At 41.9% G+C, this 51,968-nt stretch overlaps 1 protein-coding gene across 1 annotated transcript; it reads right to left on the bottom strand.

Annotated features, from left to right (window-relative positions):
• Positions 1–23,763: 23,763 nt before the first annotated feature.
• Positions 23,764–27,174, bottom strand: LOC122721454 (2-alkenal reductase (NADP(+)-dependent)-like). Its single transcript, XM_043949180.1, has 5 exons — positions 26,824–27,174; positions 26,485–26,662; positions 26,160–26,326; positions 25,514–25,596; positions 23,764–24,549 (listed from the first exon to the last, which is right to left on the bottom strand). Exons 1-5 carry the CDS (start codon positions 27,049–27,051, stop codon positions 24,171–24,173), a joined length of 1,035 nt encoding a protein of 344 aa, XP_043805115.1. The 5' UTR covers positions 27,052–27,174; the 3' UTR covers positions 23,764–24,170.
• Positions 27,175–51,968: the final 24,794 nt, after the last annotated feature.

Raw genomic sequence — 51,968 nt, 5'->3', positions numbered from 1 at the left:
GATACCGGAGTCTAGCCGGGTATTACACCTGATGTGGAGATCCAAAGGATCTCACCTATGTTGAGCAGCCGGTACGGATCCTAGACACCCAGATCAGAAAGCTAAGGAACAAGGAAATCCCAATGGTGAAAGTTCCTTTGGAATCACCACAATATGGAAGAATGCACCTGGGAGACACGGGAGTCCATGCTCCAGCAATACCCTTTTCTTTTCTAAGGTTAGTCTCAATGTGTTTTATGTGTATGTTATGTTGTATGCCTTACATGTGTTAGTTAAGGAACATTCGGGATGAATGTTCTTAAGGGGGGGAGAATGTAATACCCGGCTAAGACTCCGGTGTCGGAATTCCTACCGTTCGGTGGAATCTCGGGTGTCGGAGACTCTAAAGGGTAAAACTATGTTTTCATAAAATGTTTTGATGTGTTTTATGTTTTAAGCATGAAAAGAAAATGAGTTTTTGCAAGAAAACAACCTTGGAGGAAAACTCAGGTTCGGCCGCCGAACCTCAAGTTCGGCGCCGAACATGCATGCGTTTCGGGTGTGCCTTAGGCCCCCGAAAGCATAAGTGAGGGAAACCAGGTTCGGCCGTCGAACCTTATGTTCGGCCGCGAACATGGCATGCATGCGGAGGCACTTTCGGCTCCCGAACGTGGCCTGGCCATCCACCTATAAAGGGGTCCCTTAGCCGAAAACGGGCTAGCTTTTCTCCCTATTTTCGGCCAAGGTGAACTCTCCGCCATCCCTCGCCAGTTTTGAGTCCCTTCTTCAAATCTTTCTCGATTTTCATTAGTTTTACCCTTATTTTGAAGATTTTGAGCATTTGAGCAAGTTTTGGAGCTTGGAGGTTCAAGGAACTCTCTCTCTCCCATTTTCCGAGCTAGGATCATTCACCTCTCGATTCTTCAAGAGGTAAGGGCCGATCTTGAGCTTATGGCATGTTTTAAGTAAGTTTTAAGTAGATCTATGGGGTAGAATGCATGTTTAGCTTATGGTTAGTGTAACGACCCGAAAATCGGACCGCTACCGGCACTAGGATCCAGGTCGGCTTAAGGCCGCCGGGACCCGTAGCAGGCCTGACATACAACCTGTAAACCTGTTTAATCCAATATAATGATCAAGAAAATACATAAAAATTGAACTTTCTTTCTTTTTCCAAGCTCAACCTGTACATGCACATAAACATATACATACATAAACATAAACCCCACACTGGAGCTCTCATCAAATGCTCCAATGGGCATTTCATCATACACGAGCTTGGTGGAACATAAACATCATGAAACATAGATCATGTATACAAAAGGGATATTACCATACACATAAAGTCAAGCACAACTCTAATCCTCAATATCATATTTTACATAACATAACTATTCATAACTTTACATTATTTTACAATTTATCATGTCCACATTCTATCTATTACAACTCAAGACTTCATTCACCTTGACTTCTCTGTCTAGCCTGTACCTGCAACCCTAGGGGATTAGGGAAAAGGGGGTGAGCTACTAGAGCCCAGTGAGCAGAATAATAAAACATTTAAATCATATGCTATAATTGAATGCAACACATCACAGACAAATCACATCACGGATGGTATTGTCACCAAGAGTCCTCTACATTCCAAAGTGCCGGGATGTAGAATGGGTCAACCGGTCTTTCTCTTAACATAACATAACATTCCAATGTGCCAGGGACGTAGAATGGGTACAACCTGGACTTCCGTACCATACCGTATCATATCACATCGCATCATATCGAGGACTGACAGTCGGTTGTCGAGGCCGGTCAAAAATAACCCTTTTGGTTACCAACATTTAATAACTTGTAGACAGTGGCAAAGGGATCGTATCCACAGGGAATCAATACTATTTATTCTTCTTATCAAGACCAAGTAAATAAAAGAGACAATAAAAGTAAAATTGGGGGTTTTGAAGATTTGATGTCTAAACTAGAATTGAAAGCAAGCAAGTAAAGCAAGTAATAAAGTAAAGAGAAATCAATAATGAGAAAAGCCTAGTTGAAGAATTGGATCCACTTTAGTTGTTGGGATTGATCATTGACACAAAAGATTCTTTTATTAGGTTCAATAAATTAGTTTAGGAGGTGGAAGAAGCTTCTCACCAACCAAATCCCTCCTTAAGCTTAGATCAATTAGGGAACGTCCTCTAATCAATCACTAATCAACAAATTGCCAAGGAACGTCCTTGGGCCATAGGCAACAAACAATTGTTGATTGCATTAAGAGAAAGAGAGACCTAATTCTAGCTACCCATAAGCATGGTGATATTGCTAGATTATGCAATTTCTTGGTTTTTTACACCAAGTGTTCTTGTGTGTGAACAATTCCAGCAATTACGGACTAAGAATTATCCAAACAACAGATTTATAACTTTGCAATCAATAATCAATAGGCCAATTTGATTAAGATAACAAGGCAACAATTAATAAGCACAAAATTGCATAAATATTGATTAATAAAAGATTAACACAAAGGTTCAGATCTCACAATCCATGAACAACCAAAGTTTCACCTTATTCTTCAACTAGCAAAAGGGTTTCAGCCACTCATGGCTGAAACTAACATAAAAGAAAAGAAAGAAAACAAGAAAAAGGAAGAAGAAGGGCTGGCGCCAAGGGCGCAGCTGCTGGTGTGGCTCTGCCGAAAGTCTGGTGATCCAAAGATGATCCAAGGATTCCAGGATGTCTTCTTTGCTGGTTTGCATGCCTTTTTATAGGTGAAGAGGCTGCCCTAATTTTCCTTTTTAGTTTGGGACTCTTTTTCCTATTTAGTCTTGAATTCTTGGAGGGCATTCTTGTCTTTTTATTTCTTGGCTTCCTGAATATGTAGGAGAGTGTGCTGAGGTGTAAATAGGTGTTTCTGAGCTGTCCACGTGTTTGGAGTGCGTGGGGATTCGTGTTGACTTGGTCAGCAAGTTTGACAGATTCTGCTGGTTTTTTGCCTGCTGGTGCTGTTTGCCCGACGTTGTTTGGGCAAACAGGCTGTCTGGGATCACTGTTGGCTGCATATGCTCTGTTTCTGACTTTCTTTGCTGTTTGCCCAGTGCTGTTTGGGCAAACAGTCTGGACAGCATACTTTATCACTTTTTCCTCTTTATCTCAGCTTCTCCTTGGCTTGGGCAATCAAGTTGGGCAAACCATGCTTATTCTCTTTTGCTGTCTTTGGGCAGAATTAAGGCCATTTTAGCCAAATTACCATTTTGCTCCATTTCCTACAAAATAAGACAAAAACCACAAAGTTAGGTAGAAAATGTGTAAATTGACATAATATAAACATAGAAAATGGGTCTAATTTTGGCTTTATCAAATACCCCCACACCTAGCCCTTTGCTTGTCCTCAAGCAAATAGACTTAGTCAAATAAGCTTTCTTACTCTAGATCCTTATTACCACTTAAGCTCTTACTCTAGACCCCTACTTTGAAGCATTGTAGTGAAGTGTGCATGCACCAAGGTTACTTTCCTCTTTTCCTTGTCTCCCTTTACTTACCATGGCTAGGATTTGTTTTCCTCAAGAGAGATCATGCACATTATATGTTAAGACTTTTTCTAGCTTTTGGATTGACTTGCCCTTACCTTGAAGTACTTTATTCAGGCTTTTGCACTTTAGATCTTGCTTGGAAAGGTCACCAACCTATTTTTGATTTGAAGGTTTAGATTTTCAGTTGATCACCTATCCAAGTGGCTACTAGCCTTGTTCATAGTCTTTTGACCATTAGAACAATTTTCAATTTGTGCTTTTGAGGTCTTTGCCTTTGCTGAATTTTCTTTCTCTCAATGATTTGGGCAAATCAACACCAATTGCTAAATCAAGTCACATTAAGTTCATTCACACAAATTTAATTTTTTTCTCAATCGATTGAGGGTCATCAATATATTTTTCATCATGGCAGCTCAAGGATTCAATTCAAAAGGAAATTCCCAAAAAATGAATGCAACTCACTACAAGTGATTCAACTTAGGTTTAAAGAGTTATCACATCAATGGGGTCATGGAAAGAAGGCTCATCCAACATAGCCTATGTATTTGAGTAAAGCAAACCAAAAAAAGAAGAAGAAGGTTGGTTGTGGTTGTGTGTGTATTATTGAAAGCATAAAAATGAAAAAATTTGCCTAATGCAAGCAAACTAAAGATTAAAGCAAAAATAAACTTAAAAGTAAAATTCAGAGATAATATGCACCCCCACACCTAAATCATGCATTGTCCTCAATGTATGGAAAAATTAAAGTTCAAAAAGAAAAACTGGTACTTCCCTGGTGTGGCTGTTTTGCCCAGTACTGTTTGGGCAAACAGCTGGATGCTTCAGGTATTTCTGTGTACAGGTGGCCGCTGGTCTGGTTGCTGGTGTGCTTTGTGGTTGGCCTGCTGGCTGGTGGTGGACTGTCTGCTGATCTGCTGCAGGTGTTTCCCAGCTTGTGTGGGCAAACAGCTTGGTATGCTGCTGATTGGCCCACTGGTGCTGTTTGTGTGATGCCCAAACATGCTGTCATGCAGTGGGATAGCAGAAAAAATGCAAAAGGTGTTGTCCATTTTGTGCAGCAACAAGAAATTTTGAGAAGGAGAAGAGTGGTTATGCAAGGGCATAATGGAACATTGAATAAAGATGAAGAAGGTACTGCCCTATTTAGGATTTCTTCTTTTGTTGCTTTTGCTGCCTTGGGTGTTTGCCCTAGTCTGTTTGGGCAAACAGGCTGGTCGAACAGTGATTTTGTGGTGCTGTCTGGAAGTCTGCCAATCTTTTTTCTGAGTCATCTCTGCTGTTTGCCCAGCTTGTGTGGGCAAACAGGTTGGTCATCTAGCCTTTACCTGCAAAATAGTTAATACCTGGAAATGAGTTATGACACTGATTTCTGTACACCTAGCTTGTTTGCCCATGCTGTTTGGGCAAACGATGACATATCTCTTTTTTTTTTTTTTTTTTTTTTTTTTATTAGCTGAAAGCAAAAATGTGGCTATTCGAACTAAAACTAAAAATGACTAAAAATAAAATTCAAAAATGTGCACCCCACACCTAGCTCATGTATTGGAAAAATAAAGTTCAAAGAAAATTGAGTACTCCCTTGGTGTGGTTTGTGTGGTGCGCCTTGTTTAAGGTCACGGGCTGGACCTTCTCTATTTGATCAAGGCTCAAGTAATTGGGCGAGGGAAAAGGGTCCCAACTGCATTGAGTAAGAAGTGTAGCGCGCCTTTGGATTTGGTCATCACCCCTCCTATTTCTTTCATGTACTCATGAAGTAACATGATTAGCTCCTCCTCTTTGAGGTGAGGTGTACTTCTGGCCTTTGTGTTTGCATTTTTGAGATGATTGGGCAGCACTTGGAACTCCAATGCATGTTTCTCCATAGGTAGCTGCAATTTAGTATCGAATTCGGGCAAAATAAATTCTACCTTATGTTGCTGTTTGGGCGAACAGCAATCTGTCTTGACTTGCTGTTTGGGCAAACAGGATTCTGCCTTGACTTGCTGTTTGGGGCAAACAGCAATTTTCTTGTACAATCTGCATAGCTTGTTTGGGCAAACAAGCTTCTGCCTCCTTTTCCTCTGCTGGTGGTTCGGGCAAACAGCAACTTGCTTGTGCCAGAAATCTGGTTGTGCTGGATTCTCCTTTTTCATGCCGTTTGGGCAAACAACAACTTTCCTCATGTTCCTTTGCTGGCTGTTGTTCGGGCAAACAAGAGTCTGCCTGTTGTTGCTGTTTGGGCAAACTGCAATCTTTTTGTTCTTTCTGTACAGCTGGTTTGGATAAACAGTAACTTGATGGTTGCTTTTCTGCTGATTTTGCAGGTGAACAGTGTTCTGCCACAGCCGTTTGGGCAACTGATGTGGGCAAACTGAGGTTTTCTTGCTGAATTGACTTGGGTGGTCTGCATTCTGTCTCAGTTGGCTGCTGAACCTGTTTGGGCAGATAGAGGCTTGCCTGATCTGCCTTTGCTGGTTGTTTGGGCAGACAGCAGTCTGCCTGTTCTGCCTTCTGTCTGCTTGTTTGCCCAGTCTGTTTGGGCAAACAGTAGTCTGTCTCAATTTCTGGCAATTTTTTCTCAGCTGTTTGGTTTTGCAATTTTGAACCTCCATCCTCAGCCTTGACCTCTTGAAGTTCTTTTTCACTTCTTAATAAGATTGATGTACATGAGTGGGTTATTTGATCCACTTCCTGCTGGACATGTTGCAAAGTCTCCAATGCCTCATAAAGATTAGTATTGAAACTTTGAGGTATTGCTTGGGCTTGGTAGTTTTGGTAGTAATTAGCCCTTTCATAGCCATAATTCGGATGGTCTCCCCAACATGGATTGCAAGTGTCAAGGTAGGGATCATATCCTGGCTGTCCATAGAATCCTTCACATGCATGTACTAGTTGGGCTTGTTCAGCTTGGCCTATAATAAAACTTCTCGCAGTGGAGATTAGTTTAGAAAGTTGATAACAATGAACTAATGTACGTACCTCAGCCATGATTCAGATCTGTGATGGTGACTTTTTTAGAGGCATATTCGGTGATGCTGACTTTTTTTTTTTTTTTTTTTTGAATTTGGTCCTGAAAGAAAAACAAATAAGTTAAATCAATTCCCCGGCAACGGCGCCAATTTTTGACAGTCGGTTGTCGAGGCCGGTCAAAAATAACCCTTTTGGTTACCAACAATTTAATAACTTGTAGACAGTGGCAAAGGGATCGTATCCACAGGGAATCAATACTATTTATTCTTCTTATCAAGACCAAGTAAATAAAGAGACAATAAAAGTAAAATTGGGGGTTTTGAAGATTTGATGTCTAAACTAGAATTGAAAGCAAGCAAGTAAAGCAAGTAATAAAGTAAAGAGAAATCAATAATGAGAAAAGCCTAGTTGAAGAATTGGATCCACTTTAGTTGTTGGGATTGATCATTGACACAAAAGATTCTTTTATTAGGTTCAATAAATTAGTTTAGGAGGTGGAAGAAGCTTCTCACCAACCAAATCCCTCCTTAAGCTTAGATCAATTAGGGAACGTCCTCTAATCAATCACTAATCAACAAATTGCCAAGGAACGTCCTTGGGCCATAGGCAACAAACAATTGTTGATTGCATTAAGAGAAAGAGAGACCTAATTCTAGCTACCCATAAGCATGGTGATATTGCTAGATTATGCAATTTCTTGGTTTTTTACACCAAGTGTTCTTGTGTGTGAACAATTCCAGCAATTACGGACTAAGAATTATCCAAACAAACAGATTTATAACTTTGCAATCAATAATCAATAGGCCAATTTGATTAAGATAACAAGGCAACAATTAATTAAGCACAAAATTGCATAAATATTGATTAATAAAAGATTAACACAAAGGTTCAGATCTCACAATCCATGAACAACCAAAGTTTCACCTTATTCTTCAACTAGCAAAAGGGTTTCAGCCACTCATGGCTGAAACTAACATAAAAGAAAAGAAAGAAAACAAGAAAAAGGAAGAAGAAGGGCTGGCGCAAGGGCGCAGCTGCTGGTGTGGCTCTGCCGAAAGTCTGGTGATCCAAAGATGATCCAAGGATTCCAGGATGTCTTCTTTGCTGGTTTGCATGCCTTTTTATAGGTGAAGAGGCTGCCCTAATTTTCCTTTTTAGTTTGGGACTCTTTTTCCTATTTAGTCTTGAATTCTTGGAGGGCATTCTTGTCTTTTTATTTCTTGGCTTCCTGAATATGTAGGAGAGTGTGCTGAGGTGTAAATAGGTGTTTCTGAGCTGTCCCACGTGTTTGGAGTGCGTGGGGATTCGTGTTGACTTGGTCAGCAAGTTTGACAGATTCTGCTGGTTTTTTGCCTGCTGGTGCTGTTTGCCCGACGTTGTTTGGGCAAACAGGCTGTCTGGGATCACTGTTGGCTGCATATGCTCTGTTTCTGACTTTCTTTGCTGTTTGCCCAGTGCTGTTTGGGCAAACAGTCTGGACAGCATACTTTATCACTTTTTCCTCTTTATCTCAGCTTCTCCTTGGCTTGGGCAATCAAGTTGGGCAAACCATGCTTATTCTCTTTTGCTGTCTTTTGGGCAGAATTAAGGCCATTTTAGCCAAATTACCATTTTGCTCCATTTCCTACAAAATAAGACAAAAACCACAAAGTTAGGTAGAAAATGTGTAAATTGACATAAATATAAACATAGAAAATGGGTCTAATTTTGGCTTTATCAAGGACTAAGGATCATCCAATAACCATCCACATCATCATCAAATTATACAATGCAACATATTCGTGAATTCTAATGCAAACAACCTAGAATATCACATAGCATTCGTGATGCATGAACATGCTCAAATCTATATTGATTTGCTTTAAAACATAAGTGTTTATTCTACTCACCTCAACTAGCTCTGACAATAACTGAAGCAGCTGACTCACTGCTGGGGTCTTCAGTTCCTCGGGTCCGAACCTACACAGGTGGACACAAATGAGGGACCAAAAATTAGAACATAACTCTAAAAACATCCCCCAAAAACCCCCCTAAAACACCTCAAAACAATCATGCAAAACATGCAAAGGAAGGCTGAACAGGGCACTTTCGGCGGCAGGTTTGGCGGCCGAAAGTCCCTCCAGAGCCGAAAGTCAGGCAGGTTCGGCGGCACCTTCGGCGGCCGAAACTCCCAGACAGAGACGAAACTCATGCATGTTCGGCGGCACTTTCAGCGGCCGAATCTGCCCTCCAGAGACGAAAGTCCTCTTTCGGGGGCAGGCTTCGGCAGTCGAAAGGCTTGCCTCCCAGGCAGGTTCGGCGGCCGAAAGTCCTTCGGCTGCCGAACCTGGTTTCTGCCAAAACGGCAGAAACTCGGTTCCTCATGCACATTTGCCTCCCAAAACCTTCAATCATGCATAAACACATACATAAGCTCCTAGGGGTTTCAAACTATCTTAAACCCCAACTACAACACATCAAGCAACCACAAACATCATACATTGTCCATAAAACACATAAAACCTAACAATGCTCTACTAACATAAACATACATTTCTACCCCATGACTCAACTTAAAACTTGTTTAAAACATATAGTGAGCTCAAGATCGGCCCTTACCTCTTGAAGATCGAGAGGAAAACGACCCTAGCTCGGAGATGGGAGAGATTGAGTTCCTTGAACCTCAAAGCTCCAAAACTTGCTTTATACTCGAAAATCTTCAAAACAAAGTTGCAAACTCATAAAAATCATGAAGAATGGAAGGAAGAAACTCAAGATTGGCGAGGGATGGCGGAGAGCTCACCTTGGCCGAAAATGGGGAGAAAAGCTCGCCCGTTTTCGGCTAAGGGACGCTTTTATAGGTGGCTGGCCAGGCCACATTCGGGAGCCGAACGTGCCTCCGCATGCATGCCATGTTCGACGGCCGAACATAAGGTTCAGCGGCCGAACCTGGACTTACCTCACTTATGCTTTCGAGGGCCTAAAGCACTCCCGAAGCGCATGCATGTTCGGCGGCCGAACTTAAGGTTCGACGGCCGAACCTGGATCTTCCTCCAAGATCAATTTCAAGCGAAAACTCATTTTCTTCCTTGATCAAAAACATAAAACACATTAAAACATTTTATGAAAATATGCTTTTACCCTTCTAGAGGTCTCCGACACCCGAGATTCCACCGGACGGTAGGAATTCCGATACCAGAGTCTAGCCGGGTATTACATTCTCCCCCCTTAAGAACATTCATCCCCGAATGTTCCTCAACTAGCACATGCAAGGCACACAACATAACATACATATAAAACATATGAACTCATAAGGAACTAACCTTAGAAAAGATAAGGGTATTGCTGGAGCATGGACTCCCGTGTCTCCCAAGTGCATTCTTCCATATTGTGGTGGTTCCAAAGGACTTTCACCATCGGGATTTCCTTGTTCCTCAACTTTCTGATCTGGGTGTCTATAATCCGCACTGGCTGTTCAACATAGGTGAGATCTTCTTGGATCTCCACATCAGGCTCACTAAGAACCTTGCCCGGATCTGACACAAACTTCCTTAACATTGAAACATGGAAAACCGGATGGATTCTTTCCATTGAAGCAGGTAAATCTAGCTTGTACGATACATTCCCAATCTTTTGCAAGACTTCAAAGGGTCCGATGTATCGTGGGGCTAGTTTACCTTTCTTTCCAAAACGAACCACTCCTTTCATAGGAGACACCTTGAGCAATACCAGATCTCCCTCTTGAAACTCTACTTGCCTTCTGCGGATGTCTGCATAACTCTTCTGCCTGCTTGCAGCAGTCTTGATCCTTTCTCTGATTATGGGTACCACCCTACTGGTGATCTCTACTAGCTCAGGCCCTGCCAAGGCCTTTTCTCCAACCTCTTCCCAGCAAACAGGTGATCTACACTTCCTCCCATACAAAGCCTCATATGGAGCCATCCCGATGCTAGCATGATGGCTGTTATTGTAGGCAAACTCCACCAAGGGTAGATGCTGCCTCTAAGAATCACCAAAATCCAGCACACACATTCTAAGCATATCCTCTATCGTCTGGATGGTCCTTTCTGATTGTCCATCCGTCTGTGGATGGAAAGCAGTGCTAAAATCCAACCTGGTACCCATGGCATTCTGCAGACTCCGCCAAAATCTGGAGGTGAACTGGGGCCCTCTATCAGACACTATCGAAACAGGAACCCCATGCAGCCTGACGATCTCATCGATATACACCTGCGCCAACTTGTCCACAGAATAGCCACTCCTGATAGGGATGAAGTGAGCAGATTTGGTGAGTCTGTCCACAATCACCCATATGGAGTCCAATCTGTTGGACGTCGCCGGTAACCCCACTACGAAGTCCATATCTATATTCTCCCATTTCCACTCTGGAATAGGTAGCGGGTTAAGCATTCCAGTCGACTTCTGATGTTCCAGCTTTACCCTCTGACACATTTCGCAGGCTGACACAAACTGTGCCACTTCTCTCTTCATAGCTGGCCACCAATAAACCTTCTTCAGATCTTGATACATCTTGGTGGCTCCGAGATGAACGTTGTACCTTGCATTATGAGCCTCTCTCATAATGTCTCCTTTTAGCCCTATATCGTCTGGTACACACAATCGGCTCCCATAGCGGAGGATCCCCTTGTTGTCGAATCTGAACTCACTATCTTTGCCTGACTGAACAGTCCTGGCAATCTTCACTAACTCTGGGTCCTCATGCTGTTTCTAAGCTACCTGCTCCAGAAACACAGGTGCCACTCTCATCTGGGCAACTAAAGCACCTGTACTAGACAACTCCAACTGAAGACCTTTGTGATACCCGGCTAGACTCCGGTATCGAAATTCCTACCGTCCGGTGGAATCTCGGATGTCGGAGACCTCTAGAAGGGTAAAACCATGTTTTCAAAAAATGTTTAAATGTGTTTTGATGATTTTAAGTAAAGAGGAAATGGGTTTTTGCATGAAAACAACCTTGGAGGAAAACCCAGGTTCGGCCGCCGAACATGCAGGCGTTTCGGGTGTGCCTTAGGCCCCCGAAGGCATAGGTTGAGGAAAATCCAGGTTCGGCCGCCGAACCTCAAGTTCGGCAGCCGAACATGGCATGCATGCGGAGGCACTTTCGGCCCCCGAACATGGCCTGGCCAGCCACTATAAAAGGGTCCCTTAGCCGAAAACGGGCGAGCTTTTTCCCCATTTTCGGCCAAGCTGAGTCCTTTCGCCATTCCTCACCATCCTTGAGTTCTTTCCTTCAAATCTTTCAAGATTTTCACAAGTTTTTATGTTGTTTTGAAGATTTTCGAGTTTAAAGCAAGTTTTGGAGCTTTGAGGTTCAAGAACTCAAAATCTCCCACCTTCGAGTTTAGGACGTCTCTCTCTCGATCTTCAAGAGGTAAGAGCCGATCTTAAGCTCATTTCATGTTTAAAGTAAGTTTTATGCAAGATCTATGGGGTAGAATGTATGTTTAGCTCATAGTTAGGTTTTTGAGTTAATGTTATGTTTTGAGCATGTATGTTGGATTTGTGTTGTTGTTGTGTGTTGTATTCGGGGTTTAAGTTAGTTTGAAGCCCTTAGGAGCCAATGTATGTATATTTGCATGATTTGGATGAGTTATATGCATGTTGAAGGATTTGGGATGCAAATGTGCATAAAGGAGCCAAGTTTATGCCCTTTGGCAGAAACTAGGTTCGGCAGCCGAAGGAACTTTCGGCCGCCGAACATGGCTGGGGAGGCAGGCCTTTCGGCTGCCGAAGTTGCCCCCGAAAAGAGACTTTCGTCTCTGTCTGGGACTTTCGGCCGCCGAAGGTGCCGCCGAACCTGCCTGGGTTTCGGCTCTGGAGGGACTTTCGGCTGCCGAAGGTGCCGCCGAACCTGCCCTGTTCTGCCTTCCTTTGCATGTTTTTGCATGATTGTTTGAGGTGTTTTAGGGGGTTTTTGGGGGATGTTTTTAGAGTAATTTCTAGTTGTTTGGTCCCTCATTTGAGTCCACCTGTGTAGGTTCGGACCCGAGGAACCGAGGACCCCAGCAGTGAGTTCAGCTGCTTCTGAGTCAGTAGAGCTTCAGCAAAATGTGAGTAGAATAAACCTTTATGTTTTTAAAGCAAATGAATTATAAAGTTGAGCATGTTCATGCATCATGAATGCCATGTGATGAATTAGGTTGTTTGCATTAGAATTCACGAATATGTTGCATTTTATTTATGATGTTGATGTGGATTGGTCATTGAATGATCCTTTAGTCCTCATATGGTGTGATGATGCTACGGCATGAGATGGTATGGAAGTCCAGGTTGTACCCATTCTACGTCCCTGGCACTATGTAAGAGAAAGTCCAGGTTGTACCCATTCTATGTCCCTGGCACATTGGTATGTATGATATGTTATGTTAAGAGAAAGACCGGTTGTACCCATTCTACGTCCCAGCACTTTGGAATGTAGAGGGCTATTGGTGACAATACCATCCGAGATGTGATTTGTTGTGATGTGTTGCATTACATGATGGCATGAGATTTAAATATTGTTTTCTATTATTCTGCTCACTGGGCTCTTGTAGCTCACCCCTTTTCCCTAATCCCCCAGGATTGCAGGTACGGGCTAGACAGAGAAGTCAAGAAGAGTAAAAGTCATATGTATGTAATAGTTAGAATGTGGACATGACAAACTGTATAATGATGTATAGATGTGTAATGTAATAATATTGAGGTTTAGAAGTGTGCTTGACCATAGTTATTGTAATCCCTTTTTATTACACGATCCTAAATGTTTATTGATGACTATGTTAGCCAACTCAACACATGTTATGCCACCCATTGGGGGCATTGATGAGATCCCACAGAGGGGTCAAGATATGATTATGTATATGTTCAGTGCATGCACAGGTTGAGTTTGGCGTATGATAGAATGTATGAAAGAAAAGTTTTAATTTTTATGTATTTTCTTGATCATGTATGGGATTAAACAGGTTTCCAGGATGTATGTTTGGCTTGCTACGGGTTCCGGCGGCCTTAAGTCGACCCGGATCCTAGCGCCAGTAGCGGTTCGATTTTCGGGTCGTTACAACCTTTATCAACGAGCTTGTAAAACTCCTTCACCACTGGTCTCCTCTCTGCCGATATGTGGGACAAACTGCCGAGCGATTTCCGGCTTAAGGCGTCTGCCACAACATTCGCCTTACCCGGATGGTACTGAATCTTGCAATCATAATCACTCAGCAGCTCTACCCATCTTCTCTGTCTCAGGTTCAGATCTCTTTAACTCAGGATGTACTGCAGGCTCTTATGATCTGTGAAGATCTCACATTTAACCCCATAGAGGTAGTGCCTCTACATCTTGAGTGCAAAGATTACTGCTGCCATCTCCAGGTCATGTGTGGGGTAATTCAACTCATGCTTCTTCAGCTGTCTAGAAGCATAAGCAATCACCCTTTCATTCTGCATTAACACACAACCCAATCCCACTCGGGATGCATCACAGAAAACTGTGAAATCCTCATTGCTAGCTGGCAAAACTAACACTAGTGCTGACGTTAACCTCTTCTTAAGCTCCTCAAAACTCTCTTCGCATTGGTCGGTCCACACAAACCTCTGATTCTTCCTGGTCAATCTGGTCAGAGGAGCTGCAATCTTTGAGAAGTCCTGAACGAATCTCCTGTAGTAACCCGCCAAACCCAAGAAACTCCTGATTTTTGTCACTGAAGTGGGTCTAGGCCAGTTAGCCACAGTTTCTGTCTTCTTGGGGTCCACCTCTATTCCATTTTCTGACACTACATGCCCCAAGAATGAAATGCTCCTCAGGCAGAACTCACACTTAGAGAACTTGGCATACAAGCCATGTTCCCTCAAGGTCTGCAGAACCAACCTCAGATGATGGGCATGCTCCTCTGCATTCCTGGAATACACTAAGATATCATCTATGAAGACAATAACGAAGTGATCCAGGTACTGGCTAAACACTCTGTTCATGAGATCCATGAATGCTGCAGGGGCATTGGTTAACCCGAACGGCATTACAAGGAACTCAAAATGCCCATATCTGGTCCTGAAAGCCGTCTTTGGCACATCCTCATCTCTGATCCTCAGCTGATGGTACCCAGATCTCAGATCTATTTTGGAGAAACAACCCGCTCCTGCTAGCTGATCGAATAGATCGTCGATCCTTGGCAAAGGGTACTTGTTCTTGGTAGTGACTTTGTTCAACTGCCTGTAGTCGATACAAAGTCTAAGGGATCCATCCTTCTTTCTCACAAACAAGACTGGAGTACCCCAAGGTGAGGTACTCGGTCGGATGAAGCCCTTTTCTACCAGCTCTTGCAACTGTTCTTTCAATTCCTTCAACTTAGCTGGAGCCATCCTGTAGGGAGGGATAGAGATCGGTCGGGTTCCAGGCATCAATTCTATCTCGAACTCTATCTCCCTAGTAGGTGGTAAACCTGGCAGCTCGTCTGGGAACACATCTAAGAACTCTCTGACCACTGGCACCGAGGCGGGCTCTCTAACCTGACTGCTAAGCTCTCTCACATGAGCCAAATACCCCTGACATCCCTTCCTAAGCAACCTACGAGCTTGAAGAGCTGATATCAGACCTCTAGGCGTACCCCTCCTGTCTCCCCTGAAGACAACCTCTGACCCATCCTGACCTCTGAACCTGACTACCTTGTCCCTACAGTCCAAGGTAGCACCATGGGTAGATAACCAGTCCATCCCTAGAATGACGTCAAAATCTGTCAAGTCTAGAACCACAAGGTCTGCGGAAAGGCATCTTCCCTCAATAAAGACTGGACTGCACTGGCAGACTGACTCTGCCACTGATGGATCACACTTGGGTCCACTGATCCAGAGAGGACACTCTAACCCAGAGATCATCAGACCCAACCTCTCTACAGCTCTCGGAGCAATAAAAGAATGAGATGCACCAGGGTCCATCAAGGCATACACATCTGAACAACCAATGACTAAGTTACATGCCACCACGGTGTTAGATGCGTCTGCCTCCTGCTGAGTCATCGTGAAGATCCGTGCTGGAGCTGATGGACCTTCACCTCTGAAACCCGCTGAAGAAGAGGCTGCCCCTCTCCCTCTGCCTCTGCCACTGGCCTGAGTCGTGGCTGGAGCTGCTGGCTGCGCTACACTACCTGAAGCTGTCTGCTGGGACTGAGCCATAGGTACTGTCCTAGGACACTCCCGAGCCATGTGTCCCTCTTGCCCGCATCTGAAGCAGGCTGCTGTCCCAGCCCGGCAAACTCCCTTGTGTGGCTTACCACACCTTGCACATACTGCATTATCCACACCAGAGCTTGAGCCACTCCCTAGTCCCAAACTGGACTTGATCTTGTTCCAGAACTTGTTCTTCTTCGGCTTCCTAGTGGTGTTACTCCACCGTTTACTACCTGAAGCTGCTGCACTCAGAGAAGAAGAGCCTAGGGTCTTAGAACCAGAGGGCTGTACCACTGACTGTTTAACTGTCCCCTGAATGATGGCACTAGCCTCCATTTTCTGGGCCATATCTACTATGGCATGGAAACTCTCCCTATCTGCTGACTGGATCAAGGAGGAATATCTGGAGTGGAGTTTCATGATATACCTCCTTGACTTCTTCTGGTCTGAGTCAAGATTTTGCCCTGCAAATGGCAACAGCTCCAAGAATTTGTCTGTGAACTCATCCACACTCATATCATCAGTCTGCCTCAACTGTTCAAACTCTATCATCTTCAGCTCCCTTGAACTATCGGGGAAAGCCCATCCTCCAAACTCGTTTGCAAACTCTTCCCAAGACATGCTGTCCACCCTCGGGTTCACATAATTCTTAAACTACTCTCGTGCCTTCTTGCACTTAAGCGTGAACCCAGCCATCTGAATGGCTCTACTGTCATCCGCCCCAATCTCATTTGTGATCACCTTGACCCTTTCAAGATACACAAACAGGTCATCCCCTTTTTCATACTGAGGAGCACCCAACTTCATATAGTCGGTCATCTTGACCTTGCTCCCACCAGATGAGCTAGGCTTAGGTACCGGGGTTTCTAGAACTGTGGGTTCTACTGGTGGAGGAGGAGGAGCAGCATCCCCTGGGATAGGGTTTGCTGGATTTGGATAGTAGGGTGGAGGTGGGTACATGGGGTACTGTGGGTATGGTGAGTAGTAAGATGGGTATGGCATGTGAGAAGGGTAAGGATTAAAGCTGGGGTAATCCGATGTACCTCCCATCGAATACCCGGGATTTTGAGAAAAGGGTGGGTAGTGAGGTGGCTGAACAAATCCCGAGGCCTGGGTGCCTCCTTGGGACTCTCCCATTTCCTCTTCCGACATGCTCACTCCTAAACTGCCATCCCTCCTCTGGTCCACATCCATCTCATCCCCTATATCCTCTGACATTCCTCCCTGAACTGTTCCCCTCACTGATCTGCTCCTTCCCAGATCCAAAGACCTTCTAGGGTCTCTAACTACTCTTTCTCTACTGGACCTACTAAACATTGCCCTAGGCAATGCTGGAGGACGGGCGCTCGTGCCCTCATCCTCGGGTGGTACTCCAGTCAATCGTGCAGATCGACGAGTTCCTCTCATCCTGTTTTCTGAAAAACAGTACACATCACATAAATGTTAGCATCATATGGTTCATGTGGGCACACATGAACCCGCATCACATACATATCATTCATATCATAGCATTAATGCACATGTATATAATCATGGCATTTCACATCATCATACAAGACAGGACTCCACATCCTATCCTAGTGGACATGACCTTTCCTATTGTGCTTGACCTGCTATAACATCTATGAGCCCGACACTCTAGGTATGACCATATGAACCTAGGGCTCTGATACCATTCTGTAACGACCCAAAAATCAGACCGCTACCGGCGCTAGGATCCAGGTCGGCTTAAGGCCGCCGGGACCCGTAGCAGGCCTGACATACAACCTGTAAACCTGTTTAATCCCATATATGATCAAGAAAATACATAAAAATTTGAACTTTTCTTTTCTTTTTCCAAGCTCAACCTGTGCATGCACATAAACATATATATAACATAAACATAAACCCCACACTGGAGCTCTCATCAAATGCTCCAATGGGACATTTCATCATACACGAGCTTCGTGGAACATAAACATCATGAAACATAGATCATGTATACAAAAGGGATTACCATACACATAAGGTCAAGCACAACCTCTAATCCTCAATATCATATTTTACATAACATAACTATTCATAACTTTACATTATTTTACAATTTATCATGTCCACATTCTATCTTTTACAACTCAAGACTTCATTCACCTTGACTTCTCTGTCTAGCCTGTACCTGCAACCCTAGGGGATTAGGGAAAAGGGGTGAGCTACTAGAGCCCAGTGAGCAGAATAATAAAACATTTAAATCATATGCTATAATGGAATGCAACACATCACAGACAAATCACATCACGGATGGTATTGTCACCAAGAGTCCTCTACATTCCAAAGTGTCGGGACGTAGAATGGGTCAACCGGTCTTTCTCTTAACATAACATAACATTCCAATGTGCCAGGGACGTAGAATGGGTACAACCTGGACTTTCTCTTACATAGTGTCAGGGACGTAGAATGGGTACAACCTGGACTTCCGTACCATACCGTATCATATCACATCGCATCATATCGAGGACTAAGGATCATCCAATAACCATCCACATCATCATCAAATTATACAATGCAACATATTCGTGAATTCTAATGCAAACAACCTAGAATATCACATAGCATTCGTGATGCATGAACATGCTCAAATCTATATTGATTTGCTTTAAAACATAAGTGTTTATTATACTCACCTCAACTAGCTCTGACAATGACTGAAGCAGCTGACTCACTGCTGGGGTCCTCAGTTCCTCGGGTCCGAACCTACACAGGTGGACACAAATGAGGGACCAAAAACTAGAACATAACTCTAAAAACATCCCCCAAAAACCCCCCTAAAACACCTCAAAACAATCATGCAAAACATGCAAAGGAAGGCTGAACAGGGCACTTTCGGCGGCAGGTTCGGCGATCGAAAGTCCCTCCAGAGCCGAAAGTCAGGCAGGTTCGGCGGCACCTTCGGCGGCCGAAACTCCCAGACAGAGACGAAACTCATGCATGTTCGGCGGCACTTTCGGTGGCCGAATCTGCCCTCCAGAGACGAAAGTCCTCTTTCGGGGGCAGGCTTCGGCAGCCGAAAGGCTTGCCTCCCAAGTAGGTTCGGCGGCCGAAAGTCCTTCGGCTGCCGAACCTGGTTTCTGCCAAAAGGGCAGAAACTCGGTTCCTCATGCACATTTGCCTCCCAAAACCTTCAATCATGCATAAACACATACATAAGCTCCTAGGGGCTTCAAACTATCTTAAACCCCAACTACAACACATCAAGCAACCACAAACATCATACATTGTCCATAAAACACATAAAACCTAACAATGCTCTACCAACATAAACATACATTTCTACCCCATGAATCAACTTAAAACTTGTTTAAAATATATAGTGAGCTCAAGATCGGCCCTTACCTCTTGAAGATCGAGAGGAAAACGACCCTAGCTTGGAGATGGGAGAGATTGAGTTCCTTGAACCTCAAAGCTCCAAAACTTGCTTTATACTCGAAAATCTTCAAAACAAAGTTGCAAACTCATAAAAATCATGAAGAATGGAAGGAAGAAACTCAAGATTGGCGAGGGATGGCAGAGAGCTCACCTTGGCCGAAAATGGGGAGAAAAGCTCGCCCGTTTTCGGCTAAGGGACTCTTTTATAGGTGGCTGGCCAGGCCACATTCGGGAGCCGAACGTGCCTCCACATGCATGCCATGTTCGGCGGCCGAACATAAGGTTCAGCGGCCGAACCTGGACTTCCCTCACTTATGCTTTTGGGGGCCTAAAGCACTCCTGAAGCGCATGCAGGTTCGGCGGCCGAACCTGGGTCTTCCTCCAAGATCAATTTCAAGCGAAAACTCATTTTCTTCCTTGATCAAAAACATAAAACACATTAAAACATTTTATGAAAATATGCTTTTACCCTTCTAGAGGTCTCCGACACCCGAGATTCCACCGGGCGGTAGGAATTTCGATACCGGAGTCTAGCCGGGTATTACAGTTAGGTTTATGGGTTTATGTTATGTTTTTGGACATGTGGATGTTTGATGTGTTGTAGATGGGGTTTAAGATAGCTTAATGCCCTTAGGAACTTGTATGCTTGAGTATGTATGTTGTAGATTAGGAAAAATGCATGTTTGGATGGTTTTGGGAGGCAAATGTGCTTGAGGAGCCAAGTTTCTGCCCTTTGGCAGAAACCAGGTTCGGCAGCCGAAGGACTTTCGGCCGCCGAACCTGCCTGGGAGGCCAGCCTTTCGGCTGCCGAAGCCTGCCCCCAAAAAGAGACTTTCGTCTCTGGAGGGCACTTTCGGCCGCTGAAGGTGCCGCCGAACCTGTCTGGCTTTCGGCTCTGGAGGGACTTTCGGCCACTGAACCTGCCGCCGAAAGTGCCCTGTTCAGCCTTCCTTTGCATATTTTTACATGGATGTTTTGAGGTATTTTAGAGGGTTTTTGGGGGATGTTCTTAGAGTTATGTTCTAGTTTGTTTGGTCCCTCATTTGAGTCCACCTTTGTAGGTTCAGACCCGTGGAACCGAGGACCCCAGCAGTGACAGCTGCTTCAGAGTCTTGTCAGAGTCAGCCAGAGGTGAGTAGAATAAACTCTTATCTTTTAATAAATGAAAATTTTAGCATGAATCATGCATCATAAATGCCATGTGATATCCTAGGTTGCTTGCATTAGAATTCACGAATATGTTGCATTGCATATTTTGATGTTGATGTGGATGGATGTTGGATGACCCATTGGTCCTTGGTATGATGAGACATGATATGATATGATATGGAAGTCCAGGTGTGGCCTACACAACGCCCCTGGCACTATGTAAGTGAAAGTCCGGGTGTGGCCTGCACTATGCCCCCGGCACAGTTGGACATGTATGTTATGATATATGTAAGAGAAAGACCAGGTATGGCCTGCACTACGCCCCTGGCATAGTTGGACTATGTAGAGGACCCTTGGTGACAAGTCCATCCTTGACGTGATATGGTTGTGATGTGATGTATTACATGATAGCATGTGTTTTAATTGTTTTATTATTCTGCTCACTGGGCTCTTGTAGCTCACCCCTTTCCCCTTATCCCCCAGGTTTGCAGGTACAGGGTAGACCAGGAGGTCAGCAGGAGTAAAGTCTGTTTTTATGTAATAGTTAGAAGTTGTGGACATGATGAAATTGTAATATAATGTTTTATGTAGTCATGATATGTAAAATGATATTGAGGATTAGAGGTTGTGCTTGACCCTATGTGTATGGTATCCCTTTAATGCATGATCACTATTATTATTGATGAGATGAGTAATCAAGCTTAATGTATGTTATTGATACCCCATTGGAGCATGTGATGAGGGCTCCAGTGTGAGGTTTATGGTTATGTTAGTGTGCATGCACAGGTTAAGCTTGATTTATGAAAGAAAAAGTTTACATGTTTATGTATTTGTATGATCATGTATGGGATTACACAGGTTTACAGGTTGTATGTCAGGCTTGCTACGGGTCCCGGCGGCCTTAAGTCGATCTGGATCCTAGCACCGGTAGCGGTCCGATTTTCGGATCGTTACAGGAAGGTATTCCTTCCCCTTTTATTCCTTTCCTTTTATCTGCTAGTGACGCCTAACGGCCTCTCTGCTACAGTGCCACTTGTCTATGTCATGTGGGTCCGTACGTACGAAAATGTCAGACCCCCTCTCTATGCCAGGCGGCCATTTAATTCCCTCCGGGGTGCATGCGGGCAGGGCTGCGAAGTGACTCAGCCTACTATATTTTCTCATGTCATGTCACCGGGATGGACTTTTCCTTGCTGGACCTAGGCTCGCGGGCGACCCGGCCTGTCTGTGTGCCTGGGTCAGGGCTGAAGATACTGGACCGGTTGTTCAGAAAAGACTTCATGGACTTAGGGCCAGCACTGTTTTCCTGGGTCCGGCCTTACTCAGGGGTGGCGAAACCCGGCGGTCATCAATTAATATTTCAAGCAATGCAAGGCCAAGAACTATTGTATTCGAAGGATCTATCTCGCTGCATAATATAGATTCAAAGGATTATTGTTAAGAGTCAGCAGTATTCGATTCAAACCAAAATAATCGATCAAATCGATATAATTCAACATTTTAGTTTAATTTTTTTTTATTGATTCAATTCGGTGTGAATTTCAATAAATTTTAGTTTAATCGTTTCGGTTCAATTTTGACTGAAAATTTTTTGACTAAAATCGAATCCACCTAAATACCATTACATACGTTATTTGGAGGGGCCTTAGCTTAAACCATATGCTGGCAAGTTTTCCATGGTGCAGAGATGCATTATCGCAATTCAGAAGTCGCATGCAACATCGAACATCACAACTCAGACCTCAGTCTCCTCTATCCTTATGCACGCAACAACACAACACATCTCCCTCTCTCTTTAGTCGTCTTCACTCTCCACTTCAACCGGCGGCTTTAAATCTAGTAAACTAATTCCTAATCTCTTTTCCCATTCTTCCTTTCTCTCTTTTTCAATCTCTGCGTTTCTACTGCCTTAGCCTTGTTGTGGTCCTACCTGCCATCTTTCCGTTGCAAATCTGCCGTCTTGTCGTCGCGAGCTCGAGATTGCCATCTACTCTAATATGTTATTCTCCTATTCTCACACCAATGATAATTTTGTAATTGGAAGCTGATTTACCACCTGATTCACAATCAGGTATGGTTAATTGTTATTTTTTTTTTTCTGTTAACATCAATGTGGATTATTAGATAATCATTTTAAATTTGCATTGCATGGTATATAACTAAATTAATTGTGTCTAAATATGTTTATTATTTGTTTGTTACTTTATTTTTGAATTTATTTGTGCAGCAGCCTTCTTAGAAGTTGAAATACTATAAAAATAAAAAAATAAAAAATTAAAATAATGAAACAATGGAACCTAATCAGCGCTGTACATTTCGATTCAATTTTTTCGCAGTTCAATTTAATTTCTTTAAATATAAATTTTAATTAATTCAATTTTATCAATTTAATTCAATTTTAAACCAAATCAATTAAATAATCACATTTAATTATTATTATCTCTTAAAGTTATAGTCACAAAACCTCGTGCAGGAGTGCGAGTCTTCTCTAAAAACAATCCAGAATTTGCATTCCTCTATAAATGGAAGTTTGTCATGCTGGGAAATATCAGGTTTACACATAGAAAGGGTAAAATATAATGGTTGCAGGTAATTTGGCAACTGCCATCGGCGACCAATAACCGCCAGCAATGGTACAATTTGACGAGTGTGCCTGTGGTTTTTCGGTAAATTTTTTTCATTTCAAAAGTTTGTCATTTACCATCATTTAAGAATTAATTCAGTAGATTTTTTATATAATATTTTTTTTAGAATTAATATAAACCCACATCGAAATAAAAAATCCATAAGAAAAAATACCATATCAAAAATAAATACCAAGAATAAAGAGATCCGAAAAATAGAAATCTGTAGATAAAAAATCCAAAACCCGAATATTCAATAGGCTGAAGTATATCCTGACATTCTAAATCCAATTCAAATAAAATTCCTATAAAATAAGAGTTTCAAATAAAGTCAAATATGCACTCACATGCTTAGCTTGGTGGTAAGTGCATTCGAGTAAATCTGAGAGATCTTAGGTTCGAATTCCCCATCCCCCATTTCAAAAAAAAAAAAAAAAGTCAAATACAAAATCTTTATTCTACTAATAATGTAAAGTCTTATTGGTATAAAGAGGCGCCATCTTCAAATACATATCTCATATCATTATCAATTATTTTCACTAAATATATTCTTAACATTTTCCCATCAAAACTTTTGATAGAATTTAAGTATTTGAGATTTTATCCACTAAAATATTTAGAACAAGTATTGGAGATTTTATCCACTAAAATAGTTAGTTCTCTTTTTGTTTTGCATATCCAAACACGAAGAAAAAAATAGCGCAACATCAAGAATGAAAGAATTCAATTTTTATAATTTAAAATATTTTTATTTAAAAAAAATAAAAACTTATATAATTTCATAAAAAATTATTTGAATTAAAAGTGATCAACTTTTATATGTTTTCAAACAAATAGGCCCAAACAAATAAAAAAAAAGACTTGCAAATTAGAAAAAAGTATTCGACCAAACAAATGAAACCTCAAAATAGGAAATTGCTTTGATTTCACGTCACTTCATTTGCCACCCGAAGAAGTAACATTAGAGATTCTTGGGCATTAAGGGCACAGGATCAGTACACAACATGTTGCGCATGAAATTGATAAAATTCTTTTATTTCAATTAATTGATATAACTCAATAACATTCATTTGCAGTACTTACATAAATACATCTTGCGAATGAAACATGCACACGCATACTCTATTATCAACTTCAAAACACAATCCAGGGAAGCACCAACAAGGCTCCGACAGATAATATTCAGAAAGGAACAATTTCAATGCTTCAATGCCTGTGTCGGTTTACATGCTTTCCTTAATTGCATACAGGACTAAACAAAGTAATGATCATCAAAAAATTAAAAGGACAGCTAGTTGAGGCATGCCATCTCGGAGGGCAAAAATACCATTTTTTTTTATGCAGTTAATGGCAGTTTATTTCACTTGGAGCTTATTTAAACTTCACAATAGCTACAATGTTTTCATCTGAAAGATCATTCATAGGCTACACGAATGACTTGCTTTCCCACATTTTTACCAGAAAATAGTCCAGCCAAAGCAGCTGGAGCACTTTCCAGTCCCTCATTCATGTCTTCGATGTAAACAATCTTCCCTTGCCTGTAGTTATTGATAACGTGTTTCAGGAATTTTGGATACAGATGCAAGTAATCACTTTGCAAGAACCCTTGCATCCTAATACGTTTACTAACAAGATTGAACAAGTTGCGAATCCCACAGGGATCAGAAAGACTATGCAAAGACACCATTCCACAAACTGCGATTCTGCCACTAATCCTCATGTTACGCAATGCAGCATCAAGCATGTCCCCACCCACATTATCAAAGTAGATGTCAATGCCTTCTGGAAAATACCTATTAATAGTAGGACAGATAGCCAAGTGAATAATTACCATAATCTGTGATGTTATGGATAAGTTAATCAACTATAGAACTAAACGTTGATGAAATAGAGAAATTGTCTAACCTGGCATCCTACAAATTAGCGTAATGATGCTCATAGAATTATCAACATGGAAGTTCAAGGCATTCAACATAACAGAGAAAACATTAAGAAAACAAACTTTAATATGGAGTTTAAGGGCAGAAATTGCTTTACTAACTCTCATAGAGAAAATCTCAGTGCTAGAGGAAATTAATTCTCCTTATTCTTTAGAGTTAAACCAACATTTAGAAGAGCTAAAAACAAGAATCCATAATTCTTGAATGGAGCTTTTGCATGATATGCCAACTTTTATTAAGAAAAGAAAAACATAAATGGAAATATGAAAAAATTCAGCTTAAACTTTTACTCCAACCAGTGATGCTATAAGCAAGAAATCAACTACGCCATTTAATATACATAAGGAGTCCAAGAAAAAAGAATTTCCTTGTCCTGCAACCAATCTAAATTTATCTTATCCTATACCAACTTCAGTCCCTATACCCTCCTTAACACACGATTAATAGCTCTAACCAATGAGTTTTAGCTTAGTGGTATAGAACTAGTTTCTAGGACTATGAAGCCTTGAATTCAAGTTCCAGTTATAGAGTCAAAAGAAAAATTGTAGCTCTAGATAGACTAAATTATTTTAGAATAAGCTTAATTTTGTCCCCAAAAAAGAAGGGCTTGTGTGATAATGGTATCCAAAAACTCAAAACACACACTTAAGTACATAATTTCAAAAAAAAATTGCAAAACAATCCCCACGGTTAATGATTTAGTGAAAATTAAAATAGAATTTTCAGTCTTTTTCTCGCTCAATGAACCATCAGAATTGTTCATTGAGCAAGAAAAAGACCATATTAGAAATAATACTTCAAGAAGCTTGTTACTAACCTTTTCAAAGCGGCATCGATGTTGGGCTCTTCTTTATAGTTGAAAGCCTCATGAAATCCAAGCTTATTCTTTAAAAGATCAACCTAACATCATCCCATTTAAGACTTCTTTTACTTGCATTAGTCTAATTGTCAAGGAAATTTGTGTACAAGTAATTCTTTTCTTTCAGCAATATATGTGTGATATCATTTACGATGTTAAAAAAAAAAAGAAAAATTACTATTTAAAAACTCATTAATTAATCTCTTGATTTTAAAATGTATGTTAAAACGTTTTAAAATTTTAAAAATTCTATTAATTAGTCCTTTATTAATTTTAACCTTAAGTGTCCTAAAAAAGTCTAGAATACCCTATTTTTATAAAACTGAAAAACCAATCAATTTGTTTTCTTAAGACTCTAAATTTGTGTCCTAAAAAAGTCTAGAATACCCTATTTTTATAAAACTGAAAAACCAATCAATTTGTTTTCTAAAGACTCTAAATTTGTTTTCTCAAGACTCTAAATAGTAAAACATTTAATGGGTAAAACTAATTAATAAAACTAATTAATAAAATTATCGGAATAACTAATTAATAAAAAATTTTAATTTTTGAAAATGAAAATATCAACTAATAAGGATGAGGTGCAGCAAAAAGAAACTTATACCTTTTGGCTTGTCCCTGCACATCCAACTACATAGCAACCGTGTAATTTGGCAAGTTGACCAACAAGCTGGCCAACAGCTCCTGAAGCTGCAGACACAAATACATTATCTCCTTCCTTAGGGCAGCAGACCTCATAAAATCCTGCATAAGCGGTAAGACCAGGCATACCTGCGATAATATTTCCACTTTAGCTCATGTCCTAAAATGATTATGATAATTGCTTAGGCACAATGATATAAGACTTGAGGAATTCAATTTCCCACTTATTGAAGCAATAACAATTAGGGAAAAAGAGGTCACGTTTTTGGGCAATAAGAAAGTTATACCAAGAAGACCCAGGTTGAATGAGAGAGGAATATCATCATGCTGAACTGTTCTAAATTGCTCAGGCTTCTGAATCAAGCTGTACTCTTCCCAACCAGTAATTCCCGAAACTAAATCCCCAGGCTTGAAATCTGGATTATCGGAAGCCACAACCTTTGATACGCCAAATCCTTGTATGGGCTTCATCACGCAAATGAGGAGAAAAATGTATTAGTAGTTAGTAATTCTAGAGTATGGTTTTCTTTGTGGCATTAGTGATGGTGATCTGAAAGAAGTGTGCTTAATTTGGATAATTTGGAAATCTTTCAACTAACATTCTGTAATTCCCCAAAAAGAAATACCTGGCCAGGGACAAAGGGAGGGATGTAAGAGCCATGGTAGTCACGCATGCGACCTCTCATGTAGGGGTCACAAGACAGGTAGAGATTCTTCACCAGAAAAGCTCCTGACCCTTTTGGCGTTTTGAGCTCTAAAGTCCCAGTTCTCATTTCCATGTCCGTCTCTCTTGGTGCCCTATCTATATAGCCCTTGAATATCACCTTCTTATTCTCTACTGCTACTTCTTCCATTTTGATCAATTCAAGATACTTCCTCTACTGAACACGGAACGATAGCCCAATACAGATGCCGCAGCCTACAGAGGGGGCATTTATTATCTGCTTTGCAACTACCCAACCTTGCAATTATTCCACCACCTACATATTATCTCACACGCTCTTTCTGTAATTGGAACGGTCAGTTCCTGGTATATTTTTTTGGCTTAAAAGTCTAAATTTGCCTCAAATATACAGTAGTAAATTTCATTTATTGATCTAAATTTATTTTTATACAATTAAAAGTTAAATAAATTTATAATTTAATGTGAGTTATATTCTATTCAATTTATTTAAAATTATTTTATATTTTATTTTTTAATAGTAATTTAAAAATATTTTTAAATAAAAAATAATATTTAGTATTTTTTATGCTGATTTTTGTTCTTTATTTTACTAATGACTTATTTTTTAATGATTAGAACGGTCCCATTTTAAATCAAAACGACGAAGTATTGATCAATTAGAGATAACTATATTCATTACTGCTAAAAGACAAAGACTAGTTTATAATGTATAGTTTTTGCTTTATAATTAAAGTTTTGCGACACGGCTTATGAGAGATGCTTAAAAAAATTATTAAATTATATTTAAAAAAAATTCATCTTCTCGATTTTAAAAATTTTATCATGGCAAATAAATTTTCTATCATAAATCTTATTAGTATTTTGTTTATTATTTAACATCACAGTAATAAAAAATAAATTATTTCTTGAAAAATTAATTTTCTTAAAATATATTTTTCATAAAATAGATTATAGTTAGGTTCCAAACATTTAGCATAAAACATAGATTAGTCTCTATTTAATATTTATATAACAATTAAGTTGTTAAATTTTAAATAATGGTTTCATCTGTTAAAGAAAAATAAAATTTCTAATAATTAATAAGAAAATGATAAAAATAGGGGGAAAATTTTCATATATCTACCCAATGTTTTTAAAGTTATTCTTAATAAAAGGAACAATTTATTTACAGAATATACATTTATTATCCAACTATTTAGACAAGAATCATATTTTATAATCTCTTAAAATAAGTCTTAAAAACAAGACTAATAAAATAAACAATGATCAATTTATTCTATTTAAACTAACATGCAAATGACATAAAAATTTAAATTTTATGATAATAAACATATCAATTTCTCATAGCAAGTAAGCAGCTGTAAAAAAAATTTATTTTTATTTTTTAAAATAAAATGATACTAATACTGAAAATTATAAAAAATTAAATTTGAAAAACAATTTAGCAATTGCAAGTGTTGAGAAACTGCTAAAAATAATAAAAATAGATCAAGTGTTTATAGGCTTGGGCAAGCCTTTAGCTCAAACAGCAAAAACGTAGAGAAAAATTAAAAATTTCCAAAAAATTTTTCAGAACACAGCAAAAATATATCCAGAATTAATCAATCTCATCAATCACAAAAACACTTCTGTTTCTATTCTTACTATATCTCTTCCCCCCACACTTACTCCTCACATTGTCCTCAATGTGGAAAAAATTCAATCAAACGGGAAAGTTCACAAAATAAAATAAAAGTAAGTTAAAGAGAACTTCCCTGAGGAGTAAGTCGTATAGAACTTAAACTGGTGGTGGATGGAATATGGGCAACCCTAAGTGAGAGAGAATGGCGTTCAATTTGGCATCAATGTGGTGCATGTTTGCCTTAAGTTTGGCTAGGCGGGCTTGATCACTAGGTTCTAGAGGTGCTGCTGAGGAGGCTGGGGTTGACTGGTCCTCTGTCCGAAATAAGAGCGATCTCAGTGGAATGATACGACTTGGAGGACAATACAAATTCTTTTCTCTCGTTGAGGCAAAGTAAGCCTATAGAATTAAGTGCAGGTATATCAAGTGAAAGAATAGGCTCGACTATGTGCAAATCAGTGTTTGTAATATCATGCACACCCAATCCTACAACTAGTATCGAAATTACAGAACTTAAGTATATACCACACCCAGCATCATATATATTTTTAAATTGGGAAGCTAATCAAAAATCAAAATTAACTTTTCTTTTATTCAACATGCACCATAAGAAGAAGAGTTCATATTTTATGAGCTTGGTTGGATCTTTATTTTTTCCTGAAAATGCATAATCAGGAACTTGTGAATGTATCTAAAGGCAGGACTCTGAATATCATTAGCCTTAGATTTCCCACCCCTAAATTTAAGCTCAGATTTTTCTGTTAATTCTTTATATGCTAAAATTGGATTCCAACCAGCTGGGTAATCACATAATGAGTCTAAATATTCAGCAGTTTTAACATATTCATTATTATAAATATCCAAATGCAAATTAAAAGTTGCAACTGAACATTGGACTATTTTATTTTGCAACCTAAAACGAATTATAGGCATATTCAAATTAAAATCCTGCATATCAAAAGAAAATTTGTAGGTTTCATAAAATTTACGGCAAAGCTCAACATAAGAGGGACAGTCTATAATAAAAATTTTTTTCCACCCAATAATATCAATTAAAACATAAACTTTATCATATAATCGCAATTGGAGCAAGGTATCATCATTTATTTTCTTACAAGCATAAATATCATAATGGAGAAAATTGCCGTGAAGGTCCTGCTCTGCAGGTAGATAACTGGCCTTCCCACTAGCTATCCTGAGCATCCCGTTTTTTCTGCTTTTTCTTGGAGGAGAATTAGCCTGAGTCTCTTCATTGGCACTCGAGCACTATAAAAAAAGGACTATCAGTGACGGATTTAGAGGTAGAAATTATTTTCGTCGGAAAAAAAAGTTAGCGATGGAATCAGCAATGAATACTTTATTTTTATATTTTCGACGGATTTGTGACAGATTAGCGATGGATTTTAAAAATATTAGTGACAGAATTTATTTCGTCGCTAATCCATCAAAAAACTCAAAAGAATATATAAAAAACCCTAATCATCTCTTTCATCCTCTCTTTTAATTTCAGCCGCCCTCTTCCTCTCCTCTCCTCTCCTCTCCTCTCCTCTCCTCTCCTCGGTGCCACACCCTTATCCTTACCATTGTCGCCGCTGCTGCTGTGGCTCGTTGCTGCTGCCGCCGCTGTTGCTGTTGTCATTGCTATTACTGTCGCTTGTTGTTGCTGCTGTTTTCGCTGCCGCCATTACTGCTGCTGTTGTCGCTGCTGCTGGATGCTCCTTTCAGAACACGCTGCCACTACTGTTGCTGCTGCTGCTGCCGCTCATCGCCACTGCTGTCGCTCGTCGCCGCCGCTGCCGCTCGCTGCTGTCGCCACTGCCTATCAGGTAAGTGTCTAGTTTGAGTTTTAATTTCTTTTCTATTATATCATTGGAATTATGAGTTTTAGTTTCTGAATATGTTATGATATAGTGAAAATATAATTCATTTAGTTATAGATTTATATTAATCAAAATATATCTTTAGTTTTAATAATTATATTTCAAAAAAATTATTGAAGTTGGTCAAGACTTGAGTTGGCTGAACTCAAAAGAAACAATGAAGCTGATATGACAATAAATGTTCCCTAGGAATTTTATATGACAATCAATTGCCTTAATTTCTTAGCAATTTTTTTTTAAAAAAAGGGTAAGGGAAAGAAGGTGTAACAATCCAACCTGATAATTTTATTCAATGGAAGTACAATGGTTTTTGAGGCAAATAACTTCACAAATAAATTTACTCTACTTACTTAACTAACTTTTTGAGGCAAATAACTTCACAAATAAATTTGCAAATAACTTCACAAATAAATTTACTCTACTTACTTAACTAACTTTTTGAGGCAAATAACTTCACAGATAAATTTACTCTACTTACTTAACCAACTTTTTGAAGCAAATCTTAAATTCTAAAATAAGTAATTCTTGATAATATAATTGCTTTATGAAAGCTACATGTAAAAAATGATATATATAGATCATTCATATCATAGCATCATATGGTTCATGTGGGCACACATGAACCCTCATCACATACAGATCATTCATATCATAGCATTAATGCACATGTATATAATCATGGCATTTCACATCATCAATCAAGACAGGACTCTACATCCTATCCTAGTGGACATGATCTTCCTAGTGGACATGATCTTCCTATTGTGCTTGACCTTCTATAACATCTATGAGCCCGACACTCTAGGTCCGACCATATGAACCTAGGGCTCTGATACCATTCTGTAACGACCCGAAAATCGGACCGCTACTGGCGCTAGGATCCGGGTCGACTTAAGGCCGCCGAGACCCGTAGCAAGCCAAACATACATCCTGGAAACCTGTTTAATCCCATACATGATCAAGAAAATACATAAAAATTAAAACTTTTCTTTCATACATTCTATCATACGCCAAACTCAACCTGTGCATGCACTGAACATATACATAATCATATCTTGACCCCTCTGTGGGATCTCATCAATGCCCCCAATGGGTGGCATAACATGTGTTGAGTTGGCTAACATAGTCATCAATAAACATTTAGGATCGTGTAATAAAAAGGGATTACAATAACTATGGTCAAGCACACTTCTAAACCTCAATATTATTACATTACACATCTATACATCATTATACAGTTTGTCATGTCCACATTCTAACTATTACATACATATGACTTTTACTCTTCTTGACTTCTCTGTCTAGCCCGTACCTGCAATCCTGGGGGATTAGGGAAAAGGGGTGAGCTACAAGAGCCCAGTGAGCAGAATAATAGAAAACAATATTTAAATCTCATGCCATCATGTAATGCAACACATCACAACAAATCACATCTCGGATGGTATTGTCACCAATAGCCCTCTACATTCCAAAGTGCTGGGACGTAGAATGGGTACAACCGGTCTTTCTCTTAACATAACATATCATACATACCAATGTGCCAGGGACATAGAATGGGTACAACCTGGACTTTCTCTTACATAGTGCCAGGGACGTAGAATGGGTACAACCTGGACTTCCATACCATCTCATGCCGTAGCATCATCATACCATATGAGGACTAAAGGATCATTCAATGACCAATCCACATCAACATCATAAATAAAATGCAACATATTCGTGAATTCTAATGCAAACAACCTAATTCATCACATGGCATTCATGATGCATGAACATGCTCAACTTTATAATTCATTTGCTTTAAAAACATAAAGGTTTATTCTACTCACATTTTGCTGAAGCTCTACTGACTCAGAAGCAGCTGAACTCACTGCTGGGGTCCTCGGTTCCTCGGGTCCGAACCTACACAGGTGGACTCAAATGAGGGACCAAACAACTAGAAATTACTCTAAAAACATCCCCCAAAAACCCCCTAAAACACCTCAAACAATCATGCAAAAACATGCAAAGGAAGGAAGAACAGGGCAGGTTCGGCGGCACCTTCGGCAGCCGAAAGTCCCTCCAGAGCCGAAACCCAGGCAGGTTCGGCGGCACCTTCGGCGGCCGAAAGTCCCAGACAGAGACGAAAGTCTCTTTTCGGGGGCAACTTCGGCAGCCGAAAGGCCTGCCTCCCCAGCCATGTTCGGCGGCCGAAAGTTCCTTCGGCTGCCGAACCTAGTTTCTGCCAAAGGGCATAAACTTGGCTCCTTTATGCACATTTGCCTCCCAAATCCTTCAACATGCATATAACTCATCCAAATCATGCAAATATACATACATTGGCTCCTAAGGGCTTCAAACTAACTTAAACCCCGAATACAACACACAACAACAACACAAATCCAACATACATGCTCAAAACATAACATTAACTCAAAAACCTAACTATGAGCTAAACATACATTCTACCCCATAGATCTTGCATAAAACTTACTTTAAACATGAAATGAGCTTAAGATCGGCTCTTACCTCTTGAAGATCGAGAGAGAGACGTCCTAAACTCGAAGGTGGGAGATTTTGAGTTCTTGAACCTCAAAGCTCCAAAACTTGCTTTAAACTCGAAAATCTTCAAAACAACATAAAAACTTGTGAAAATCTTGAAAGATTTGAAGGAAAGAACTCAAGGATGGTGAGGAATGGCGAAAGGACTCAGCTTGGCCGAAAATGGGGAAAAAGCTCGCCCGTTTTCGGCTAAGGGACCCTTTTATAGTGGCTGGCCAGGCCATGTTCGGGGGCCGAAAGTGCCTCCGCATGCATGCCATGTTCGGCTGCCGAACTTGAGGTTCGGCGGCCGAACCTGGATTTTCCTCAACCTATGCCTTCGGGGGCCTAAGGCACACCCGAAACGCCTGCATGTTCGGCGGCCGAACCTGGGTTTTCCTCCAAGGTTGTTTTCATGCAAAAACCCATTTCCTCTTTACTTAAAATCATCAAAACACATTTAAACATTTTTTGAAAACATGGTTTTACCCTTCTAGAGGTCTCCGACATCCGAGATTCCACCGGACGGTAGGAATTTCGATACCGGAGTCTAGCCGGGTATCACAAAGGTCTTCAGTTGGAGTTGTCTAGTACAGGTGCTTTAGTTGCCCAGATGAGAGTGGCACCTGTGTTTCTGGAGCAGGTAGCTTAGAAACAGCATGAGGACCCAGAGTTAGTGAAGATTGCCAGGACTGTTCAGTCAGGCAAAGATAGTGAGTTCAGATTCGACAACAAGGGGATCCTCCGCTATGGGAGCCGATTGTGTGTACCAGACGATATAGGGCTAAAAGGAGACATTATGAGAGAGGCTCATAATGCAAGGTACAACGTTCATCTCGGAGCCACCAAGATGTATCAAGATCTGAAGAAGGTTTATTGGTGGCCAGCTATGAAGAGAGAAGTGGCACAGTTTGTGTCAGCCTGCGAAATGTGTCAGAGGGTAAAGCTGGAACATCAGAAGTCGACTGGAATGCTTAACCCGCTACCTATTCCAGAGTGGAAATGGGAGAATATAGATATGGACTTCGTAGTGGGGTTACCGGCGACGTCCAACAGATTGGACTCCATATGGGTGATTGTGGACAGACTCACCAAATCTGCTCACTTCATCCCTGTCAGGAGTGGCTATTCTGTGGACAAGTTGGCGCAGGTGTATATCGATGAGATCGTCAGGCTGCATGGGGTTCCTGTTTCGATAGTGTCTGATAGAGGGCCCCAGTTCACCTCCAGATTTTGGCGGAGTCTGCAGAATGCCATGGGTACCAGGTTGGATTTTAGCACTGCTTTCCATCCACAGACGGATGGACAATCAGAAAGGACCATCCAGACGATAGAGGATATGCTTAGAATGTGTGTGCTGGATTTTGGTGATTCTTAGAGGCAGCATCTACCCTTGGTGGAGTTTGCCTACAATAACAGCCATCATGCTAGCATCGGGATGGCTCCATATGAGGCTTTGTATGGGAGGAAGTGTAGATCACCTGTTTGCTGGGAAGAGGTTGGAGAAAAGGCCTTGGCAGGGCCTGAGCTAGTAGAGATCACCAGTAGGGTGGTACCCATAATCAGAGAAAGGATCAAGACTGCTGCAAGCAGGCAGAAGAGTTATGCAGACATCCGCAGAAGGCAAGTAGAGTTTCAAGAGGGAGATCTGGTATTGCTCAAGGTGTCTCCTATGAAAGGAGTGGTTCGTTTTGGAAAGAAAGGTAAACTAGCCCCACGATACATCGGACCCTTTGAAGTCTTGCAAAAGATTGGGAATGTATCGTACAAGCTAGATTTACCTGCTTCAATGGAAAGAATCCATCCGGTTTTCCATGTTTCAATGTTAAGGAAGTTTGTGTCAGATCCGGGCAAGGTTCTTAGTGAGCCTGATGTGGAGATCCAAGAAGATCTCACCTATGTTGAACAGCCAGTGCGGATTATAGACACCCAGATCAGAAAGTTGAGGAACAAGGAAATCCCGATGGTGAAAGTCCTTTGGAACCACCACAATATGGAAGAATGCACTTGGGAGACACGGGAGTCCATGCTCCAGCAATACCCTTATCTTTTCTAAGGTTAGTTCCTTATGAGTTCATATGTTTTATATGTATGTTATGTTGTGTGCCTTGCATGTGCTAGTTGAGGAACATTCGGGGATGAATGTTCTTAAGGGGGGGAGAATGTAATACCCGGCTAGACTCTGGTATCGGAATTCCTACCGTCCGGTGGAATCTCGGGTGTCGGAGACCTCTAGAAGGGTAAAAGCATATTTTCATAAAATGTTTTAATGTGTTTTATGTTTTTGATCAAGGAAGAAAATGAGTTTTCGCTTGAAATTGATCTTGGAGGAAGATCCAGGTTCGGCCGTCGAACCTTAAGTTCGGCCGCCGAACATGCATGCGCTTCGGGAGTGCTTTAGGCCCTCGAAAGCATAAGTGAGGTAAGTCCAGGTTCGGCCGCTGAACCTTATGTTCGGCCGTCGAACATGGCATGCATGCGGAGGCACGTTCGGCTCCCGAATGTGGCCTGGCCAGCCACCTATAAAAGCGTCCCTTAGCCGAAAACGGGCGAGCTTTTCTCCCCATTTTCGGCCAAGGTGAGCTCTCCGCCATCCCTCGCCAATCTTGAGTTTCTTCCTTCCATTCTTCATGATTTTTATGAGTTTGCAACTTTGTTTTGAAGATTTTCGAGTATAAAGCAAGTTTTGGAGCTTTGAGGTTCAAGGAACTCAATCTCTCCCATCTCCGAGCTAGGGTCGTTTTCCTCTCGATCTTCAAGAGGTAAGGGCCGATCTTGAGCTCACTATATGTTTTAAACAAGTTTTAAGTTGAGTCATGGGGTAGAAATGTATGTTTATGTTAGTAGAGCATTGTTAGGTTTTATGTGTTTTATGGACAATGTATGATGTTTGTGGTTGCTTGATGTGTTGTAGTTGGGGTTTAAGATAGTTTGAAACCCCTAGGAGCTTATGTATGTGTTTATGCATGATTGAAGGTTTTGGGAGGCAAATGTGCATGAGGAACCGAGTTTCTGCCGTTTTGGCAGAAACCAGGTTCGGCAGCCGAAGGACTTTCGGCCGCCGAACCTGCCTGGGAGGCAAGCCTTTCGACTGCCGAAGCCTGCCCCCGAAAGAGGACTTTCGTCTCTGGAGGGCAGATTCGGCCGCTGAAAGTGCCGCCGAACATGCATGAGTTTCGTCTCTGTCTGGGAGTTTCGGCCGCCGAAGGTGCCGCCGAACCTGCCTGACTTTCGGCTCTGGAGGGACTTTCGGCCGCCAAACCTGCCGCCGAAAGTGCCCTGTTCAGCCTTCCTTTGCATGTTTTGCATGATTGTTTTGAGGTGTTTTAGGGGGGTTTTTGGGGGATGTTTTTAGAGTTATGTTCTAATTTTTGGTCCCTCATTTGTGTCCACCTGTGTAGGTTCGGACCCGAGGAACTGAAGACCCCAGCAGTGAGTCAGCTGCTTCAGTTATTGTCAGAGCTAGTTGAGGTGAGTAGAATAAACACTTATGTTTTAAAGCAAATCAATATAGATTTGAGCATGTTCATGCATCACGAATGCTATGTGATATTCTAGGTTGTTTGCATTAGAATTCACGAATATGTTGCATTGTATAATTTGATGATGATGTGGATGGTTATTGGATGATCCTTAGTCCTTGATAAAGCCAAAATTAGACCCATTTTCTATGTTTATATTTATGTCAATTTACACATTTTCTACCTAACTTTGTGGTTTTTGTCTTATTTTGTAGGAAATGGAGCAAAATGGTAATTTGGCTAAAATGGCCTTAATTCTGCCCAAAAGACAGCAAAAGAGAATAAGCATGGTTTGCCCAACTTGATTGCCCAAGCCAAGGAGAAGCTGAGATAAAGAGGAAAAAGTGATAAAGTATGCTGTCCAGACTGTTTGCCCAAACAGCACTGGGCAAACAGCAAAGAAAGTCAGAAACAGAGCATATGCAGCCAACAGTGATCCCAGACAGCCTGTTTGCCCAAACAACGTCGGGCAAACAGCACCAGCAGGCAAAAAACCAGCAGAATCTGTCAAACTTGCTGACCAAGTCAACACGAATCCCCACGCACTCCAAACACGTGGGACAGCTCAGAAACACCTATTTACACCTCAGCACACTCTCCTACATATTCAGGAAGCCAAGAAATAAAAAGACAAGAATGCCCTCCAAGAATTCAAGACTAAATAGGAAAAAGAGTCCCAAACTAAAAAGGAAAATTAGGGCAGCCTCTTCACCTATAAAAAGGCATGCAAACCAGCAAAGAAGACATCCTGGAATCCTTGGATCATCTTTGGATCACCAGACTTTCGGCAGAGCCACACCAGCAGCTGCGCCCTTGCGCCAGCCCTTCTTCTTCCTTTTTCTTGTTTTCTTTCTTTTCTTTTATGTTAGTTTCAGCCATGAGTGGCTGAAACCCTTTTGCTAGTTGAAGAATAAGGTGAAACTTTGGTTGTTCATGGATTGTGAGATCTGAACCTTTGTGTTAATCTTTTATTAATCAATATTTATGCAATTTTGTGCTTAATTAATTGTTGCCTTGTTATCTTAATCAAATTGGCCTATTGATTATTGATTGCAAAGTTATAAATCTGTTTGTTTGGATAATTCTTAGTCCGTAATTGCTGGAATTGTTCACACACAAGAACACTTGGTGTAAAAAACCAAGAAATTGCATAATCTAGCAATATCACCATGCTTATGGGTAGCTAGAATTAGGTCTCTCTTTCTCTTAATGCAATCAACAATTGTTTGTTGCCTATGGCCCAAGGACGTTCCTTGGCAATTTGTTGATTAGTGATTGATTAGAGGACGTTCCCTAATTGATCTAAGCTTAAGGAGGGATTTGGTTGGTGAGAAGCTTCTTCCACCTCCTAAACTAATTTATTGAACCTAATAAAAGAATCTTTTGTGTCAATGATCAATCCCAACAACTAAAGTGGATCCAATTCTTCAACTAGGCTTTTCTCATTATTGATTTCTCTTTACTTTATTACTTGCTTTACTTGCTTGCTTTCAATTCTAGTTTAGACATCAAATCTTCAAAACCCCCAATTTTACTTTTATTGTCTCTTTATTTACTTGGTCTTGATAAGAAGAATAAATAGTATTGATTCCCTGTGGATACGATCCCTTTGCCACTGTCTACAAGTTATTAAATTGTTGGTAACCAAAAGGGTTATTTTTGACCGGCCTCGACAACCGACTGTCAAAAATTGGCGCCGTTGCCGGGGAATTGATTTAACTTATTTGTTTTTCTTTCAGGACCAAATTCAAAAAAAAAAAAAAAAAAAAAAGTCACCATCACCGAATATGCCTCTGAAAAAGTCACCATCACAGATCTGAATCATGGCTGAGGTACGTACATTAGTTCATTGTTATCAACTTTCTAAACTAATCTCCACTGCGAGAAGTTTTATTATAGGCCAAGCTGAACAAGCCCAACTAGTACATGCATGTGAAGGATTCTATGGACAGCCAGGATATGATCCCTACCTTGACACTTGCAATCCATGTTGGGGAGACCATCCGAATTATGGCTATGAAAGGGCTAATTACTACCAAAACTACCAAGCCCAAGCAATACCTCAAAGTTTCAATACTAATCTTTATGAGGCATTGGAGACTTTGCAACATGTCCAGCAGGAAGTGGATCAAATAACCCACTCATGTACATCAATCTTATTAAGAAGTGAAAAAGAACTTCAAGAGGTCAAGGCTGAGGATGGAGGTTCAAAATTGCAAAACCAAACAGCTGAGAAAAAATTGCCAGGAATTGAGACAGACTACTGTTTGCCCAAACAGACTGGGCAAACAAGCAGACAGAAGGCAGAACAGGCAGACTGCTGTCTGCCCAAACAACCAGCAAAGGCAGATCAGGCAAGCCTCTATCTGCCCAAACAGGTTCAGCAGCCAACTGAGACAGAATGCAGACCACCCAAGTCAATTCAGCAAGAAAACCTCAGTTTGCCCACATCAGTTGCCCAAACGGCTGTGGCAGAACACTGTTCACCTGCAAAATCAGCAGAAAAGCAACCATCAAGTTACTGTTTATCCAAACCAGCTGTACAGAAAGAACAAAAAGATTGCAGTTTGCCCAAACAGCAACAACAGGCAGACTCTTGTTTGCCCGAACAACAGCCAGCAAAGGAACATGAGGAAAGTTGTTGTTTGCCCAAACGGCATGAAAAAGGAGAATCCAGCACAACCAGATTTCTGGCACAAGCAAGTTGCTGTTTGCCCGAACCACCAGCAGAGGAAAAGGAGGCAGAAGCTTGTTTGCCCAAACAAGCTATGCAGATTGTACAAGAAAATTGCTGTTTGCCCAAACAGCAAGTCAAGGCAGAATCCTGTTTGCCCAAACAGCAAGTCAAGACAGATTGCTGTTCGCCCAAACAGCAACATAAGGTAGAATTTATTTTGCCCGAATTCGATACTAAATTGCAGCTACCTATGGAGAAACATGCATTGGAGTTCCAAGTGCTGCCCAATCATCTCAAAAATGCAAACACAAAGGCCAGAAGTACACCTCACCTCAAAGAGGAGGAGCTAATCATGTTACTTCATGAGTACATGAAAGAAATAGGAGGGGTGATGACCAAATCCAAAGGCGCGCTACACTTCTTACTCAATGCAGTTGGGACCCTTTTCCCTCGCCCAATTACTTGAGCCTTGATCAAATAGAGAAGGTCCAGCCCGTGACCTTAAACAAGGGCGCACCACACAAACCACACCAAGGGAGTACTCAATTTTCTTTGAACTTTATTTTTCCAATACATGAGCTAGGTGTGGGGGTGCACATTTTTGAATTTTATTTTTAGTCATTTTTAGTTTTAGTTCGAATAGCCACATTTTTGCTTTCAGCTAATAAAAAAAAAAAAAAAAAAAAAAAAAAAGAGATATGTCATCGTTTGCCCAAACAGCATGGGCAAACAAGCCAGGTGTACAGAAATCAGTGTCATAACTCATTTCCAGGTATTAACTATTTTGCAGGTAAAGGCTAGATGACCAACCTGTTTGCCCACACAAGCTGGGCAAACAGCAGAGATGACTCAGAAAAAGATTGGCAGACTTCCAGACAGCACCACAAAATCACTGTTCGACCAGCCTGTTTGCCCAAACAGACTGGGCAAACACCCAAGGCAGCAAAAGCAACAAAGAAGAAATCCTAAATAGGGCAGTACCTTCTTCATCTTTATTCAATGTTCCATTATGCCCTTGCATAACCACTCTTCTCCTTCTCAAAATTTCTTGTTGCTGCACAAAATGGACAACACCTTTTGCATTTTTTCTGCTATCCCACTGCATGACAGCATGTTTGGGCATCACACAAACAGCACCAGTGGGCCAATCAGCAGCATACCAAGCTGTTTGCCCACACAAGCTGGGAAAACACCTGCAGCAGATCAGCAGACAGTCCACCACCAGCCAGCAGGCCAACCACAAAGCACACCAGCAACCAGACCAGCGGCCACCTGTACACAGAAATACCTGAAGCACCCAGCTGTTTGCCCAAACAGTACTGGGCAAACAGCCACACCAGGGAAGTACCAGTTTTTCTTTTTGAACTTTAATTTTTCCATACATTGAGGACAATGCATGATTTAGGTGTGGGGGTGCATATTATCTCTGAATTTTACTTTTAAGTTTATTTTTGCTTTAATCTTTAGTTTGCTTGCATTAGGCAAAATTTTTTCATTTTTATGCTTTCAATAATACACACACAACCACAACCAACCTTCTTCTTCTTTTTTTGGTTTGCTTTACTCAAATACATAGGCTATGTTGGATGAGCCTTCTTTCCATGACCCCATTGATGTGATAACTCTTTAAACCTAAGTTGAATCACTTGTAGTGAGTTGCATTCATTTTTGGGAATTTCCTTTTGAATTGAATCCTTGAGCTTGCCATGATGAAAAATATATTGATGACCCTCAATCGATTGAGAAAAAAATTAAATTTGTGTGAATGAACTTAATGTGACTTGATTTAGCAATTGGTGTTGATTTGCCCAAATCATTGAGAGAAAGAAAATTCAGCAAAGGCAAAGACCTCAAAAGCACAAATTGAAAATTGTTCTAATGGTCAAAAGACTATGAACAAGGCTAGTAGCCACTTGGATAGGTGATCAACTGAAAATCTAAACCTTCAAATCAAAAATAGGTTGGTGACCTTTCCAAGCAAGATCTAAAGTGCAAAAGCCTGAATAAAGTACTTCAAGGTAAGGGCAAGTCAATCCAAAAGCTAGAAAAAGTCTTAACATATAATGTGCATGATCTCTCTTGAGGAAAACAAATCCTAGCCATGGTAAGTAAAGGGAGACAAGGAAAAGAGGAAAGTAACCTTGGTGCATGCACACTTCACTACAATGCTTCAAAGTAGGGGTCTAGAGTAAGAGCTTAAGTGGTAATAAGGATCTAGAGTAAGAAAGCTTATTTGACTAAGTCTATTTGCTTGAGGACAAGCAAAGGGCTAGGTGTGGGGGTATTTGATAAAGCCAAAATTAGACCCATTTTCTATGTTTATATTTATGTCAATTTACACATTTTCTACCTAACTTTGTGGTTTTTGTCTTATTTTGTAGGAAATGGAGCAAAATGGTAATTTGGCTAAAATGGCCTTAATTCTGCCCAAAAGACAGCAAAAGAGAATAAGCATGGTTTGCCCAACTTGATTGCCCAAGCCAAGGAGAAGCTGAGATAAAGAGGAAAAAGTGATAAAGTATGCTGTCCAGACTGTTTGCCCAAACAGCACTGGGCAAACAGCAAAGAAAGTCAGAAACAGAGCATATGCAGCCAACAGTGATCCCAGACAGCCTGTTTGCCCAAACAACGTCGGGCAAACAGCACCAGCAGGCAAAAAACCAGCAGAATCTGTCAAACTTGCTGACCAAGTCAACACGAATCCCCACGCACTCCAAACACGTGGGACAGCTCAGAAACACCTATTTACACCTCAGCACACTCTCCTACATATTCAGGAAGCCAAGAAATAAAAAGACAAGAATGCCCTCCAAGAATTCAAGACTAAATAGGAAAAAGAGTCCCAAACTAAAAAGGAAAATTAGGGCAGCCTCTTCACCTATAAAAAGGCATGCAAACCAGCAAAGAAGACATCCTGGAATCCTTGGATCATCTTTGGATCACCAGACTTTCGGCAGAGCCACACCAGCAGCTGCGCCCTTGCGCCAGCCCTTCTTCTTCCTTTTTCTTGTTTTCTTTCTTTTCTTTTATGTTAGTTTCAGCCATGAGTGGCTGAAACCCTTTTGCTAGTTGAAGAATAAGGTGAAACTTTGGTTGTTCATGGATTGTGAGATCTGAACCTTTGTGTTAATCTTTTATTAATCAATATTTATGCAATTTTGTGCTTAATTAATTGTTGCCTTGTTATCTTAATCAAATTGGCCTATTGATTATTGATTGCAAAGTTATAAATCTGTTTGTTTGGATAATTCTTAGTCCGTAATTGCTGGAATTGTTCACACACAAGAACACTTGGTGTAAAAAACCAAGAAATTGCATAATCTAGCAATATCACCATGCTTATGGGTAGCTAGAATTAGGTCTCTCTTTCTCTTAATGCAATCAACAATTGTTTGTTGCCTATGGCCCAAGGACGTTCCTTGGCAATTTGTTGATTAGTGATTGATTAGAGGACGTTCCCTAATTGATCTAAGCTTAAGGAGGGATTTGGTTGGTGAGAAGCTTCTTCCACCTCCTAAACTAATTTATTGAACCTAATAAAAGAATCTTTTGTGTCAATGATCAATCCCAACAACTAAAGTGGATCCAATTCTTCAACTAGGCTTTTCTCATTATTGATTTCTCTTTACTTTATTACTTGCTTTACTTGCTTGCTTTCAATTCTAGTTTAGACATCAAATCTTCAAAACCCCCAATTTTACTTTTATTGTCTCTTTATTTACTTGGTCTTGATAAGAAGAATAAATAGTATTGATTCCCTGTGGATACGATCCCTTTGCCACTGTCTACAAGTTATTAAATTGTTGGTAACCAAAAGGGTTATTTTTGACCGGCCTCGACAACCGACTGTCAGTCCTCGATATGATGCGATGTGATATGATACGGTATGGTACGGAAGTCCAGGTTGTACCCATTCTACGTCCCTGGCACATTGGAATGTTATGTTATGTTAAGAGAAAGACCGGTTGACCCATTCTACATCCCGGCACTTTGGAATGTAGAGGACTCTTGGTGACAATACCATCCGTGATGTGATTTGTCTGTGATGTGTTGCATTCAATTATAGCATATGATTTAAATGTTTTATTATTCTGCTCACTGGGCTCTAGTAGCTCACCCCTTTTCCCTAATCCCCTAGGGTTGCAGGTACAGGCTAGACAGAGAAGTCAAGGTGAATGAAGTCTTGAGTTGTAATAGATAGAATGTGGACATGATAAATTGTAAAATAATGTAAAGTTATGAATAGTTATGTTATGTAAAATATGATATTGAGGATTAGAGGTTGTGCTTGACTTTATGTGTATGGTAATCCCTTTTGTATACATGATCTATGTTTCATGATGTTTATGTTCCACCAAGCTCGTGTATGATGAAATGTCCCATTGGAGCATTTGATGAGAGCTCCAGTGTGGGGTTTATGTTTATGTTATGTATATGTTTATGTGCATGTACAGGTTGAGCTTGGAAAAAGAAAAGAAAAGTTCAAATTTTTATGTATTTTCTTGATCATATATTGGATTAAACAGGTTTACAGGTTGTATGTCAGGCCTGCTACGGGTCCCGGCGGCCTTAAGCCGACCTGGATCCTAGTGCCGGTAGCGGTCCGATTTTCGGGTCGTTACACTAACCATAAGCTAAACATGCATTCTACCCCATAGATCTACTTAAAACTTACTTAAAACATGCCATAAGCTCAAGATCGGCCCTTACCTCTTGAAGATCGAGAGGTGAATGATCCTAGCTCGGAAAATGGGAGAGAGAGAGTTCCTTGAACCTCCAAGCTCCAAAACTTGCTCAAATGCTCAAAATCTTCAAAATAAGGGTAAAACTAATGAAAATCGAGAAAGATTTGAAGGAAGGGACTCAAAACTGGCGAGGGATGGCGGAGAGTTCACCTTGGCCGAAAATAGGGAGAAAAGCTAGCCCGTTTTCGGCTAAGGGACCCCTTTATAGGTGGATGGCCAGGCCACGTTCGGGAGCCGAAAGTGCCTCCGCATGCATGCCATGTTCGGCGGCCGAACATAAGGTTCGACGGCCGAACCTGGTTTCCCTCACTTATGCTTTCGGGGGCCTAAGGCACACCCGAAACGCATGCATGTTCGGCGGCCGAACTTGAGGTTCGGCGGCCGAACCTGAGTTTTCCTCCAAGGTTGTTTTCTTGCAAAAACTCATTTTCTTTCATGCTTAAAACATAAAACACATCAAAACATTTTATGAAAACATAGTTTTACCCTTTTAGAGGTCTCCGACACCCGAGATTCCACCGAACGGTAGGAATTCCGACACCGGAGTCTAGCCGGGTATTACATTCTCCCCCCCTTAAGAACATTCATCCCCGAATGTTCCTTAACTAACACATGTAAGGCATACAACATAACATACACATAAAACACATATGAGACTAACCTTAGAAAAGAAAAGGGTATTGCTGGAGCATGGACTCCCGTGTCTCCCAGGTGCATTCTTCCATATTGTGGTGATTCCAAAGGACTTTCACCATTGGGATTTCCTTGTTCCTTAGCTTTCTGATCTGGGTGTCTAGGATCCGTACCGGCTGCTCAACATAGGTGAGATCCTCTTGGATCTCCACATCAGGTGTAATACCCGGCTAGACTCCGGTATCAGAATTCCTACCGTCCGGTGAAATCTCGGATGTCGGAGACCTCTAGAAGGGTAAAACCATGTTTTCATAAAATGTTTTAATGTGTTTTATGTTTTAAGCATGAAAGAAAATGAGTTTTTGCATGAAAACAACCTTGGAGGAAAACCCAGGTTCGGCCGCCGAACATGCAGGCATTTCGGGTGTGCCTTAGGCCCCCGAAGGCATAAGTGAGGGAAGTCCAGGTTCGGCCGCCGAACCTCAAGTTCGGCCGCCGAACATGGCATGCATGCGGAGGCACGTTCGGCCCCCGAACGTGGCCTGGCCAGCCACTATAAAAGGGTCCCTTAGCCGAAAATGGGCGAGCTTTTCTCCCCATTGTCGGCCAAGGTGAGTTCTCCGCCGTTCCTCACCAATCTTTGAGTTCTTCCTTCAGATCTTTCAAGATTTTCACAAGTTTTTGCTTTCCTTTGAAGATTTTCAAGTTTTGAGCAAGTTTTGGACTTGGAGGCCCAAGGAGCTAAATCTCTCCCAACTCCAAGTTAGATCGCCTCTACTCTCGATCTTCAAGAGGTAAGAGTCGATCTCTAGCTTACATTATGTTTTAAACAAGTTTTATGCAAGTTCATGGGGTAGAAAATGCATGAGTAAGCTTATGTTGAGTTTATGGGTTTTTGATGAGTTTTGAACAATGTGGCTTGTAAATGTATGTTTGATGTGTTGTAGTTGGGGTTTAAGGTAGTTTGAGACCCCTAGGAGCTTGTATGCATGTTTGGTGGAGCTAAATGCATGATGGTATGAGTTTGGAGGCATTTGTGCATGTTTGAACCAAGTTTCTGCCCTTCGGGAGAAACCAGGTTCGGCAGCCGAAAGGGCTTTCGGCCGCCGAACCCTCTTGAGGAAGCAGCCTTCGGCTGCCGAAGCTTGCCCCCGAAAGAGGACTTTCGCCTCTGTCTGGGAGTTTCGGCCGCCGAAAGTGCCGCCGAACATGCATGAGTTTCGCCTCTGTCTGGGAGTTTCGGCCGCCGAAGGTGCCGCCGAACCTGCCTGACTTTCGGCTCTAGAGGGACTTTCGGCCGCCGAACCTGCCGCCGAAAGTGCCCTGTCCAGCCTTTCTTTGCATGTTTTGCATGGATGTTTTGAGGTGTTTTAGGGGGTTTTTGGGGGATGTTTTTAGAGTTATGTTCTAGTTGTTTGGTCCCTCATTTGAGTCCACCTGTGTAGGTTCGGACCCAAGGAACCGAGGACCCCAGCAGTGAGTTAGCTGCATCAGTCTTTGTCAGAGCTAGCCAAGAGGTGAGTAGAATAAACCTTTATATTTTAAAGCAAATGAATTATACAGTTGAGCATGTTCATGCATCATGAATGCCATGTGATGAATTAGGTTGTTTGCATTAGAAATCACGAATATGTTGCATTGCATTTATGATGTTGATGTGGATTGGTTATTGGATGATCCTTTAGTCCTCATATGGTATGATGATGTTACGGCATGATATGGTATGAAAGTCCAGGTTGTACCCATTCTACGTCCCTGGCACTATGTAAGAGAAAGTCCAGGTTGTACCCATTCTACGTCCCTGGCACATTGGAATGTTATGATATGTTATGTTAAGAGAAAGACCGGTTGTACCCATTCTACATCCCGACACTTTGGAATGTAGAGGACTATTGGTGACAATACCATCCGAGATGTGATTTGTTGTGATGTGTTGCATTACATGATGGCATGAGATTTTTAAATGTTGTTTTCTATTATTCTGCTCACTGGGCTCTAGTAGCTCACCCCTTTTCCCTAATCCCCCAGGATTGCAGGTACGGGCTAGACAGAGAAGTTGAGAAGAGTAAAGTCTTGTAATTGTAATAGTTAGAAAGTGGACATGAAAAATTGTAAGATGATGTAAAGTTGAATAGTCATGTTATGTATAATGATATTGAGGATTAGAAGTTGTGCTTGACCCTATAGATATTGTTATCCCTTTTAATACATGATCTTAGATGTTTATGATGTGGATGTTTAACCAACTCAAAACATGTTATGCCACCCATTGGGGGCATTGATGAGATCCCACAGAGGGGTCAAGTTTATGATTATGACTATGTTCAGTGCATGCACAGGTTGAGTTTGGTATATGATAGAATGTATGAAAGAAAAGTTTTAATTTTTATGTATGTTGTTGATCATGTATGGGATTAAACAGGTTTACAGGTTACATGTTAGGCTTGCTACGGGTCCTGACGGCCTTAAGCCGATATGGATCCTAGCGCCGGTAACGGTCCGGATTTTCGGGTCGTTACATCAGGCTCACTAAGAACCTTGCTCGGATCTGACACGAACTTTCTCAACATAGAAACATGGAAAGCCGGATAGATTCTTTTCATTGAAGCAGGTAAATCCAGCTTGTACGACACATTCCCAATCTTTTGCAAGATTTCAAAGGGTCCGAGGTATCGTGGGGCTAGTTTACCTTTCTTCCCAAAGCGAACCACCCCTTTCATAGGAGACACCTTGAGCAACACCAGATCCCCCTCCTAAAACTCTACTTGTCTTCTGCGGATATCTGCATAACTCTTCTGTCTGCTTGCAGCAGTCTAGATCCTTTCTCTGATTATGGGTACCACCCTGCTGGTGATCTCTACTAGCTCAGGCCTTGCCAAGGCCTTTTCTCCAACCTCTTCCCAGCAAACAGGTGATCTGCACTTCCTACCATACAAAGCTTCATATGGAGCCATCCCGATGCTAGCATGATGGCTGTTATTGTAGGCAAACTCCACCAAGGGTAGATGCTGCCTCCAAGAACCGCCAAAATCCAGCACACACATTCTGAGCATATCCTCTATTGTCTGGATGGTCCTTTCTGATTGTCCGTCCGTCTGTGGATGGAAAGCAGTGCTAAAATTCAACCTGGTACCCATGGCGTTCTGCAGACTCCGCCAAAATCTGGAGGTGAACTAGGGTCCTCTATTGGACACTATTGAAACAAGAACCCCATGCAGCCTGACGATCTCATCGACATACACCTGCGCCAACTTGTCCACATAATAGCCACTCCTAAGAGGGATGAAGTGAGCAGATTTGGTGAGTCTGTCCACAATCACCCATATGGAGTCCAATCTGTTGGACGTCGCCGGTAACCCCACTACGAAGTCCATAGCTATATTTTCCCATTTACACTCTGGAATAGGTAGCGGGTTAAGCATTGCAGCCGGCTTCTGATGTTCCAGCTTCACCCTCTGACACACTTCGCAGGCTGACACAAACTGTGCCACTTCTCTCTTCATAGCTGGCTACCAATAAACTTTCTTCAAATCTTGATACATCTTGGTGGCTCCGGGGTGAACACTGTATCTTGCATTATGAGCCTCTCTCATAATGTCTCCTTTTAGCTCTATGTCATCTGGTACACACAATCGACTCCCATAGCGGAGGATCCCTTTATTGTCGAATCTAAATTCGCTGTCTTTGCCTGATTGAACAGTCTTGGCAATCTTCACTAACTCTGGGTCCTCATGCTGTTTCTGAGCCACCTGCTCCAGAAACACGGGTGCCACTCTCATCTGGGCAACTAAAGCACCTGTACCAGACAACTCCAACTGTAGACCTTCATCAATGAGTTTGTAAAACTCTTTCACCACTGGTCTCCTCTCCGCCGTGATATGGGATAAACTGCCTAGTGATTTCCGGCATAGGGCGTCTGCCACAACATTCGCCTTAACCGGATGATACTGAATCTTGCAATCATAATCACTCAGCAGTTCTACCCATCTTCTCTGTCTAAAGTTCAAATCTCTTTGACTCAGGATGTACTGTAGGCTTTTATGATCCGTGAAGATCTCACATTTAACCCCATAGAGGTAGTGCCTCCACATCTTGAGTGCATAGATTACTGCTGCCATTTCCAGGTCATGTGTGGGGTAATTCAACTCATACTTCTTTAGCTGCCTAGAAGCATAAGCAATCACCCTTTCATTTTGCATTAGCACACAACCCAAACCCACTCGGGATGCATCACAGAACACTGTGAAGTCCTCACTGCTAGCTGACAAAGCTAACACTGGTGCTGACGTTAATCTCTTCTTAACCTCTTCAAAACTCTCTTCGCACTGGTCGGTCCACACAAACTTTTGATTCTTCCTGGTTAACCTGGTCAGGGGAGGGTTTAGGGTTTAGGGTTTAGGGTTTAGGGTTTAGGGTTTAGGGTTTAGGGTTTAGGGTTTAGGGTTTAGGGTTCAGGGTTCAGAGTTCAGGGTTCAGGGTTCAGGGTTCAGGGTTCAGGGTTCAGGGTTCAGGGTTCAGGGTTCAGGGTTTAGGGTTTTAGGGTTTAGGGTTTTAGGGTTTAGGGTTTTAGGGTTTAGGGTTTAGGGTTTAGGGTTCAGGGTTCAGGGTTCAGGGTTCAGGGTTCAGGGTTCAGGGTTCAGGGTTCAGGGTTCAGGGTTCAGGGTTCAGGGTTCAGGGTTCAGGGTTCAGGGTTCAGGGTTCAGGGTTCAGGGTTCAGGGTTCAGGGTTCAGGGTTCAGGGTTCAGGGTTCAGGGTTCAGGGTTCAGGGTTCAGGGTTTAGGGTTTAGGGTTTAGGGTTTAGGGTTTAGGGTTTAGGGTTTAGGGTTTAGGGTTTAGGGTTTAGGGTTTAGGGTTTAGGGTTTAGGGTTTAGGGTTTAGGGTTTAGGGTTTAGGGTTTAGGGTTTAGGGTTTAGGGTTTAGGGTTTAGGGTTTAGGGTTTAGGGTTTAGGGTTTAGGGTTTAGGGTTTAGGGTTTAGGGTTTAGGGTTTAGGGTTTAGGGTTTAGGGTTTAGGGTTTAGGGTTTAGGGTTTAGGGTTTAGGGTTTAGGGTTTAGGGTTTAGGGTTTAGGGTTTAGGGTTTAGGGTTTAGGGTTTAGGGTTTAGGGTTTAGGGTTTAGGGTTTAGGGTTTAGGGTTTAGGGTTTAGGGTTTAGGGTTTAGGGTTCTAGGGTTTAGGGTTCTAGGGTTTAGGGTTCTAGGGTTCTAGGGTTTAGGGTTCTAGGGTTTAGGGTTCTAGGGTTTAGGGTTTAGGGTTTAGGGTTTAGGGTTTAGGGTTTAGGGTTTAGGGTTTAGGGTTTAGGGTTTAGGGTTTAGGGTTCAGGGTTCAGGGTTCAGGGTTCAGGGTTCAGGGTTCAGGGTTCAGGGTTCAGGGTTCAGGGTTCAGGGTTCAGGGTTCAGGGTTCAGGGTTCAGGGTTCAGGGTTCAGGGTTCAGGGTTCAGGGTTCAGGGTTCAGGGTTCAGGGTTCAGGGTTCAGGGTTCAGGGTTCAGGGTTCAGGGTTCAGGGTTCAGGGTTCAGGGTTCAGGGTTCAGGGTTCAGGGTTCAGGGTTCAGGGTTCAGGGTTCAGGGTTCAGGGTTCAGGGTTCAGGGTTCAGGGTTCAGGGTTCAGGGTTCAGGGTTCAGGGTTCAGGGTTCAGGGTTCAGGGTTCAGGGTTCAGGGTTCAGGGTTCAGGGTTCAGGGTTCAGGGTTCAGGGTTCAGGGTTCAGGGTTCAGGGTTCAGGGTTCAGGGTTCAGGGTTCAGGGTTCAGGGTTCAGGGTTCAGGGTTCAGGGTTCAGGGTTCAGGGTTCAGGGTTCAGGGTTCAGGGTTCAGGGTTCAGGGTTCAGGGTTCAGGGTTCAGGGTTCAGGGTTCAGGGTTCAGGGTTCAGGGTTCAGGGTTCAGGGTTCAGGGTTCAGGGTTCAGGGTTCAGGGTTCAGGGTTCAGGGTTCAGGGTTCAGGGTTCAGGGTTCAGGGTTCAGGGTTCAGGGTTCAGGGTTCAGGGTTCAGGGTTCAGGGTTCAGGGTTCAGGGTTCAGGGTTCAGGGTTCAGGGTTCAGGGTTCAGGGTTCAGGGTTCAGGGTTCAGGGTTCAGGGTTCAGGGTTCAGGGTTCAGGGTTCAGGGTTCAGGGTTCAGGGTTCAGGGTTCAGGGTTCAGGGTTCAGGGTTCAGGGTTCAGGGTTCAGGGTTCAGGGTTCAGGGTTCAGGGTTCAGGGTTCAGGGTTCAGGGTTCAGGGTTCAGGGTTCAGGGTTCAGGGTTCAGGGTTCAGGGTTCAGGGTTCAGGGTTCAGGGTTCAGGGTTCAGGGTTCAGGGTTCAGGGTTCAGGGTTCAGGGTTCAGGGTTCAGGGTTCAGGGTTCAGGGTTCAGGGTTCAGGGTTCAGGGTTCAGGGTTCAGGGTTCAGGGTTCAGGGTTCAGGGTTCAGGGTTCAGGGTTCAGGGTTCAGGGTTCAGGGTTCAGGGTTCAGGGTTCAGGGTTCAGGGTTCAGGGTTCAGGGTTCAGGGTTCAGGGTTCAGGGTTCAGGGTTCAGGGTTCAGGGTTCAGGGTTCAGGGTTCAGGGTTCAGGGTTCAGGGTTCAGGGTTCAGGGTTCAGGGTTCAGGGTTCAGGGTTCAGGGTTCAGGGTTCAGGGTTCAGGGTTCAGGGTTCAGGGTTCAGGGTTCAGGGTTCAGGGTTCAGGGTTCAGGGTTCAGGGTTCAGGGTTCAGGGTTCAGGGTTCAGGGTTCAGGGTTCAGGGTTCAGGGTTCAGGGTTCAGGGTTCAGGGTTCAGGGTTCAGGGTTCAGGGTTCAGGGTTCAGGGTTCAGGGTTCAGGGTTCAGGGTTCAGGGTTCAGGGTTTAGGGTTCAGGGTTCAGGGTTCAGGGTTCAGGGTTCAGGGTTCAGGGTTCAGGGTTCAGGGTTCAGGGTTCAGGGTTCAGGGTTCAGGGTTTAGGGTTCAGGGTTCAGGGTTCAGGGTTTAGGGTTAGGGTTTAGGGTTTAGGGTTTAGGGTTTAGGGTTTAGGGTTTAGGGTTTAGGGTTTAGGGTTTAGGGTTTAGGGTTTAGGGTTTAGGGTTTAGGGTTTAGGGTTTAGGGTTTAGGGTTTAGGGTTTAGGGTTTAGGGTTTAGGGTTTAGGGTTTAGGGTTTAGGGTTTAGGGTTTAGGGTTTAGGGTTTAGGGTTTAGGGTTTAGGGTTTAGGGTTTAGGGTTTAGGGTTTAGGGTTTAGGGTTTAGGGTTTAGGGTTTAGGGTTTAGGGTTTAGGGTTTAGGGTTTAGGGTTTAGGGTTTAGGGTTTAGGGTTTAGGGTTTAGGGTTTAGGGTTTAGGGTTTAGGGTTTAGGGTTTAGGGTTTAGGGTTTAGGGTTTAGGGTTTAGGGTTTAGGGTTTAGGGTTAGGGTTTAGGGTTTAGGGTTTAGGGTTTAGGGTTTAGGGTTTAGGGTTTAGGGTTTAGGGTTTAGGGTTTAGGGTTTAGGGTTTAGGGTTTAGGGTTTAGGGTTTAGGGTTTAGGGTTTAGGGTTTAGGGTTTAGGGTTTAGGGTTTAGGGT

Source organism: Manihot esculenta, chromosome 13 (genome assembly GCF_001659605.2).
Source record: "Manihot esculenta cultivar AM560-2 chromosome 13, M.esculenta_v8, whole genome shotgun sequence".
NCBI classification, from domain to species: Eukaryota; Viridiplantae; Streptophyta; class Magnoliopsida; order Malpighiales; family Euphorbiaceae; genus Manihot; species Manihot esculenta.
The sequence above is the reverse complement of the archived record's forward strand: the minus strand, read 5'-3'. Positions and strand labels throughout refer to the sequence as shown.

Excerpts from the sequence above, each read along its gene's own strand:
- LOC122721454 (XM_043949180.1), bottom strand. The coding sequence starts at position 27,051 with ATGGAAGAAGTAGCAGTAGAGAATAAGAAGGTGATATTCAAGGGCTAT. Across the intron at positions 26,327-26,484 it reads ATTCAACCTGGGTCTTCTTG|GTATGCCTGGTCTTACCGCT; the intron begins GTATAACTTTCT and ends ATATTATCGCAG. Across the intron at positions 24,550-25,513 it reads ATCGATGCCGCTTTGAAAAG|GTATTTTCCAGAAGGCATTG; the intron begins GTTAGTAACAAG and ends TACTATTAATAG.